Here is a 71240-nt window from a genome sequence, read left to right on the forward strand (position 1 = left end):
TTTCTAACCCCTTTTTGCCCATTTCTAAGTTGTTTGATTTCCTTTTCTAACCCATTTTTGCCCATTTCTCAACGCTTTTAAGCCGTGTTTGGCAATTTTTATCCCCTTTTTGCCATTTCTATCCCCTTTTTGCCCATTTGAAACTCATGGAAAGCCATTTTTGGTCATTTCTATCGTATCTTTGGCAAGTTTCAACAGGTTTTAAGCCATTTTTTTCCTTTTCTTACTAGTTTTTGCCCCATTTTTTTCCAGGTTTCAGTCATTTTTTGGCCATTTCTAACCCATTTTTGTGACTTTCTCACCCATTTTAAGCCATTTTTCCCTTTTCTAACCCATTTTTGTCAAATTCCAACCCTTTTGAAGCCATTTTTTCCTTTTCTAACCCATTTTTGTCAATTTCTACCAATTTGTAGCAGTTTTTCTCCTTTCTAACCCATTTTTGTCAATTTCTAACAATTTTTTAGCGCTTTTTTTCCTTTTCTAACCCCTTTTTGCCCATTTCTAAGTCGTTTGAAGGCTTTTTTAATTTTATTTTTCTAACCCATTTTTTGTCGTCTTCAAAGTCGTTTGAAGCCATTTTCGGATTTCCTTTTCTAACCCATTTTTGTCCATTTCTCAACGCTTTTAAGCCGTGTTTGGCAAATTCAAAACAATTTTTGCCATTTCTATCCCCTTTTTGCCCATTTGAAACTCATGGAAAGCCATTTTTGGTCATTTCTTTCGTATCTTTGGCAAGTTTCAACAGGTTTTAAGCCAGGTTTTTCCTTTTCTTACTAGTTTTTGCCCCATTTTTTTCCTGTTTTCACCCATTTTTGTCAATTTCTAACCCATTTTTGTCAATTTCTAACCCATTTTAAGCCATTTTTCCCTTTTCTAACTCATTTTTGTCACATTCCAACCGATTTGAAGCATTTTTTTCCTTTTCTCACCCAATATTGTCATTTTCTTGCAATATTTGAGAAGTTTTTTTCTTTTTTCTAACCCTTTTTTGCCAGTTTCTAACAATTTTTTAGCAGTTCTTTACCTTTACTAACCCATTTTTGCCCATTTCTAAGTCGTTTGAAGCCTTTTTTTCTTTTCCTTTCCTAACCCATTTTTCTCAATTTCTTACAATGTTTTAGCAATTTTTTTCTTTTTCTAACCCATTTTTGCCCATTTCTCAATGCTTTTCAGCCGTGTTTGGCAATTTCTATCCCCTTTTTGCCATTTCTATCCCTTTTTTGCCCATTTGAAACTCATGGAAAGCCATTTTTGGTCATTTCTATCGTATCTTTGGCAAGTTTCAACAGGTTTTAAGCCAGGTTTTTCCTTTTCTTACTAGTTTTTGCCCCATTTTTTCTTGTTTTCAGTCATTTTTAGCCATTTCTAACCCATTTTAAGCCATTTTTCCCTTTTCTAACCCATTTTTGTCAAATTCCAACCCTTTTGAAGCCATTTTTTTCCTTTTCTAACCCATTTTTGCCAATTTCCAGCATTTTATAGCAGGTTTTTTTCTTTTTCTAACCCGTTTTTCTCAATTCCAACCCTTTTAAAGCCTTTTCTAACCCTATTTTTGTCAACTTCCAACCCTTTCGAAGCCATTTTTTTCTTTTCTAACCCATTTTTGTCAATTTCTAACAATGTTGTAGTAGTTTTTTGTTTTTCTAACACATTTTTGCTCATTTCGAATGCCTTTGAATGCTTTTTTAATTTTACTTTTCAAACCCATTTTTCTCAATTTCTAACAATGTTTTAGCAATTTTTTTCTTTTTCTAACCCATTTTTGCCCATTTCTCAACGCTTTTCAGCCGTGTTTGGCAATTTCTATCCCCTTTTTGCCATTTCTATCCCCTTTTTGCCCATTTGAAACTCATGGAAAGCCATTTTTGGTCATTTCTATCGTATCTTTGGCAAGTTTCAACAGGTTTTAAGCCATTTTTTTCCTTTTCTTATTAGTTTTTGCCCCATTTTTTCTTGTTTTCAGTCATTTTTTGGCCATTTCTAACCCATTTTTGTGACTTTCTCACCCATTTTAAGCCATTTTTCCCTTTTCTAACCCATTTTTGTCAAATTCCAACCCTTTTGAAGCCATTTTTTCCTTTTCTAACCCATTTTTGTCAATTTCCACCAATTTGTAGCAGTTTTTCTCCTTTCTAACCCATTTTTGTCAATTTCTAACAATTTTTTAGCGCTTTTTTCCTTTTCTAACCCCTTTTTGCCCATTTCTAAGTCGTTTGAAGGCTTTTTTAATTTTATTTTTCTAACCCATTTTTTGTCGTCTTCAAAGTCGTTTGAAGCCATTTTCGGATTTCCTTTTCTAACCCATTTTTGTCCATTTCTCAACGCTTTTAAGCCGTGTTTGGCAAATTCAAAACAATTTTTGCCATTTCTATCCCCTTTTTGCCCATTTGAAACTCATGGAAAGCCATTTTTGGTCATTTCTTTCGTATCTTTGGCAAGTTTCAACAGGTTTTAAGCCAGGTTTTTCCTTTTCTTACTAGTTTTTGCCCCATTTTTTTCCTGTTTTCACCCATTTTTGTCAATTTCTAACCCATTTTTGTCAATTTCTAACCCATTTTAAGCCATTTTTCCCTTTTCTAACTCATTTTTGTCACATTCCAACCGATTTGAAGCATTTTTTTCCTTTTCTCACCCAATATTGTCATTTTCTTGCAATATTTGAGAAGTTTTTTTCTTTTTTCTAACCCTTTTTTGCCAGTTTCTAACAATTTTTTAGCAGTTCTTTACCTTTACTAACCCATTTTTGCCCATTTCTAAGTCGTTTGAAGCCTTTTTTTCTTTTCCTTTCCTAACCCATTTTTCTCAATTTCTTACAATGTTTTAGCAATTTTTTTCTTTTTCTAACCCATTTTTGCCCATTTCTCAATGCTTTTCAGCCGTGTTTGGCAATTTCTATCCCCTTTTTGCCATTTCTATCCCTTTTTTGCCCATTTGAAACTCATGGAAAGCCATTTTTGGTCATTTCTATCGTATCTTTGGCAAGTTTCAACAGGTTTTAAGCCAGGTTTTTCCTTTTCTTACTAGTTTTTGCCCCATTTTTTCTTGTTTTCAGTCATTTTTAGCCATTTCTAACCCATTTTAAGCCATTTTTCCCTTTTCTAACCCATTTTTGTCAAATTCCAACCCTTTTGAAGCCATTTTTTTCCTTTTCTAACCCATTTTTGCCAATTTCCAGCATTTTATAGCAGGTTTTTTTCTTTTTCTAACCCGTTTTTCTCAATTCCAACCCTTTTAAAGCCTTTTCTAACCCTATTTTTGTCAACTTCCAACCCTTTCGAAGCCATTTTTTTCTTTTCTAACCCATTTTTGTCAATTTCTAACAATGTTGTAGTAGTTTTTTGTTTTTCTAACACATTTTTGCTCATTTCGAATGCCTTTGAATGCTTTTTTAATTTTACTTTTCAAACCCATTTTTCTCAATTTCTAACAATGTTTTAGCAATTTTTTTCTTTTTCTAACCCATTTTTGCCCATTTCTCAACGCTTTTCAGCCGTGTTTGGCAATTTCTATCCCCTTTTTGCCATTTCTATCCCCTTTTTGCCCATTTGAAACTCATGGAAAGCCATTTTTGGTCATTTCTATCGTATCTTTGGCAAGTTTCAACAGGTTTTAAGCCATTTTTTTCCTTTTCTTATTAGTTTTTGCCCCATTTTTTCTTGTTTTCAGTCATTTTTTGGCCATTTCTAACCCATTTTTGTGACTTTCTCACCCATTTTAAGCCATTTTTCCCTTTTCTAACCCATTTTTGTCAAATTCCAACCCTTTTGAAGCCATTTTTTCCTTTTCTAACCCATTTTTGTCAATTTCTACCAATTTGTAGCAGTTTTTCTCCTTTCTAACCCATTTTTGTCAATTTCTAACAATTTTTTAGCGCTTTTTTCCTTTTCTAACACCTTTTTGCCCATTTCTAAGTCGTTTGAAGGCTTTTTTAATTTTATTTTTCTAACCCATTTTTTGTCGTCTTCAAAGTCGTTTGAAGCCATTTTCGGATTTCCTTTTCTAACCCATTTTTGTCCATTTCTCAACGCTTTTAAGCCGTGTTTGGCAAATTCAAAACAATTTTTGCCATTTCTATCCCCTTTTTGCCCATTTGAAACTCATGGAAAGCCATTTTTGGTCATTTCTTTCGTATCTTTGGCAAGTTTCAACAGGTTTTAAGCCAGGTTTTTCCTTTTCTTACTAGTTTTTGCCCCATTTTTTTCCTGTTTTCACCCATTTTTGTCAATTTCTAACCCATTTTTGTCAATTTCTAACCCATTTTAAGCCATTTTTCCCTTTTCTAACTCATTTTTGTCACATTCCAACCGATTTGAAGCATTTTTTTCCTTTTCTCACCCAATATTGTCATTTTCTTGCAATATTTGAGAAGTTTTTTTCTTTTTTCTATCCCTTTTTTGCCAGTTTCTAACAATTTTTTACCTTTTCTAACCCATTTTTTGCCCATTTCTAAGTCATTTGAAGCCTTTTTTCTTTTCCTTTTCTAACCAATTTTTAGCAGTTTTTTTTTCTTTTTTCTAACCCAGTTTTCTCAAATTCCAGCCCTTTGAAAGCCATTTTTCCTTTTCTAAACCTTTTTTGTCAACTTCCAACCCTTTCGAAGCCTTTTTTTTCCTTTTCTAACCCATTTTTGTCAATTTCTAACAATTTTTTTAGCTCTTTTTTTCCTTTTCTAACCCCTTTTTGCCCATTTCTAAGTTGTTTGATTTCCTTTTCTAACCCATTTTTGCCCATTTCTCAACGCTTTTAAGCCATGTTTGGCAATTTCTATCCCCTTTTTGCCATTTCTATCCCCTTTTTGCCCATTTGAAACTCATGGAAAGCCATTTTTGGTCATTTCTTTCGTATCTTTGGCAAGTTTCAACAGGTTTTAAGCCAGGTTTTTCCTTTTCTTACTAGTTTTTGCCCCATTTTTTTCCTGTTTTCACCCATTTTTGTCAATTTCTAACCCATTTTTGTCAATTTCTAACCCATTTTAAGCCATTTTTCCCTTTTCTAACTCATTTTTGTCACATTCCAACCGATTTGAAGCATTTTTTTCCTTTTCTATCCCATTATTGCCATTTTCTTGCAATATTTGAGAAGTTTTTTTCTTTTTTCTATCCCTTTTTTGCCAGTTTCTAACAATTTTTTAGCAGTTTTTTACCTTTTCTAACCCATTTTTGCCCATATTCAAGTCATTTGAAGCCTTTTTTTCTTTTCCTTTCCTAACCCATTTTTCTCAATTTCTTACAATGTTTTAGCAATTTTTTTCTTTTTCTAACCCATTTTTGCCCATTTCTCAACGCTTTTCAGCCGTGTTTGGCAATTTCTATCCCCTTTTTGCCATTTCTATCCCTTTTTTGCCCATTTGAAACTCATGGAAAGCCATTTTTGGTCATTTCTATCGTATCTTTGGCAAGTTTCAACAGGTTTTAAGCCAGGTTTTTCCTTTTCTTACTAGTTTTTGCCCCATTTTTTCTTGTTTTCAGTCATTTTTAGCCATTTCTAACCCATTTTAAGCCATTTTTCCCTTTTCTAACCCATTTTTGTCAAATTCCAACCCTTTTGAAGCCATTTTTTTCCTTTTCTAACCCATTTTTGCCAATTTCCAGCATTTTATAGCAGGTTTTTTTCTTTTTCTAACCCGTTTTTCTCAATTCCAACCCTTTTAAAGCCTTTTCTAACCCTATTTTTGTCAACTTCCAACCCTTTCGAAGCCATTTTTTTTCTTTTCTAACCCATTTTTGTCAATTTCTAACAATGTTGTAGTAGTTTTTTGTTTTTCTAACACATTTTTGCCCATTTCGAATGCCTTTGAATGCTTTTTTAATTTTACTTTTCAAACCCATTTTTCTCAATTTCTAACAATGTTTTAGCAATTTTTTCTTTTTCTAACCCATTTTTGCCCATTTCTCAACGCTTTTCAGCCGTGTTTGGCAATTTCTATCCCCTTTTTGCCATTTCTATCCCCTTTTTGCCCATTTGAAACTCATGGAAAGCCATTTTTGGTCATTTCTATCGTATCTTTGGCAAGTTTCAACAGGTTTTAAGCCATTTTTTTCCTTTTCTTACTAGTTTTTGCCCCATTTTTTCCAGTTTTCAGTCATTTTTTGGCCATTTCTAACCCATTTTTGTGACTTTCTCACCCATTTTAAGCCATTTTTCCCTTTTCTAACCCATTTTTGTCAAATTCCAACCCTTTTGAAGCCATTTTTTCCTTTTCTAACCCATTTTTGTCAATTTCTACCAATTTGTAGCAGTTTTTCTCCTTTCTAACCCATTTTTGTCAATTTCTAACAATTTTTTAGCGCTTTTTTCCTTTTCTAACCCCTTTTTGCCCATTTCTAAGTCGTTTGAAGGCTTTTTTAATTTTATTTTTCTAACCCATTTTTTGTCGTCTTCAAAGTCGTTTGAAGCCATTTTCGGATTTCCTTTTCTAACCCATTTTTGTCCATTTCTCAACGCTTTTAAGCCGTGTTTGGCAAATTCAAAACAATTTTTGCCATTTCTATCCCCTTTTTGCCCATTTGAAACTCATGGAAAGCCATTTTTGGTCATTTCTTTCGTATCTTTGGCAAGTTTCAACAGGTTTTAAGCCAGGTTTTTCCTTTTCTTACTAGTTTTTGCCCCATTTTTTTCCTGTTTTCACCCATTTTTGTCAATTTCTAACCCATTTTTGTCAATTTCTAACCCATTTTAAGCCATTTTTCCCTTTTCTAACTCATTTTTGTCACATTCCAACCGATTTGAAGCATTTTTTTCCTTTTCTCACCCAATATTGTCATTTTCTTGCAATATTTGAGAAGTTTTTTTCTTTTTTCTATCCCTTTTTTGCCAGTTTCTAACAATTTTTTACCTTTTCTAACCCATTTTTTGCCCATTTCTAAGTCATTTGAAGCCTTTTTTCTTTTCCTTTTCTAACCAATTTTTAGCAGTTTTTTTTTCTTTTTTCTAACCCAGTTTTCTCAAATTCCAGCCCTTTGAAAGCCATTTTTCCTTTTCTAAACCTTTTTTGTCAACTTCCAACCCTTTCGAAGCCTTTTTTTTCCTTTTCTAACCCATTTTTGTCAATTTCTAACAATTTTTTTAGCTCTTTTTTTCCTTTTCTAACCCCTTTTTGCCCATTTCAAAGTTGTTTGATTTCCTTTTCTAACCCATTTTTGCCCATTTCTCAACGCTTTTAAGCCATGTTTGGCAATTTCTATCCCCTTTTTGCCATTTCTATCCCCTTTTTGCCCATTTGAAACTCATGGAAAGCCATTTTTGGTCATTTCTTTCGTATCTTTGGCAAGTTTCAACAGGTTTTAAGCCAGGTTTTTCCTTTTCTTACTAGTTTTTGCCCCATTTTTTTCCTGTTTTCACCCATTTTTGTCAATTTCTAACCCATTTTTGTCAATTTCTAACCCATTTTAAGCCATTTTTCCCTTTTCTAACTCATTTTTGTCACATTCCAACCGATTTGAAGCATTTTTTTCCTTTTCTATCCCATTATTGCCATTTTCTTGCAATATTTGAGAAGTTTTTTTCTTTTTTCTATCCCTTTTTTGCCAGTTTCTAACAATTTTTTAGCAGTTTTTTACCTTTTCTAACCCATTTTTGCCCATATTCAAGTCATTTGAAGCCTTTTTTTCTTTTCCTTTCCTAACCCATTTTTCTCAATTTCTTACAATGTTTTAGCAATTTTTTTCTTTTTCTAACCCATTTTTGCCCATTTCTCAACGCTTTTCAGCCGTGTTTGGCAATTTCTATCCCCTTTTTGCCATTTCTATCCCTTTTTTGCCCATTTGAAACTCATGGAAAGCCATTTTTGGTCATTTCTATCGTATCTTTGGCAAGTTTCAACAGGTTTTAAGCCAGGTTTTTCCTTTTCTTACTAGTTTTTGCCCCATTTTTTCTTGTTTTCAGTCATTTTTAGCCATTTCTAACCCATTTTAAGCCATTTTTCCCTTTTCTAACCCATTTTTGTCAAATTCCAACCCTTTTGAAGCCATTTTTTTCCTTTTCTAACCCATTTTTGCCAATTTCCAGCATTTTATAGCAGGTTTTTTTCTTTTTCTAACCCGTTTTTCTCAATTCCAACCCTTTTAAAGCCTTTTCTAACCCTATTTTTGTCAACTTCCAACCCTTTCGAAGCCATTTTTTTTCTTTTCTAACCCATTTTTGTCAATTTCTAACAATGTTGTAGTAGTTTTTTGTTTTTCTAACACATTTTTGCCCATTTCGAATGCCTTTGAATGCTTTTTTAATTTTACTTTTCAAACCCATTTTTCTCAATTTCTAACAATGTTTTAGCAATTTTTTCTTTTTCTAACCCATTTTTGCCCATTTCTCAACGCTTTTCAGCCGTGTTTGGCAATTTCTATCCCCTTTTTGCCATTTCTATCCCCTTTTTGCCCATTTGAAACTCATGGAAAGCCATTTTTGGTCATTTCTATCGTATCTTTGGCAAGTTTCAACAGGTTTTAAGCCATTTTTTTCCTTTTCTTACTAGTTTTTGCCCCATTTTTTCCAGTTTTCAGTCATTTTTTGGCCATTTCTAACCCATTTTTGTGACTTTCTCACCCATTTTAAGCCATTTTTCCCTTTTCTAACCCATTTTTGTCAAATTCCAACCCTTTTGAAGCCATTTTTTCCTTTTCTAACCCATTTTTGTCAATTTCTACCAATTTGTAGCAGTTTTTCTCCTTTCTAACCCATTTTTGTCAATTTCTAACAATTTTTTAGCGCTTTTTTCCTTTTCTAACCCCTTTTTGCCCATTTCTAAGTCGTTTGAAGGCTTTTTTAATTTTATTTTTCTAACCCATTTTTTGTCGTCTTCAAAGTCGTTTGAAGCCATTTTCGGATTTCCTTTTCTAACCCATTTTTGTCCATTTCTCAACGCTTTTAAGCCGTGTTTGGCAAATTCAAAACAATTTTTGCCATTTCTATCCCCTTTTTGCCCATTTGAAACTCATGGAAAGCCATTTTTGGTCATTTCTTTCGTATCTTTGGCAAGTTTCAACAGGTTTTAAGCCAGGTTTTTCCTTTTCTTACTAGTTTTTGCCCCATTTTTTTCCTGTTTTCACCCATTTTTGTCAATTTCTAACCCATTTTTGTCAATTTCTAACCCATTTTAAGCCATTTTTCCCTTTTCTAACTCATTTTTGTCACATTCCAACCGATTTGAAGCATTTTTTTCCTTTTCTATCCCATTATTGCCATTTTCTTGCAATATTTGAGAAGTTTTTTTCTTTTTTCTATCCCTTTTTTGCCAGTTTCTAACAATTTTTTAGCAGTTTTTTACCTTTTCTAACCCATTTTTGCCCATATTCAAGTCATTTGAAGCCTTTTTTTCTTTTCCTTTCCTAACCCATTTTTCTCAATTTCTTACAATGTTTTAGCAATTTTTTTCTTTTTCTAACCCATTTTTGCCCATTTCTCAATGCTTTTCAGCCGTGTTTGGCAATTTCTATCCCCTTTTTGCCATTTCTATCCCTTTTTTGCCCATTTGAAACTCATGGAAAGCCATTTTTGGTCATTTCTATCGTATCTTTGGCAAGTTTCAACAGGTTTTAAGCCAGGTTTTTCCTTTTCTTACTAGTTTTTGCCCCATTTTTTCTTGTTTTCAGTCATTTTTAGCCATTTCTAACCCATTTTAAGCCATTTTTCCCTTTTCTAACCCATTTTTGTCAAATTCCAACCCTTTTGAAGCCATTTTTTTCCTTTTCTAACCCATTTTTGCCAATTTCCAGCATTTTATAGCAGGTTTTTTTCTTTTTCTAACCCGTTTTTCTCAATTCCAACCCTTTTAAAGCCTTTTCTAACCCTATTTTTGTCAACTTCCAACCCTTTCGAAGCCATTTTTTTTCTTTTCTAACCCATTTTTGTCAATTTCTAACAATGTTGTAGTAGTTTTTTGTTTTTCTAACACATTTTTGCCCATTTCGAATGCCTTTGAATGCTTTTTTAATTTTACTTTTCAAACCCATTTTTCTCAATTTCTAACAATGTTTTAGCAATTTTTTCTTTTTCTAACCCATTTTTGCCCATTTCTCAACGCTTTTCAGCCGTGTTTGGCAATTTCTATCCCCTTTTTGCCATTTCTATCCCCTTTTTGCCCATTTGAAACTCATGGAAAGCCATTTTTGGTCATTTCTATCGTATCTTTGGCAAGTTTCAACAGGTTTTAAGCCATTTTTTTCCTTTTCTTACTAGTTTTTGCCCCATTTTTTCCAGTTTTCAGTCATTTTTTGGCCATTTCTAACCCATTTTTGTGACTTTCTCACCCATTTTAAGCCATTTTTCCCTTTTCTAACCCATTTTTGTCAAATTCCAACCCTTTTGAAGCCATTTTTTCCTTTTCTAACCCATTTTTGTCAATTTCTACCAATTTGTAGCAGTTTTTCTCCTTTCTAACCCATTTTTGTCAATTTCTAACAATTTTTTAGCGCTTTTTTCCTTTTCTAACCCCTTTTTGCCCATTTCTAAGTCGTTTGAAGGCTTTTTTAATTTTATTTTTCTAACCCATTTTTTGTCGTCTTCAAAGTCGTTTGAAGCCATTTTCGGATTTCCTTTTCTAACCCATTTTTGTCCATTTCTCAACGCTTTTAAGCCGTGTTTGGCAAATTCAAAACAATTTTTGCCATTTCTATCCCCTTTTTGCCCATTTGAAACTCATGGAAAGCCATTTTTGGTCATTTCTTTCGTATCTTTGGCAAGTTTCAACAGGTTTTAAGCCAGGTTTTTCCTTTTCTTACTAGTTTTTGCCCCATTTTTTTCCTGTTTTCACCCATTTTTGTCAATTTCTAACCCATTTTAAGCCATTTTTCCCTTTTCTAACTCATTTTTGTCACATTCCAACCGATTTGAAGCATTTTTTTCCTTTTCTCACCCAATATTGTCATTTTCTTGCAATATTTGAGAAGTTTTTTTCTTTTTTCTAACCCTTTTTTGCCAGTTTCTAACAATTTTTTAGCAGTTCTTTACCTTTACTAACCCATTTTTGCCCATTTCTAAGTCATTTGAAGCCTTTTTTTCTTTTCCTTTCCTAACCCATTTTTCTCAATTTCTTACAATGTTTTAGCAATTTTTTTCTTTTTCTAACCCATTTTTGCCCATTTCTCAACGCTTTTCAGCCGTGTTTGGCAATTTCTATCCCCTTTTTGCCATTTCTATCCCTTTTTTGCCCATTTGAAACTCATGGAAAGCCATTTTTGGTCATTTCTATCGTATCTTTGGCAAGTTTCAACAGGTTTTAAGCCAGGTTTTTCCTTTTCTTACTAGTTTTTGCCCCATTTTTTCTTGTTTTCAGTCATTTTTAGCCATTTCTAACCCATTTTAAGCCATTTTTCCCTTTTCTAACCCATTTTTGTCAAATTCCAACCCTTTTGAAGCCATTTTTTTCCTTTTCTAACCCATTTTTGCCAATTTCCAGCATTTTATAGCAGGTTTTTTTCTTTTTCTAACCCGTTTTTCTCAATTCCAACCCTTTTAAAGCCTTTTCTAACCCTATTTTTGTCAACTTCCAACCCTTTCGAAGCCATTTTTTTTCTTTTCTAACCCATTTTTGTCAATTTCTAACAATGTTGTAGTAGTTTTTTGTTTTTCTAACACATTTTTGCTCATTTCGAATGCCTTTGAATGCTTTTTTAATTTTACTTTTCAAACCCATTTTTCTCAATTTCTAACAATGTTTTAGCAATTTTTTCTTTTTCTAACCCATTTTTGCCCATTTCTCAACGCTTTTCAGCCGTGTTTGGCAATTTCTATCCCCTTTTTGCCATTTCTATCCCCTTTTTGCCCATTTGAAACTCATGGAAAGCCATTTTTGGTCATTTCTATCGTATCTTTGGCAAGTTTCAACAGGTTTTAAGCCATTTTTTTCCTTTTCTTACTAGTTTTTGCCCTATTTTTTCTTGTTTTCAGTCATTTTTTGGCCATTTCTAACCCATTTTTGTGACTTTCTCACCCATTTTAAGCCATTTTTCCCTTTTCTAACCCATTTTTGTCAAATTCCAACCCTTTTGAAGCCATTTTTTCCTTTTCTAACCCATTTTTGTCAATTTCTACCAATTTGTAGCAGTTTTTCTCCTTTCTAACCCATTTTTGTCAATTTCTAACAATTTTTTAGCGCTTTTTTCCTTTTCTAACCCCTTTTTGCCCATTTCTAAGTCGTTTGAAGGCTTTTTTAATTTTATTTTTCTAACCCATTTTTTGTCGTCTTCAAAGTCGTTTGAAGCCATTTTCGGATTTCCTTTTCTAACCCATTTTTGTCCATTTCTCAACGCTTTTAAGCCGTGTTTGGCAAATTCAAAACAATTTTTGCCATTTCTATCCCCTTTTTGCCCATTTGAAACTCATGGAAAGCCATTTTTGGTCATTTCTTTCGTATCTTTGGCAAGTTTCAACAGGTTTTAAGCCAGGTTTTTCCTTTTCTTACTAGTTTTTGCCCCATTTTTTTCCTGTTTTCACCCATTTTTGTCAATTTCTAACCCATTTTTGTCAATTTCTAACCCATTTTAAGCCATTTTTCCCTTTTCTAACTCATTTTTGTCACATTCCAACCGATTTGAAGCATTTTTTTCCTTTTCTATCCCATTATTGCCATTTTCTTGCAATATTTGAGAAGTTTTTTTCTTTTTTCTATCCCTTTTTTGCCAGTTTCTAACAATTTTTTAGCAGTTTTTTACCTTTTCTAACCCATTTTTGCCCATATTCAAGTCATTTGAAGCCTTTTTTTCTTTTCCTTTCCTAACCCATTTTTCTCAATTTCTTACAATGTTTTAGCAATTTTTTTCTTTTTCTAACCCATTTTTGCCCATTTCTCAACGCTTTTCAGCCGTGTTTGGCAATTTCTATCCCCTTTTTGCCATTTCTATCCCTTTTTTGCCCATTTGAAACTCATGGAAAGCCATTTTTGGTCATTTCTATCGTATCTTTGGCAAGTTTCAACAGGTTTTAAGCCATTTTTTTCCTTTTCTTATTAGTTTTTGCCCCATTTTTTCTTGTTTTCAGTCATTTTTTGGCCATTTCTAACCCATTTTTGTGACTTTCTCACCCATTTTAAGCCATTTTTCCCTTTTCTAACCCATTTTTGTCAAATTCCAACCCTTTTGAAGCCATTTTTTCCTTTTCTAACCCATTTTTGTCAATTTCTACCAATTTGTAGCAGTTTTTCTCCTTTCTAACCCATTTTTGTCAATTTCTAACAATTTTTTAGCGCTTTTTTCCTTTTCTAACACCTTTTTGCCCATTTCTAAGTCGTTTGAAGGCTTTTTTAATTTTATTTTTCTAACCCATTTTTTGTCGTCTTCAAAGTCGTTTGAAGCCATTTTCGGATTTCCTTTTCTAACCCATTTTTGTCCATTTCTCAACGCTTTTAAGCCGTGTTTGGCAAATTCAAAACAATTTTTGCCATTTCTATCCCCTTTTTGCCCATTTGAAACTCATGGAAAGCCATTTTTGGTCATTTCTTTCGTATCTTTGGCAAGTTTCAACAGGTTTTAAGCCAGGTTTTTCCTTTTCTTACTAGTTTTTGCCCCATTTTTTTCCTGTTTTCACCCATTTTTGTCAATTTCTAACCCATTTTTGTCAATTTCTAACCCATTTTAAGCCATTTTTCCCTTTTCTAACTCATTTTTGTCACATTCCAACCGATTTGAAGCATTTTTTTCCTTTTCTCACCCAATATTGTCATTTTCTTGCAATATTTGAGAAGTTTTTTTCTTTTTTCTATCCCTTTTTTGCCAGTTTCTAACAATTTTTTACCTTTTCTAACCCATTTTTTGCCCATTTCTAAGTCATTTGAAGCCTTTTTTCTTTTCCTTTTCTAACCAATTTTTAGCAGTTTTTTTTTCTTTTTTCTAACCCAGTTTTCTCAAATTCCAGCCCTTTGAAAGCCATTTTTCCTTTTCTAAACCTTTTTTGTCAACTTCCAACCCTTTCGAAGCCTTTTTTTTCCTTTTCTAACCCATTTTTGTCAATTTCTAACAATTTTTTTAGCTCTTTTTTTCCTTTTCTAACCCCTTTTTGCCCATTTCTAAGTTGTTTGATTTCCTTTTCTAACCCATTTTTGCCCATTTCTCAACGCTTTTAAGCCATGTTTGGCAATTTCTATCCCCTTTTTGCCATTTCTATCCCCTTTTTGCCCATTTGAAACTCATGGAAAGCCATTTTTGGTCATTTCTTTCGTATCTTTGGCAAGTTTCAACAGGTTTTAAGCCAGGTTTTTCCTTTTCTTACTAGTTTTTGCCCCATTTTTTTCCTGTTTTCACCCATTTTTGTCAATTTCTAACCCATTTTTGTCAATTTCTAACCCATTTTAAGCCATTTTTCCCTTTTCTAACTCATTTTTGTCACATTCCAACCGATTTGAAGCATTTTTTTCCTTTTCTATCCCATTATTGCCATTTTCTTGCAATATTTGAGAAGTTTTTTTCTTTTTTCTATCCCTTTTTTGCCAGTTTCTAACAATTTTTTAGCAGTTTTTTACCTTTTCTAACCCATTTTTGCCCATATTCAAGTCATTTGAAGCCTTTTTTTCTTTTCCTTTCCTAACCCATTTTTCTCAATTTCTTACAATGTTTTAGCAATTTTTTTCTTTTTCTAACCCATTTTTGCCCATTTCTCAATGCTTTTCAGCCGTGTTTGGCAATTTCTATCCCCTTTTTGCCATTTCTATCCCTTTTTTGCCCATTTGAAACTCATGGAAAGCCATTTTTGGTCATTTCTATCGTATCTTTGGCAAGTTTCAACAGGTTTTAAGCCAGGTTTTTCCTTTTCTTACTAGTTTTTGCCCCATTTTTTCTTGTTTTCAGTCATTTTTAGCCATTTCTAACCCATTTTAAGCCATTTTTCCCTTTTCTAACCCATTTTTGTCAAATTCCAACCCTTTTGAAGCCATTTTTTTCCTTTTCTAACCCATTTTTGCCAATTTCCAGCATTTTATAGCAGGTTTTTTTCTTTTTCTAACCCGTTTTTCTCAATTCCAACCCTTTTAAAGCCTTTTCTAACCCTATTTTTGTCAACTTCCAACCCTTTCGAAGCCATTTTTTTTCTTTTCTAACCCATTTTTGTCAATTTCTAACAATGTTGTAGTAGTTTTTTGTTTTTCTAACACATTTTTGCCCATTTCGAATGCCTTTGAATGCTTTTTTAATTTTACTTTTCAAACCCATTTTTCTCAATTTCTAACAATGTTTTAGCAATTTTTTCTTTTTCTAACCCATTTTTGCCCATTTCTCAACGCTTTTCAGCCGTGTTTGGCAATTTCTATCCCCTTTTTGCCATTTCTATCCCCTTTTTGCCCATTTGAAACTCATGGAAAGCCATTTTTGGTCATTTCTATCGTATCTTTGGCAAGTTTCAACAGGTTTTAAGCCATTTTTTTCCTTTTCTTACTAGTTTTTGCCCCATTTTTTCCAGTTTTCAGTCATTTTTTGGCCATTTCTAACCCATTTTTGTGACTTTCTCACCCATTTTAAGCCATTTTTCCCTTTTCTAACCCATTTTTGTCAAATTCCAACCCTTTTGAAGCCATTTTTTCCTTTTCTAACCCATTTTTGTCAATTTCTACCAATTTGTAGCAGTTTTTCTCCTTTCTAACCCATTTTTGTCAATTTCTAACAATTTTTTAGCGCTTTTTTCCTTTTCTAACCCCTTTTTGCCCATTTCTAAGTCGTTTGAAGGCTTTTTTAATTTTATTTTTCTAACCCATTTTTTGTCGTCTTCAAAGTCGTTTGAAGCCATTTTCGGATTTCCTTTTCTAACCCATTTTTGTCCATTTCTCAACGCTTTTAAGCCGTGTTTGGCAAATTCAAAACAATTTTTGCCATTTCTATCCCCTTTTTGCCCATTTGAAACTCATGGAAAGCCATTTTTGGTCATTTCTTTCGTATCTTTGGCAAGTTTCAACAGGTTTTAAGCCAGGTTTTTCCTTTTCTTACTAGTTTTTGCCCCATTTTTTTCCTGTTTTCACCCATTTTTGTCAATTTCTAACCCATTTTAAGCCATTTTTCCCTTTTCTAACTCATTTTTGTCACATTCCAACCGATTTGAAGCATTTTTTTCCTTTTCTCACCCAATATTGTCATTTTCTTGCAATATTTGAGAAGTTTTTTTCTTTTTTCTAACCCTTTTTTGCCAGTTTCTAACAATTTTTTAGCAGTTCTTTACCTTTACTAACCCATTTTTGCCCATTTCTAAGTCATTTGAAGCCTTTTTTTCTTTTCCTTTCCTAACCCATTTTTCTCAATTTCTTACAATGTTTTAGCAATTTTTTTCTTTTTCTAACCCATTTTTGCCCATTTCTCAACGCTTTTCAGCCGTGTTTGGCAATTTCTATCCCCTTTTTGCCATTTCTATCCCTTTTTTGCCCATTTGAAACTCATGGAAAGCCATTTTTGGTCATTTCTATCGTATCTTTGGCAAGTTTCAACAGGTTTTAAGCCAGGTTTTTCCTTTTCTTACTAGTTTTTGCCCCATTTTTTCTTGTTTTCAGTCATTTTTAGCCATTTCTAACCCATTTTAAGCCATTTTTCCCTTTTCTAACCCATTTTTGTCAAATTCCAACCCTTTTGAAGCCATTTTTTTCCTTTTCTAACCCATTTTTGCCAATTTCCAGCATTTTATAGCAGGTTTTTTTCTTTTTCTAACCCGTTTTTCTCAATTCCAACCCTTTTAAAGCCTTTTCTAACCCTATTTTTGTCAACTTCCAACCCTTTCGAAGCCATTTTTTTTCTTTTCTAACCCATTTTTGTCAATTTCTAACAATGTTGTAGTAGTTTTTTGTTTTTCTAACACATTTTTGCTCATTTCGAATGCCTTTGAATGCTTTTTTAATTTTACTTTTCAAACCCATTTTTCTCAATTTCTAACAATGTTTTAGCAATTTTTTCTTTTTCTAACCCATTTTTGCCCATTTCTCAACGCTTTTCAGCCGTGTTTGGCAATTTCTATCCCCTTTTTGCCATTTCTATCCCCTTTTTGCCCATTTGAAACTCATGGAAAGCCATTTTTGGTCATTTCTATCGTATCTTTGGCAAGTTTCAACAGGTTTTAAGCCATTTTTTTCCTTTTCTTACTAGTTTTTGCCCTATTTTTTCTTGTTTTCAGTCATTTTTTGGCCATTTCTAACCCATTTTTGTGACTTTCTCACCCATTTTAAGCCATTTTTCCCTTTTCTAACCCATTTTTGTCAAATTCCAACCCTTTTGAAGCCATTTTTTCCTTTTCTAACCCATTTTTGTCAATTTCTACCAATTTGTAGCAGTTTTTCTCCTTTCTAACCCATTTTTGTCAATTTCTAACAATTTTTTAGCGCTTTTTTCCTTTTCTAACCCCTTTTTGCCCATTTCTAAGTCGTTTGAAGGCTTTTTTAATTTTATTTTTCTAACCCATTTTTTGTCGTCTTCAAAGTCGTTTGAAGCCATTTTCGGATTTCCTTTTCTAACCCATTTTTGTCCATTTCTCAACGCTTTTAAGCCGTGTTTGGCAAATTCAAAACAATTTTTGCCATTTCTATCCCCTTTTTGCCCATTTGAAACTCATGGAAAGCCATTTTTGGTCATTTCTTTCGTATCTTTGGCAAGTTTCAACAGGTTTTAAGCCAGGTTTTTCCTTTTCTTACTAGTTTTTGCCCCATTTTTTTCCTGTTTTCACCCATTTTTGTCAATTTCTAACCCATTTTTGTCAATTTCTAACCCATTTTAAGCCATTTTTCCCTTTTCTAACTCATTTTTGTCACATTCCAACCGATTTGAAGCATTTTTTTCCTTTTCTATCCCATTATTGCCATTTTCTTGCAATATTTGAGAAGTTTTTTTCTTTTTTCTATCCCTTTTTTGCCAGTTTCTAACAATTTTTTAGCAGTTTTTTACCTTTTCTAACCCATTTTTGCCCATATTCAAGTCATTTGAAGCCTTTTTTTCTTTTCCTTTCCTAACCCATTTTTCTCAATTTCTTACAATGTTTTAGCAATTTTTTTCTTTTTCTAACCCATTTTTGCCCATTTCTCAACGCTTTTCAGCCGTGTTTGGCAATTTCTATCCCCTTTTTGCCATTTCTATCCCTTTTTTGCCCATTTGAAACTCATGGAAAGCCATTTTTGGTCATTTCTATCGTATCTTTGGCAAGTTTCAACAGGTTTTAAGCCAGGTTTTTCCTTTTCTTACTAGTTTTTGCCCCATTTTTTCTTGTTTTCAGTCATTTTTAGCCATTTCTAACCCATTTTAAGCCATTTTTCCCTTTTCTAACCCATTTTTGTCAAATTCCAACCCTTTTGAAGCCATTTTTTTCCTTTTCTAACCCATTTTTGCCAATTTCCAGCATTTTATAGCAGGTTTTTTTCTTTTTCTAACCCGTTTTTCTCAATTCCAACCCTTTTAAAGCCTTTTCTAACCCTATTTTTGTCAACTTCCAACCCTTTCGAAGCCATTTTTTTTCTTTTCTAACCCATTTTTGTCAATTTCTAACAATGTTGTAGTAGTTTTTTGTTTTTCTAACACATTTTTGCCCATTTCGAATGCCTTTGAATGCTTTTTTAATTTTACTTTTCAAACCCATTTTTCTCAATTTCTAACAATGTTTTAGCAATTTTTTCTTTTTCTAACCCATTTTTGCCCATTTCTCAACGCTTTTCAGCCGTGTTTGGCAATTTCTATCCCCTTTTTGCCATTTCTATCCCCTTTTTGCCCATTTGAAACTCATGGAAAGCCATTTTTGGTCATTTCTATCGTATCTTTGGCAAGTTTCAACAGGTTTTAAGCCATTTTTTTCCTTTTCTTACTAGTTTTTGCCCCATTTTTTCCAGTTTTCAGTCATTTTTTGGCCATTTCTAACCCATTTTTGTGACTTTCTCACCCATTTTAAGCCATTTTTCCCTTTTCTAACCCATTTTTGTCAAATTCCAACCCTTTTGAAGCCATTTTTTCCTTTTCTAACCCATTTTTGTCAATTTCTACCAATTTGTAGCAGTTTTTCTCCTTTCTCCCCCATTTTTGTCAATTTCTAACAATTTTTTAGCGCTTTTTTCCTTTTCTAACCCCTTTTTGCCCATTTCTAAGTCGTTTGAAGGCTTTTTTAATTTTATTTTTCTAACCCATTTTTTGTCGTCTTCAAAGTCGTTTGAAGCCATTTTCGGATTTCCTTTTCTAACCCATTTTTGTCCATTTCTCAACGCTTTTAAGCCGTGTTTGGCAAATTCAAAACAATTTTTGCCATTTCTATCCCCTTTTTGCCCATTTGAAACTCATGGAAAGCCATTTTTGGTCATTTCTTTCGTATCTTTGGCAAGTTTCAACAGGTTTTAAGCCAGGTTTTTCCTTTTCTTACTAGTTTTTGCCCCATTTTTTTCCTGTTTTCACCCATTTTTGTCAATTTCTAACCCATTTTAAGCCATTTTTCCCTTTTCTAACTCATTTTTGTCACATTCCAACCGATTTGAAGCATTTTTTTCCTTTTCTCACCCAATATTGTCATTTTCTTGCAATATTTGAGAAGTTTTTTTCTTTTTTCTAACCCTTTTTTGCCAGTTTCTAACAATTTTTTAGCAGTTCTTTACCTTTACTAACCCATTTTTGCCCATTTCTAAGTCATTTGAAGCCTTTTTTTCTTTTCCTTTCCTAACCCATTTTTCTCAATTTCTTACAATGTTTTAGCAATTTTTTTCTTTTTCTAACCCATTTTTGCCCATTTCTCAACGCTTTTCAGCCGTGTTTGGCAATTTCTATCCCCTTTTTGCCATTTCTATCCCTTTTTTGCCCATTTGAAACTCATGGAAAGCCATTTTTGGTCATTTCTATCGTATCTTTGGCAAGTTTCAATAGGTTTTAAGCCAGGTTTTTCCTTTTCTTACTAGTTTTTGCCCCATTTTTTCTTGTTTTCAGTCATTTTTAGCCATTTCTAACCCATTTTAAGCCATTTTTCCCTTTTCTAACCCATTTTTGTCAAATTCCAACCCTTTTGAAGCCATTTTTTTCCTTTTCTAACCCATTTTTGCCAATTTCCAGCATTTTATAGCAGGTTTTTTTCTTTTTCTAACCCGTTTTTCTCAATTCCAACCCTTTTAAAGCCTTTTCTAACCCTATTTTTGTCAACTTCCAACCCTTTCGAAGCCATTTTTTTTCTTTTCTAACCCATTTTTGTCAATTTCTAACAATGTTGTAGTAGTTTTTTGTTTTTCTAACACATTTTTGCCCATTTCGAATGCCTTTGAATGCTTTTTTAATTTTACTTTTCAAACCCATTTTTCTCAATTTCTAACAATGTTTTAGCAATTTTTTCTTTTTCTAACCCATTTTTGCCCATTTCTCAACGCTTTTCAGCCGTGTTTGGCAATTTCTATCCCCTTTTTGCCATTTCTATCCCCTTTTTGCCCATTTGAAACTCATGGAAAGCCATTTTTGGTCATTTCTATCGTATCTTTGGCAAGTTTCAACAGGTTTTAAGCCATTTTTTTCCTTTTCTTACTAGTTTTTGCCCCATTTTTTCTTGTTTTCAGTCATTTTTTGGCCATTTCTAACCCATTTTTGTGACTTTCTCACCCATTTTAAGCCATTTTTCCCTTTTCTAACCCATTTTTGTCAAATTCCAACCCTTTTGAAGCCATTTTTTCCTTTTCTAACCCATTTTTGTCAATTTCTACCAATTTGTAGCAGTTTTTCTCCTTTCTAACCCATTTTTGTCAATTTCTAACAATTTTTTAGCGCTTTTTTCCTTTTCTAACCCCTTTTTGCCCATTTCTAAGTCGTTTGAAGGCTTTTTTAATTTTATTTTTCTAACCCATTTTTTGTCGTCTTCAATGTCGTTTGAAGCCATTTTCGGATTTCCTTTTCTAACCCATTTTTGTCCATTTCTCAACGCTTTTAAGCCGTGTTTGGCAAATTCAAAACAATTTTTGCCATTTCTATCCCCTTTTTGCCCATTTGAAACTCATGGAAAGCCATTTTTGGTCATTTCTTTCGTATCTTTGGCAAGTTTCAACAGGTTTTAAGCCAGGTTTTTCCTTTTCTTACTAGTTTTTGCCCCATTTTTTTCCTGTTTTCACCCATTTTTGTCAATTTCTAACCCATTTTTGTCAATTTCTAACCCATTTTAAGCCATTTTTCCCTTTTCTAACTCATTTTTGTCACATTCCAACCGATTTGAAGCATTTTTTTCCTTTTCTATCCCATTATTGTCATTTTCTTGCAATATTTGAGAAGTTTTTTTCTTTTTTCTATCCCTTTTTTGCCAGTTTCTAACAATTTTTTAGCAGTTTTTTACCTTTTCTAACCCATTTTTGCCCATATTCAAGTCATTTGAAGCCTTTTTTTCTTTTCCTTTCCTAACCCATTTTTCTCAATTTCTTACAATGTTTTAGCAATTTTTTTCTTTTTCTAACCCATTTTTGCCCATTTCTCAACGCTTTTCAGCCGTGTTTGGCAATTTCTATCCCCTTTTTGCCATTTCTATCCCTTTTTTGCCCATTTGAAACTCATGGAAAGCCATTTTTGGTCATTTCTATCGTATCTTTGGCAAGTTTCAACAGGTTTTAAGCCAGGTTTTTCCTTTTCTTACTAGTTTTTGCCCCATTTTTTCTTGTTTTCAGTCATTTTTAGCCATTTCTAACCCATTTTAAGCCATTTTTCCCTTTTCTAACCCATTTTTGTCAAATTCCAACCCTTTTGAAGCCATTTTTTTCCTTTTCTAACCCATTTTTGCCAATTTCCAGCATTTTATAGCAGGTTTTTTTCTTTTTCTAACCCGTTTTTCTCAATTCCAACCCTTTTAAAGCCTTTTCTAACCCTATTTTTGTCAACTTCCAACCCTTTCGAAGCCATTTTTTTTCTTTTCTAACCCATTTTTGTCAATTTCTAACAATGTTGTAGTAGTTTTTTGTTTTTCTAACACATTTTTGCCCATTTCGAATGCCTTTGAATGCTTTTTTAATTTTACTTTTCAAACCCATTTTTCTCAATTTCTAACAATGTTTTAGCAATTTTTTCTTTTTCTAACCCATTTTTGCCCATTTCTCAACGCTTTTCAGCCGTGTTTGGCAATTTCTATCCCCTTTTTGCCATTTCTATCCCCTTTTTGCCCATTTGAAACTCATGGAAAGCCATTTTTGGTCATTTCTATCGTATCTTTGGCAAGTTTCAACAGGTTTTAAGCCATTTTTTTCCTTTTCTTACTAGTTTTTGCCCCATTTTTTCCAGTTTTCAGTCATTTTTTGGCCATTTCTAACCCATTTTTGTGACTTTCTCACCCATTTTAAGCCATTTTTCCCTTTTCTAACCCATTTTTGTCAAATTCCAACCCTTTTGAAGCCATTTTTTCCTTTTCTAACCCATTTTTGTCAATTTCTACCAATTTGTAGCAGTTTTTCTCCTTTCTCCCCCATTTTTGTCAATTTCTAACAATTTTTTAGCGCTTTTTTCCTTTTCTAACCCCTTTTTGCCCATTTCTAAGTCGTTTGAAGGCTTTTTTAATTTTATTTTTCTAACCCATTTTTTGTCGTCTTCAAAGTCGTTTGAAGCCATTTTCGGATTTCCTTTTCTAACCCATTTTTGTCCATTTCTCAACGCTTTTAAGCCGTGTTTGGCAAATTCAAAACAATTTTTGCCATTTCTATCCCCTTTTTGCCCATTTGAAACTCATGGAAAGCCATTTTTGGTCATTTCTTTCGTATCTTTGGCAAGTTTCAACAGGTTTTAAGCCAGGTTTTTCCTTTTCTTACTAGTTTTTGCCCCATTTTTTTCCTGTTTTCACCCATTTTTGTCAATTTCTAACCCATTTTAAGCCATTTTTCCCTTTTCTAACTCATTTTTGTCACATTCCAACCGATTTGAAGCATTTTTTTCCTTTTCTCACCCAATATTGTCATTTTCTTGCAATATTTGAGAAGTTTTTTTCTTTTTTCTAACCCTTTTTTGCCAGTTTCTAACAATTTTTTAGCAGTTCTTTACCTTTACTAACCCATTTTTGCCCATTTCTAAGTCATTTGAAGCCTTTTTTTCTTTTCCTTTCCTAACCCATTTTTCTCAATTTCTTACAATGTTTTAGCAATTTTTTTCTTTTTCTAACCCATTTTTGCCCATTTCTCAACGCTTTTCAGCCGTGTTTGGCAATTTCTATCCCCTTTTTGCCATTTCTATCCCTTTTTTGCCCATTTGAAACTCATGGAAAGCCATTTTTGGTCATTTCTATCGTATCTTTGGCAAGTTTCAATAGGTTTTAAGCCAGGTTTTTCCTTTTCTTACTAGTTTTTGCCCCATTTTTTCTTGTTTTCAGTCATTTTTAGCCATTTCTAACCCATTTTAAGCCATTTTTCCCTTTTCTAACCCATTTTTGTCAAATTCCAACCCTTTTGAAGCCATTTTTTTCCTTTTCTAACCCATTTTTGCCAATTTCCAGCATTTTATAGCAGGTTTTTTTCTTTTTCTAACCCGTTTTTCTCAATTCCAACCCTTTTAAAGCCTTTTCTAACCCTATTTTTGTCAACTTCCAACCCTTTCGAAGCCATTTTTTTTCTTTTCTAACCCATTTTTGTCAATTTCTAACAATGTTGTAGTAGTTTTTTGTTTTTCTAACACATTTTTGCCCATTTCGAATGCCTTTGAATGCTTTTTTAATTTTACTTTTCAAACCCATTTTTCTCAATTTCTAACAATGTTTTAGCAATTTTTTCTTTTTCTAACCCATTTTTGCCCATTTCTCAACGCTTTTCAGCCGTGTTTGGCAATTTCTATCCCCTTTTTGCCATTTCTATCCCCTTTTTGCCCATTTGAAACTCATGGAAAGCCATTTTTGGTCATTTCTATCGTATCTTTGGCAAGTTTCAACAGGTTTTAAGCCATTTTTTTCCTTTTCTTACTAGTTTTTGCCCCATTTTTTCTTGTTTTCAGTCATTTTTTGGCCATTTCTAACCCATTTTTGTGACTTTCTCACCCATTTTAAGCCATTTTTCCCTTTTCTAACCCATTTTTGTCAAATTCCAACCCTTTTGAAGCCATTTTTTCCTTTTCTAACCCATTTTTGTCAATTTCTACCAATTTGTAGCAGTTTTTCTCCTTTCTAACCCATTTTTGTCAATTTCTAACAATTTTTTAGCGCTTTTTTCCTTTTCTAACCCCTTTTTGCCCATTTCTAAGTCGTTTGAAGGCTTTTTTAATTTTATTTTTCTAACCCATTTTTTGTCGTCTTCAATGTCGTTTGAAGCCATTTTCGGATTTCCTTTTCTAACCCATTTTTGTCCATTTCTCAACGCTTTTAAGCCGTGTTTGGCAAATTCAAAACAATTTTTGCCATTTCTATCCCCTTTTTGCCCATTTGAAACTCATGGAAAGCCATTTTTGGTCATTTCTTTCGTATCTTTGGCAAGTTTCAACAGGTTTTAAGCCAGGTTTTTCCTTTTCTTACTAGTTTTTGCCCCATTTTTTTCCTGTTTTCACCCATTTTTGTCAATTTCTAACCCATTTTTGTCAATTTCTAACCCATTTTAAGCCATTTTTCCCTTTTCTAACTCATTTTTGTCACATTCCAACCGATTTGAAGCATTTTTTTCCTTTTCTATCCCATTATTGTCATTTTCTTGCAATATTTGAGAAGTTTTTTTCTTTTTTCTATCCCTTTTTTGCCAGTTTCTAACAATTTTTTACCTTTTCTAACCCATTTTTTGCCCATTTCTAAGTCATTTGAAGCCTTTTTTCTTTTCCTTTTCTAACCAATTTTTAGCAGTTTTTTTTCTTTTTTCTAACCCAGTTTTCTCAAATTCCAGCCCTTTGAAAGCCATTTTTCCTTTTCTAAACCTTTTTTGTCAACTTCCAACCCTTTCGAAGCCTTTTTTTTCCTTTTCTAACCCATTTTTGTCAATTTCTAACAATTTTTTTAGCTCTTTTTTTCCTTTTCTAACCCCTTTTTGCCCATTTCTAAGTTGTTTGATTTCCTTTTCTAACCCATTTTTGCCCATTTCTCAACGCTTTTAAGCCATGTTTGGCAATTTCTATCCCCTTTTTGCCATTTCTATCCCCTTTTTGCCCATTTGAAACTCATGGAAAGCCATTTTTGGTCATTTCTATCGTATCTTTGGCAAGTTTCAACAGGTTTTAAGCCATTTTTTTCCTTTTCTTACTAGTTTTTGCCCCATTTTTTCCAGTTTTCAGTCATTTTTTGGCCATTTCTAACCCATTTTTGTGACTTTCTCACCCATTTTAAGCCATTTTTCCTTTTTCTAACCCATTTTTGTCAAATTCCAACCCTTTTGAAGCCATTTTTTTCCTTTTCTAACCCATTTTTGTCAGTTTCTACCAATTTTTAGCAGTTTTTCTCCTTTCTAGCTCATTTTTGTCAATTTCTAACAATTTTTTAGTGCTTTTTTTCCTTTTCTAACCCCTTTTTGCCCATTTCTAAGTCGTTTGAAGGCTTTTTTAATTTTATTTTTCTAACCCATTTTTTGTCGTCTTCAAAGTCGTTTGAAGCCATTTTCGGATTTCCTTTTCTAACCCATTTTTGTCCATTTCTCAACGCTTTTAAGCCGTGTTTGGCAAATTCAAAACAATTTTTGCCATTTCTATCCCCTTTTTGCCCATTTGAAACTCATGGAAAGCCATTTTTGGTCATTTCTTTCGTATCTTTGGCAAGTTTCAACAGGTTTTAAGCCAGGTTTTTCCTTTTCTTACTAGTTTTTGCCCCATTTTTTTCCTGTTTTCACCCATTTTTGTCAATTTCTAACCCATTTTTGTCAATTTCTAACCCATTTTAAGCCATTTTTCCCTTTTCTAACTCATTTTTGTCACATTCCAACCGATTTGAAGCATTTTTTTCCTTTTCTATCCCATTATTGCCATTTTCTTGCAATATTTGAGAAGTTTTTTTCTTTTTTCTATCCCTTTTTTGCCAGTTTCTAACAATTTTTTAGCAGTTTTTTACCTTTTCTAACCCATTTTTGCCCATATTCAAGTCATTTGAAGCCTTTTTTTCTTTTCCTTTCCTAACCCATTTTTCTCAATTTCTTACAATGTTTTAGCAATTTTTTTCTTTTTCTAACCCATTTTTGCCCATTTCTCAACGCTTTTCAGCCGTGTTTGGCAATTTCTATCCCCTTTTTGCCATTTCTATCCCTTTTTTGCCCATTTGAAACTCATGGAAAGCCATTTTTGGTCATTTCTATCGTATCTTTGGCAAGTTTCAACAGGTTTTAAGCCAGGTTTTTCCTTTTCTTACTAGTTTTTGCCCCATTTTTTCTTGTTTTCAGTCATTTTTAGCCATTTCTAACCCATTTTAAGCCATTTTTCCCTTTTCTAACCCATTTTTGTCAAATTCCAACCCTTTTGAAGCCATTTTTTTCCTTTTCTAACCCATTTTTGCCAATTTCCAGCATTTTATAGCAGGTTTTTTTCTTTTTCTAACCCGTTTTTCTCAATTCCAACCCTTTTAAAGCCTTTTCTAACCCTATTTTTGTCAACTTCCAACCCTTTCGAAGCCATTTTTTTTCTTTTCTAACCCATTTTTGTCAATTTCTAACAATGTTGTAGTAGTTTTTTGTTTTTCTAACACATTTTTGCCCATTTCGAATGCCTTTGAATGCTTTTTTAATTTTACTTTTCAAACCCATTTTTCTCAATTTCTAACAATGTTTTAGCAATTTTTTCTTTTTCTAACCCATTTTTGCCCATTTCTCAACGCTTTTCAGCCGTGTTTGGCAATTTCTATCCCCTTTTTGCCATTTCTATCCCCTTTTTGCCCATTTGAAACTCATGGAAAGCCATTTTTGGTCATTTCTATCGTATCTTTGGCAAGTTTCAACAGGTTTTAAGCCATTTTTTTCCTTTTCTTACTAGTTTTTGCCCCATTTTTTCCAGTTTTCAGTCATTTTTTGGCCATTTCTAACCCATTTTTGTGACTTTCTCACCCATTTTAAGCCATTTTTCCCTTTTCTAACCCATTTTTGTCAAATTCCAACCCTTTTGAAGCCATTTTTTCCTTTTCTAACCCATTTTTGTCAATTTCTACCAATTTGTAGCAGTTTTTCTCCTTTCTCCCCCATTTTTGTCAATTTCTAACAATTTTTTAGCGCTTTTTTCCTTTTCTAACCCCTTTTTGCCCATTTCTAAGTCGTTTGAAGGCTTTTTTAATTTTATTTTTCTAACCCATTTTTTGTCGTCTTCAAAGTCGTTTGAAGCCATTTTCGGATTTCCTTTTCTAACCCATTTTTGTCCATTTCTCAACGCTTTTAAGCCGTGTTTGGCAAATTCAAAACAATTTTTGCCATTTCTATCCCCTTTTTGCCCATTTGAAACTCATGGAAAGCCATTTTTGGTCATTTCTTTCGTATCTTTGGCAAGTTTCAACAGGTTTTAAGCCAGGTTTTTCCTTTTCTTACTAGTTTTTGCCCCATTTTTTTCCTGTTTTCACCCATTTTTGTCAATTTCTAACCCATTTTAAGCCATTTTTCCCTTTTCTAACTCATTTTTGTCACATTCCAACCGATTTGAAGCATTTTTTTCCTTTTCTCACCCAATATTGTCATTTTCTTGCAATATTTGAGAAGTTTTTTTCTTTTTTCTAACCCTTTTTTGCCAGTTTCTAACAATTTTTTAGCAGTTCTTTACCTTTACTAACCCATTTTTGCCCATTTCTAAGTCATTTGAAGCCTTTTTTTCTTTTCCTTTCCTAACCCATTTTTCTCAATTTCTTACAATGTTTTAGCAATTTTTTTCTTTTTCTAACCCATTTTTGCCCATTTCTCAACGCTTTTCAGCCGTGTTTGGCAATTTCTATCCCCTTTTTGCCATTTCTATCCCTTTTTTGCCCATTTGAAACTCATGGAAAGCCATTTTTGGTCATTTCTATCGTATCTTTGGCAAGTTTCAATAGGTTTTAAGCCAGGTTTTTCCTTTTCTTACTAGTTTTTGCCCCATTTTTTCTTGTTTTCAGTCATTTTTAGCCATTTCTAACCCATTTTAAGCCATTTTTCCCTTTTCTAACCCATTTTTGTCAAATTCCAACCCTTTTGAAGCCATTTTTTTCCTTTTCTAACCCATTTTTGCCAATTTCCAGCATTTTATAGCAGGTTTTTTTCTTTTTCTAACCCGTTTTTCTCAATTCCAACCCTTTTAAAGCCTTTTCTAACCCTATTTTTGTCAACTTCCAACCCTTTCGAAGCCATTTTTTTTCTTTTCTAACCCATTTTTGTCAATTTCTAACAATGTTGTAGTAGTTTTTTGTTTTTCTAACACATTTTTGCCCATTTCGAATGCCTTTGAATGCTTTTTTAATTTTACTTTTCAAACCCATTTTTCTCAATTTCTAACAATGTTTTAGCAATTTTTTCTTTTTCTAACCCATTTTTGCCCATTTCTCAACGCTTTTCAGCCGTGTTTGGCAATTTCTATCCCCTTTTTGCCATTTCTATCCCCTTTTTGCCCATTTGAAACTCATGGAAAGCCATTTTTGGTCATTTCTATCGTATCTTTGGCAAGTTTCAACAGGTTTTAAGCCATTTTTTTCCTTTTCTTACTAGTTTTTGCCCCATTTTTTCTTGTTTTCAGTCATTTTTTGGCCATTTCTAACCCATTTTTGTGACTTTCTCACCCATTTTAAGCCATTTTTCCCTTTTCTAACCCATTTTTGTCAAATTCCAACCCTTTTGAAGCCATTTTTTCCTTTTCTAACCCATTTTTGTCAATTTCTACCAATTTGTAGCAGTTTTTCTCCTTTCTAACCCATTTTTGTCAATTTCTAACAATTTTTTAGCGCTTTTTTCCTTTTCTAACCCCTTTTTGCCCATTTCTAAGTCGTTTGAAGGCTTTTTTAATTTTATTTTTCTAACCCATTTTTTGTCGTCTTCAATGTCGTTTGAAGCCATTTTCGGATTTCCTTTTCTAACCCATTTTTGTCCATTTCTCAACGCTTTTAAGCCGTGTTTGGCAAATTCAAAACAATTTTTGCCATTTCTATCCCCTTTTTGCCCATTTGAAACTCATGGAAAGCCATTTTTGGTCATTTCTTTCGTATCTTTGGCAAGTTTCAACAGGTTTTAAGCCAGGTTTTTCCTTTTCTTACTAGTTTTTGCCCCATTTTTTTCCTGTTTTCACCCATTTTTGTCAATTTCTAACCCATTTTTGTCAATTTCTAACCCATTTTAAGCCATTTTTCCCTTTTCTAACTCATTTTTGTCACATTCCAACCGATTTGAAGCATTTTTTTCCTTTTCTATCCCATTATTGTCATTTTCTTGCAATATTTGAGAAGTTTTTTTCTTTTTTCTATCCCTTTTTTGCCAGTTTCTAACAATTTTTTACCTTTTCTAACCCATTTTTTGCCCATTTCTAAGTCATTTGAAGCCTTTTTTCTTTTCCTTTTCTAACCAATTTTTAGCAGTTTTTTTTCTTTTTTCTAACCCAGTTTTCTCAAATTCCAGCCCTTTGAAAGCCATTTTTCCTTTTCTAAACCTTTTTTGTCAACTTCCAACCCTTTCGAAGCCTTTTTTTTCCTTTTCTAAACCCATTTTTGTCAATTTCTAACAATTTTTTTAGCTCTTTTTTTCCTTTTCTAACCCCTTTTTGCCCATTTCTAAGTTGTTTGATTTCCTTTTCTAACCCATTTTTGCCCATTTCTCAACGCTTTTAAGCCATGTTTGGCAATTTCTATCCCCTTTTTGCCATTTCTATCCCCTTTTTGCCCATTTGAAACTCATGGAAAGCCATTTTTGGTCATTTCTATCGTATCTTTGGCAAGTTTCAACAGGTTTTAAGCCATTTTTTTCCTTTTCTTACTAGTTTTTGCCCCATTTTTTCCAGTTTTCAGTCATTTTTTGGCCATTTCTAACCCATTTTTGTGACTTTCTCACCCATTTTAAGCCATTTTTCCTTTTTCTAACCCATTTTTGTCAAATTCCAACCCTTTTGAAGCCATTTTTTTCCTTTTCTAACCCATTTTTGTCAGTTTCTACCAATTTTTAGCAGTTTTTCTCCTTTCTAGCTCATTTTTGTCAATTTCTAACAATTTTTTAGTGCTTTTTTTCCTTTTCTAACCCCTTTTTGCCCATTTCTAAGTCGTTTGAAGGCTTTTTTAATTTTATTTTTCTAACCCATTTTTTGTCGTCTTCAAAGTCGTTTGAAGCCATTTTCGGATTTCCTTTTCTAACCCATTTTTGTCCATTTCTCAACGCTTTTAAGCCGTGTTTGGCAAATTCAAAACAATTTTTGCCATTTCTATCCCCTTTTTGCCCATTTGAAACTCATGGAAAGCCATTTTTGGTCATTTCTTTCGTATCTTTGGCAAGTTTCAACAGGTTTTAAGCCAGGTTTTTCCTTTTCTTACTAGTTTTTGCCCCATTTTTTTCCTGTTTTCACCCATTTTTGTCAATTTCTAACCCATTTTTGTCAATTTCTAACCCATTTTAAGCCATTTTTCCCTTTTCTAACTCATTTTTGTCACATTCCAACCGATTTGAAGCATTTTTTTCCTTTTCTATCCCATTATTGCCATTTTCTTGCAATATTTGAGTTTTTTTCTTTTTTCTATCCCTTTTTTGCTAGTTTCTAACAATTTTTTAGCAGTTTTTTACCTTTTCTAACCCATTTTTGCCCATATTCAAGTCATTTGAAGCCTTTTTTTCTTTTCCTTTCCTAACCCATTTTTCTCAATTTCTTACAATGTTTTAGCAATTTTTTTCTTTTTCTAACCCATTTTTGCCCATTTCTCAACGCTTTTCAGCCGTGTTTGGCAATTTCTATCCCCTTTTTGCCATTTCTATCCCTTTTTTGCCCATTTGAAACTCATGGAAAGCCATTTTTGGTCATTTCTATCGTATCTTTGGCAAGTTTCAATAGGTTTTAAGCCAGGTTTTTCCTTTTCTTACTAGTTTTTGCCCCATTTTTTCTTGTTTTCAGTCATTTTTAGCCATTTCTAACCCATTTTAAGCCATTTTTCCCTTTTCTAACCCATTTTTGTCAAATTCCAACCCTTTTGAAGCCATTTTTTTCCTTTTCTAACCCATTTTTGCCAATTTCCAGCATTTTATAGCAGGTTTTTTTCTTTTTCTAACCCGTTTTTCTCAATTCCAACCCTTTTAAAGCCTTTTCTAACCCTATTTTTGTCAACTTCCAACCCTTTCGAAGCCATTTTTTTTCTTTTCTAACCCATTTTTGTCAATTTCTAACAATGTTGTAGTAGTTTTTTGTTTTTCTAACACATTTTTGCCCATTTCGAATGCCTTTGAATGCTTTTTTAATTTTACTTTTCTAACCCATTTTTGTCAATTTCTACCAATTTGTAGCAGTTTTTCTCCTTTCTCCCCCATTTTTGTCAATTTCTAACAATTTTTTAGCGCTTTTTTCCTTTTCTAACCCCTTTTTGCCCATTTCTAAGTCGTTTGAAGGCTTTTTTAATTTTATTTTTCTAACCCATTTTTTGTCGTCTTCAAAGTCGTTTGAAGCCATTTTCGGATTTCCTTTTCTAACCCATTTTTGTCCATTTCTCAACGCTTTTAAGCCGTGTTTGGCAAATTCAAAACAATTTTTGCCATTTCTATCCCCTTTTTGCCCATTTGAAACTCATGGAAAGCCATTTTTGGTCATTTCTTTCGTATCTTTGGCAAGTTTCAACAGGTTTTAAGCCAGGTTTTTCCTTTTCTTACTAGTTTTTGCCCCATTTTTTTCCTGTTTTCACCCATTTTTGTCAATTTCTAACCCATTTTAAGCCATTTTTCCCTTTTCTAACTCATTTTTGTCACATTCAAACCGATTTGAAGCATTTTTTTCCTTTTCTCACCCAATATTGTCATTTTCTTGCAATATTTGAGAAGTTTTTTTCTTTTTTCTAACCCTTTTTTGCCAGTTTCTAACAATTTTTTAGCAGTTCTTTACCTTTACTAACCCATTTTTGCCCATTTCTAAGTCATTTGAAGCCTTTTTTTCTTTTCCTTTCCTAACCCATTTTTCTCAATTTCTTACAATGTTTTAGCAATTTTTTTCTTTTTCTAACCCATTTTTGCCCATTTCTCAACGCTTTTCAGCCGTGTTTGGCAATTTCTATCCCCTTTTTGCCATTTCTATCCCTTTTTTGCCCATTTGAAACTCATGGAAAGCCATTTTTGGTCATTTCTATCGTATCTTTGGCAAGTTTCAATAGGTTTTAAGCCAGGTTTTTCCTTTTCTTACTAGTTTTTGCCCCATTTTTTCTTGTTTTCAGTCATTTTTAGCCATTTCTAACCCATTTTAAGCCATTTTTCCCTTTTCTAACCCATTTTTGTCAAATTCCAACCCTTTTGAAGCCATTTTTTTCCTTTTCTAACCCATTTTTGCCAATTTCCAGCATTTTATAGCAGGTTTTTTTCTTTTTCTAACCCGTTTTTCTCAATTCCAACCCTTTTAAAGCCTTTTCTAACCCTATTTTTGTCAACTTCCAACCCTTTCGAAGCCATTTTTTTTCTTTTCTAACCCATTTTTGTCAATTTCTAACAATGTTGTAGTAGTTTTTTGTTTTTCTAACACATTTTTGCCCATTTCGAATGCCTTTGAATGCTTTTTTAATTTTACTTTTCAAACCCATTTTTCTCAATTTCTAACAATGTTTTAGCAATTTTTTCTTTTTCTAACCCATTTTTGCCCATTTCTCAACGCTTTTCAGCCGTGTTTGGCAATTTCTATCCCCTTTTTGCCATTTCTATCCCCTTTTTGCCCATTTGAAACTCATGGAAAGCCATTTTTGGTCATTTCTATCGTATCTTTGGCAAGTTTCAACAGGTTTTAAGCCAGGTTTTTCCTTTTCTTACTAGTTTTTGCCCCATTTTTTCTTGTTTTCAGTCATTTTTTGGCCATTTCTAACCCATTTTTGTGACTTTCTCACCCATTTTAAGCCATTTTTCCCTTTTCTAACCCATTTTTGTCAAATTCCAACCCTTTTGAAGCCATTTTTTCCTTTTCTAACCCATTTTTGTCAATTTCTACCAATTTGTAGCAGTTTTTCTCCTTTCTAACCCATTTTTGTCAATTTCTAACAATTTTTTAGCGCTTTTTTCCTTTTCTAACCCCTTTTTGCCCATTTCTAAGTCGTTTGAAGGCTTTTTTAATTTTATTTTTCTAACCCATTTTTTGTCGTCTTCAAAGTCGTTTGAAGCCATTTTCGGATTTCCTTTTCTAACCCATTTTTGTCCATTTCTCAACGCTTTTAAGCCGTGTTTGGCAAATTCAAAACAATTTTTGCCATTTCTATCCCCTTTTTGCCCATTTGAAACTCATGGAAAGCCATTTTTGGTCATTTCTTTCGTATCTTTGGCAAGTTTCAACAGGTTTTAAGCCAGGTTTTTCCTTTTCTTACTAGTTTTTGCCCCATTTTTTTCCTGTTTTCACCCATTTTTGTCAATTTCTAACCCATTTTTGTCAATTTCTAACCCATTTTAAGCCATTTTTCCCTTTTCTAACTCATTTTTGTCACATTCCAACCAATTTGAAGCATTTTTTTCCTTTTCTATCCCATTATTGTCATTTTCTTGCAATATTTGAGAAGTTTTTTTCTTTTTTCTATCCCTTTTTTGCTAGTTTCTAACAATTTTTTAGCAGTTTTTTACCTTTTCTAACCCATTTTTGCCCATATTCAAGTCATTTGAAGCCTTTCTTTCTCTAACCAATTTTTAGCAGTTTTTTTTTCTTTTTTCTAACCCATTTTTCTCAAATTCCAACACTTTTAAAGCCATTTTTCCTTTTCTAAACCTTTTTTGTCAACTTCCAACCCTTTCGAAGCCTTTTTTTTTCCTTTTCTAACCCATTTTTGTCAATTTCTAACAATTTTTTTACCGCTTTTTTTCCTTTTCTAACCCCTTTTTGCCCATTTCTAAGTTGTTTGATTTCCTTTTCTAACCCATTTTTGCCCATTTCTCATCGCTTTTCAGCCGTGTTTGGCAATTTCTATCCCCTTTTTGCCATTTCTATCCCCTTTTTGCCCATTTGAAACTCATGGAAAGCCATTTTTGGTCATTTCTATTGTATCTTTGGCAAGTTTCAACAGGTTTTAAGCCATTTTTTTCCTTTTCTTACTAGTTTTTGCCCCATTTTTTTCCAGTTTTCAGTCATTTTTTGGCCATTTCTAACCCATTTTTGTGACTTTCTCACCCATTTTAAGCCATTTTTCCCTTTTCTAACCCATTTTTGTCAAATTCCAACCCTTTTGAAGCCATTTTTTCCTTTTCTAACCCATTTTTGTCAATTTCTACCAATTTTTAGCAGTTTTTCTCCTTTCTAACCCATTTTTGTCAATTTCTAACAATTTTTTAGTGCTTTTTTTCCTTTTCTAACCACTTTTTGCCCATTTCTAAGTCGTTTGAAGGCTTTTTTAATTTTATTTTTCTAACCCATTTTTTGTCGTCTTCAAAGTCGTTTGAAGCCATTTTCGGATTTCCTTTTCTAACCCATTTTTGTCCATTTCTCAACGCTTTTAAGCCGTGTTTGGCAAATTCAAAACAATTTTTGCCATTTCTATCCCCTTTTTGCCCATTTGAAACTCATGGAAAGCCATTTTTGGTCATTTCTTTCGTATCTTTGGCAAGTTTCAACAGGTTTTAAGCCAGGTTTTTCCTTTTCTTACTAGTTTTTGCCCCATTTTTTTCCTGTTTTCACCCATTTTTGTCAATTTCTAACCCATTTTTGTCAATTTCTAACCCATTTTAAGCCATTTTTCCCTTTTCTAACTCATTTTTGTCACATTCCAACCGATTTGAAGCATTTTTTTCCTTTTCTCACCCAATATTGTCATTTTCTTGCAATATTTGAGAAGTTTTTTTCTTTTTTCTAACCCTTTTTTGCCAGTTTCTAACAATTTTTTAGCAGTTCTTTACCTTTACTAACCCATTTTTGCCCATTTCTAAGTCATTTGAAGCCTTTTTTTCTTTTCCTTTCCTAACCCATTTTTCTCAATTTCTTACAATGTTTTAGCAATTTTTTTCTTTTTCTAACCCATTTTTGCCCATTTCTCAACGCTTTTCAGCCGTGTTTGGCAATTTCTATCCCCTTTTTGCCATTTCTATCCCTTTTTTGCCCATTTGAAACTCATGGAAAGCCATTTTTGGTCATTTCTATCGTATCTTTGGCAAGTTTCAACAGGTTTTAAGCCAGGTTTTTCCTTTTCTTACTAGTTTTTGCCCCATTTTTTCTTGTTTTCAGTCATTTTTAGCCATTTCTAACCCATTTTAAGCCATTTTTCCCTTTTCTAACCCATTTTTGTCAAATTCCAACCCTTTTGAAGCCATTTTTTTCCTTTTCTAACCCATTTTTGCCAATTTCCAGCATTTTATAGCAGGTTTTTTTCTTTTTCTAACCCGTTTTTCTCAATTCCAACCCTTTTAAAGCCTTTTCTAACCCTATTTTTGTCAACTTCCAACCCTTTCGAAGCCATTTTTTTTCTTTTCTAACCCATTTTTGTCAATTTCTAACAATGTTGTAGTAGTTTTTTGTTTTTCTAACACATTTTTGCTCATTTCGAATGCCTTTGAATGCTTTTTTAATTTTACTTTTCAAACCCATTTTTCTCAATTTCTAACAATGTTTTAGCAATTTTTTCTTTTTCTAACCCATTTTTGCCCATTTCTCAACGCTTTTCAGCCGTGTTTGGCAATTTCTATCCCCTTTTTGCCATTTCTATCCCCTTTTTGCCCATTTGAAACTCATGGAAAGCCATTTTTGGTCATTTCTATCGTATCTTTGGCAAGTTTCAACAGGTTTTAAGCCATTTTTTTCCTTTTCTTACTAGTTTTTGCCCCATTTTTTCTTGTTTTCAGTCATTTTTTGGCCATTTCTAACCCATTTTTGTGACTTTCTCACCCATTTTAAGCCATTTTTCCCTTTTCTAACCCATTTTTGTCAAATTCCAACCCTTTTGAAGCCATTTTTTCCTTTTCTAACCCATTTTTGTCAATTTCTACCAATTTGTAGCAGTTTTTCTCCTTTCTAACCCATTTTTGTCAATTTCTAACAATTTTTTAGCGCTTTTTTCCTTTTCTAACCCCTTTTTGCCCATTTCTAAGTCGTTTGAAGGCTTTTTTAATTTTATTTTTCTAACCCATTTTTTGTCGTCTTCAAAGTCGTTTGAAGCCATTTTCGGATTTCCTTTTCTAACCCATTTTTGTCCATTTCTCAACGCTTTTAAGCCGTGTTTGGCAAATTCAAAACAATTTTTGCCATTTCTATCCCCTTTTTGCCCATTTGAAACTCATGGAAAGCCATTTTTGGTCATTTCTTTCGTATCTTTGGCAAGTTTCAACAGGTTTTAAGCCAGGTTTTTCCTTTTCTTACTAGTTTTTGCCCCATTTTTTTCCTGTTTTCACCCATTTTTGTCAATTTCTAACCCATTTTTGTCAATTTCTAACCCATTTTAAGCCATTTTTCCCTTTTCTAACTCATTTTTGTCACATTCCAACCGATTTGAAGCATTTTTTTCCTTTTCTCACCCAATATTGTCATTTTCTTGCAATATTTGAGAAGTTTTTTTCTTTTTTCTATCCCTTTTTTGCCAGTTTCTAACAATTTTTTACCTTTTCTAACCCATTTTTTGCCCATTTCTAAGTCATTTGAAGCCTTTTTTCTTTTCCTTTTCTAACCAATTTTTAGCAGTTTTTTTTTCTTTTTTCTAACCCAGTTTTCTCAAATTCCAGCCCTTTGAAAGCCATTTTTCCTTTTCTAAACCTTTTTTGTCAACTTCCAACCCTTTCGAAGCCTTTTTTTTTCCTTTTCTAACCCATTTTTGTCAATTTCTAACAATTTTTTTAGCTCTTTTTTTCCTTTTCTAACCCCTTTTTGCCCATTTCTAAGTTGTTTGATTTCCTTTTCTAACCCATTTTTGCCCATTTCTCAACGCTTTTAAGCCATGTTTGGCAATTTCTATCCCCTTTTTGCCATTTCTATCCCCTTTTTGCCCATTTGAAACTCATGGAAAGCCATTTTTGGTCATTTCTATCGTATCTTTGGCAAGTTTCAACAGGTTTTAAGCCATTTTTTTCCTTTTCTTACTAGTTTTTGCCCCATTTTTTCCAGTTTTCAGTCATTTTTTGGCCATTTCTAACCCATTTTTGTGACTTTCTCACCCATTTTAAGCCATTTTTCCTTTTTCTAACCCATTTTTGTCAAATTCCAACCCTTTTGAAGCCATTTTTTTCCTTTTCTAACCCATTTTTGTCAGTTTCTACCAATTTTTAGCAGTTTTTCTCCTTTCTAACCCATTTTTGTCAATTTCTAACAATTTTTTAGTGCTTTTTTTCCTTTTCTAACCCCTTTTTGCCCATTTCTAAGTCGTTTGAAGGCTTTTTTAATTTTATTTTTCTAACCCATTTTTTGTCGTCTTCAAAGTCGTTTGAAGCCATTTTCGGATTTCCTTTTCTAACCCATTTTTGTCCATTTCTCAACGCTTTTAAGCCGTGTTTGGCAAATTCAAAACAATTTTTGCCATTTCTATCCCCTTTTTGCCCATTTGAAACTCATGGAAAGCCATTTTTGGTCATTTCTTTCGTATCTTTGGCAAGTTTCAACAGGTTTTAAGCCAGGTTTTTCCTTTTCTTACTAGTTTTTGCCCCATTTTTTTCCTGTTTTCACCCATTTTTGTCAATTTCTAACCCATTTTTGTCAATTTCTAACCCATTTTAAGCCATTTTTCCCTTTTCTAACTCATTTTTGTCACATTCCAACCGATTTGAAGCATTTTTTTCCTTTTCTATCCCATTATTGCCATTTTCTTGCAATATTTGAGAAGTTTTTTTCTTTTTTCTATCCCTTTTTTGCTAGTTTCTAACAATTTTTTAGCAGTTTTTTACCTTTTCTAACCCATTTTTGCCCATATTCAAGTCATTTGAAGCCTTTTTTTCTTTTCCTTTCCTAACCCATTTTTCTCAATTTCTTACAATGTTTTAGCAATTTTTTTCTTTTTCTAACCCATTTTTGCCCATTTCTCAACGCTTTTCAGCCGTGTTTGGCAATTTCTATCCCCTTTTTGCCATTTCTATCCCTTTTTTGCCCATTTGAAACTCATGGAAAGCCATTTTTGGTCATTTCTATCGTATCTTTGGCAAGTTTCAATAGGTTTTAAGCCAGGTTTTTCCTTTTCTTACTAGTTTTTGCCCCATTTTTTCTTGTTTTCAGTCATTTTTAGCCATTTCTAACCCATTTTAAGCCATTTTTCCCTTTTCTAACCCATTTTTGTCAAATTCCAACCCTTTTGAAGCCATTTTTTTCCTTTTCTAACCCATTTTTGCCAATTTCCAGCATTTTATAGCAGGTTTTTTTCTTTTTCTAACCCGTTTTTCTCAATTCCAACCCTTTTAAAGCCTTTTCTAACCCTATTTTTGTCAACTTCCAACCCTTTCGAAGCCATTTTTTTTCTTTTCTAACCCATTTTTGTCAATTTCTAACAATGTTGTAGTAGTTTTTTGTTTTTCTAACACATTTTTGCCCATTTCGAATGCCTTTGAATGCTTTTTTAATTTTACTTTTCAAACCCATTTTTCTCAATTTCTAACAATGTTTTAGCAATTTTTTCTTTTTCTAACCCATTTTTGCCCATTTCTCAACGCTTTTCAGCCGTGTTTGGCAATTTCTATCCCCTTTTTGCCATTTCTATCCCCTTTTTGCCCATTTGAAACTCATGGAAAGCCATTTTTGGTCATTTCTATCGTATCTTTGGCAAGTTTCAACAGGTTTTAAGCCATTTTTTTCCTTTTCTTACTAGTTTTTGCCCCATTTTTTTCCAGTTTTCAGTCATTTTTTGGCCATTTCTAACCCATTTTTGTGACTTTCTCACCCATTTTAAGCCATTTTTCCCTTTTCTAACCCATTTTTGTCAAATTCCAACCCTTTTGAAGCCATTTTTTCCTTTTCTAACCCATTTTTGTCAATTTCTACCAATTTGTAGCAGTTTTTCTCCTTTCTAACCCATTTTTGTCAATTTCTAACAATTTTTTAGTGCTTTTTTTCCTTTTCTAACCACTTTTTGCCCATTTCTAAGTCGTTTGAAGGCTTTTTTAATTTTATTTTTCTAACCCATTTTTTGTCGTCTTCAAAGTCGTTTGAAGCCATTTTCGGATTTCCTTTTCTAACCCATTTTTGTCCATTTCTCAACGCTTTTAAGCCGTGTTTGGCAAATTCAAAACAATTTTTGCCATTTCTATCCCCTTTTTGCCCATTTGAAACTCATGGAAAGCCATTTTTGGTCATTTCTTTCGTATCTTTGGCAAGTTTCAACAGGTTTTAAGCCAGGTTTTTCCTTTTCTTACTAGTTTTTGCCCCATTTTTTTCCTGTTTTCACCCATTTTTGTCAATTTCTAACCCATTTTTGTCAATTTCTAACCCATTTTAAGCCATTTTTCCCTTTTCTAACTCATTTTTGTCACATTCCAACCGATTTGAAGCATTTTTTTCCTTTTCTCACCCAATATTGTCATTTTCTTGCAATATTTGAGAAGTTTTTTTCTTTTTTCTAACCCTTTTTTGCCAGTTTCTAACAATTTTTTAGCAGTTCTTTACCTTTACTAACCCATTTTTGCCCATTTCTAAGTCATTTGAAGCCTTTTTTTCTTTTCCTTTCCTAACCCATTTTTCTCAATTTCTTACAATGTTTTAGCAATTTTTTTCTTTTTCTAACCCATTTTTGCCCATTTCTCAACGCTTTTCAGCCGTGTTTGGCAATTTCTATCCCCTTTTTGCCATTTCTATCCCTTTTTTGCCCATTTGAAACTCATGGAAAGCCATTTTTGGTCATTTCTATCGTATCTTTGGCAAGTTTCAACAGGTTTTAAGCCAGGTTTTTCCTTTTCTTACTAGTTTTTGCCCCATTTTTTCTTGTTTTCAGTCATTTTTAGCCATTTCTAACCCATTTTAAGCCATTTTTCCCTTTTCTAACCCATTTTTGTCAAATTCCAACCCTTTTGAAGCCATTTTTTTCCTTTTCTAACCCATTTTTGCCAATTTCCAGCATTTTATAGCAGGTTTTTTTCTTTTTCTAACCCGTTTTTCTCAATTCCAACCCTTTTAAAGCCTTTTCTAACCCTATTTTTGTCAACTTCCAACCCTTTCGAAGCCATTTTTTTTCTTTTCTAACCCATTTTTGTCAATTTCTAACAATGTTGTAGTAGTTTTTTGTTTTTCTAACACATTTTTGCTCATTTCGAATGCCTTTGAATGCTTTTTTAATTTTACTTTTCAAACCCATTTTTCTCAATTTCTAACAATGTTTTAGCAATTTTTTCTTTTTCTAACCCATTTTTGCCCATTTCTCAACGCTTTTCAGCCGTGTTTGGCAATTTCTATCCCCTTTTTGCCATTTCTATCCCCTTTTTGCCCATTTGAAACTCATGGAAAGCCATTTTTGGTCATTTCTATCGTATCTTTGGCAAGTTTCAACAGGTTTTAAGCCATTTTTTTCCTTTTCTTACTAGTTTTTGCCCCATTTTTTCTTGTTTTCAGTCATTTTTTGGCCATTTCTAACCCATTTTTGTGACTTTCTCACCCATTTTAAGCCATTTTTCCCTTTTCTAACCCATTTTTGTCAAATTCCAACCCTTTTGAAGCCATTTTTTCCTTTTCTAACCCATTTTTGTCAATTTCTACCAATTTGTAGCAGTTTTTCTCCTTTCTAACCCATTTTTGTCAATTTCTAACAATTTTTTAGCGCTTTTTTCCTTTTCTAACCCCTTTTTGCCCATTTCTAAGTCGTTTGAAGGCTTTTTTAATTTTATTTTTCTAACCCATTTTTTGTCGTCTTCAAAGTCGTTTGAAGCCATTTTCGGATTTCCTTTTCTAACCCATTTTTGTCCATTTCTCAACGCTTTTAAGCCGTGTTTGGCAAATTCAAAACAATTTTTGCCATTTCTATCCCCTTTTTGCCCATTTGAAACTCATGGAAAGCCATTTTTGGTCATTTCTTTCGTATCTTTGGCAAGTTTCAACAGGTTTTAAGCCAGGTTTTTCCTTTTCTTACTAGTTTTTGCCCCATTTTTTTCCTGTTTTCACCCATTTTTGTCAATTTCTAACCCATTTTTGTCAATTTCTAACCCATTTTAAGCCATTTTTCCCTTTTCTAACTCATTTTTGTCACATTCCAACCGATTTGAAGCATTTTTTTCCTTTTCTCACCCAATATTGTCATTTTCTTGCAATATTTGAGAAGTTTTTTTCTTTTTTCTATCCCTTTTTTGCCAGTTTCTAACAATTTTTTACCTTTTCTAACCCATTTTTTGCCCATTTCTAAGTCATTTGAAGCCTTTTTTCTTTTCCTTTTCTAACCAATTTTTAGCAGTTTTTTTTTCTTTTTTCTAACCCAGTTTTCTCAAATTCCAGCCCTTTGAAAGCCATTTTTCCTTTTCTAAACCTTTTTTGTCAACTTCCAACCCTTTCGAAGCCTTTTTTTTTCCTTTTCTAACCCATTTTTGTCAATTTCTAACAATTTTTTTAGCTCTTTTTTTCCTTTTCTAACCCCTTTTTGCCCATTTCTAAGTTGTTTGATTTCCTTTTCTAACCCATTTTTGCCCATTTCTCAACGCTTTTAAGCCATGTTTGGCAATTTCTATCCCCTTTTTGCCATTTCTATCCCCTTTTTGCCCATTTGAAACTCATGGAAAGCCATTTTTGGTCATTTCTATCGTATCTTTGGCAAGTTTCAACAGGTTTTAAGCCATTTTTTTCCTTTTCTTACTAGTTTTTGCCCCATTTTTTCCAGTTTTCAGTCATTTTTTGGCCATTTCTAACCCATTTTTGTGACTTTCTCACCCATTTTAAGCCATTTTTCCTTTTTCTAACCCATTTTTGTCAAATTCCAACCCTTTTGAAGCCATTTTTTTCCTTTTCTAACCCATTTTTGTCAGTTTCTACCAATTTTTAGCAGTTTTTCTCCTTTCTAACCCATTTTTGTCAATTTCTAACAATTTTTTAGTGCTTTTTTTCCTTTTCTAACCCCTTTTTGCCCATTTCTAAGTCGTTTGAAGGCTTTTTTAATTTTATTTTTCTAACCCATTTTTTGTCGTCTTCAAAGTCGTTTGAAGCCATTTTCGGATTTCCTTTTCTAACCCATTTTTGTCCATTTCTCAACGCTTTTAAGCCGTGTTTGGCAAATTCAAAACAATTTTTGCCATTTCTATCCCCTTTTTGCCCATTTGAAACTCATGGAAAGCCATTTTTGGTCATTTCTTTCGTATCTTTGGCAAGTTTCAACAGGTTTTAAGCCAGGTTTTTCCTTTTCTTACTAGTTTTTGCCCCATTTTTTTCCTGTTTTCACCCATTTTTGTCAATTTCTAACCCATTTTTGTCAATTTCTAACCCATTTTAAGCCATTTTTCCCTTTTCTAACTCATTTTTGTCACATTCCAACCGATTTGAAGCATTTTTTTCCTTTTCTATCCCATTATTGCCATTTTCTTGCAATATTTGAGAAGTTTTTTTCTTTTTTCTATCCCTTTTTTGCCAGTTTCTAACAATTTTTTAGCAGTTTTTTACCTTTTCTAACCCATTTTTGCCCATATTCAAGTCATTTGAAGCCTTTTTTTCTTTTCCTTTCCTAACCCATTTTTCTCAATTTCTTACAATGTTTTAGCAATTTTTTTCTTTTTCTAACCCATTTTTGCCCATTTCTCAACGCTTTTCAGCCGTGTTTGGCAATTTCTATCCCCTTTTTGCCATTTCTATCCCTTTTTTGCCCATTTGAAACTCATGGAAAGCCATTTTTGGTCATTTCTATCGTATCTTTGGCAAGTTTCAACAGGTTTTAAGCCAGGTTTTTCCTTTTCTTACTAGTTTTTGCCCCATTTTTTCTTGTTTTCAGTCATTTTTAGCCATTTCTAACCCATTTTAAGCCATTTTTTCCTTTTCTAACCCATTTTTGCCAATTTCCAGCATTTTATAGCAGGTTTTTTTCTTTTTCTAACCCGTTTTTCTCAATTCCAACCCTTTTAAAGCCTTTTCTAACCCTATTTTTGTCAACTTCCAACCCTTTTGAAGCCATTTTTTTTCTTTTCTAACCCATTTTTGTCAATTTCTAACAATGTTGTAGTAGTTTTTTGTTTTTCTAACACATTTTTGCCCATTTCGAATGCCTTTGAATGCTTTTTTAATTTTACTTTTCAAACCCATTTTTCTCAATTTCTAACAATGTTTTAGCAATTTTTTCTTTTTCTAACCCATTTTTGCCCATTTCTCAACGCTTTTCAGCCGTGTTTGGCAATTTCTATCCCCTTTTTGCCATTTCTATCCCCTTTTTGCCCATTTGAAACTCATGGAAAGCCATTTTTGGTCATTTCTATCGTATCTTTGGCAAGTTTCAACAGGTTTTAAGCCATTTTTTTCCTTTTCTTACTAGTTTTTGCCCCATTTTTTTCCAGTTTTCAGTCATTTTTTGGCCATTTCTAACCCATTTTTGTGACTTTCTCACCCATTTTAAGCCATTTTTCCCTTTTCTAACCCATTTTTGTCAAATTCCAACCCTTTTGAAGCCATTTTTTCCTTTTCTAACCCATTTTTGTCAATTTCTACCAATTTTTAGCAGTTTTTCTCCTTTCTAACCCATTTTTGTCAATTTCTAACAATTTTTTAGTGCTTTTTTTCCTTTTCTAACCCCTTTTTGCCCATTTCTAAGTCGTTTGAAGGCTTTTTTAATTTTATTTTTCTAACCCATTTTTTGTCGTCTTCAAAGTCGTTTGAAGCCATTTTCGGATTTCCTTTTCTAACCCATTTTTGTCCATTTCTCAACGCTTTTAAGCCGTGTTTGGCAAATTCAAAACAATTTTTGCCATTTCTATCCCCTTTTTGCCCATTTGAAACTCATGGAAAGCCATTTTTGGTCATTTCTTTCGTATCTTTGGCAAGTTTCAACAGGTTTTAAGCCAGGTTTTTCCTTTTCTTACTAGTTTTTGCCCCATTTTTTTCCTGTTTTCACCCATTTTTGTCAATTTCTAACCCATTTTTGTCAATTTCTAACCCATTTTAAGCCATTTTTCCCTTTTCTAACTCATTTTTGTCACATTCCAACCGATTTGAAGCATTTTTTTCCTTTTCTCACCCAATATTGTCATTTTCTTGCAATATTTGAGAAGTTTTTTTCTTTTTTCTAACCCTTTTTTGCCAGTTTCTAACAATTTTTTAGCAGTTCTTTACCTTTACTAACCCATTTTTGCCCATTTCTAAGTCATTTGAAGCCTTTTTTTCTTTTCCTTTCCTAACCCATTTTTCTCAATTTCTTACAATGTTTTAGCAATTTTTTTCTTTTTCTAACCCATTTTTGCCCATTTCTCAACGCTTTTCAGCCGTGTTTGGCAATTTCTATCCCCTTTTTGCCATTTCTATCCCTTTTTTGCCCATTTGAAACTCATGGAAAGCCATTTTTGGTCATTTCTATCGTATCTTTGGCAAGTTTCAACAGGTTTTAAGCCAGGTTTTTCCTTTTCTTACTAGTTTTTGCCCCATTTTTTCTTGTTTTCAGTCATTTTTAGCCATTTCTAACCCATTTTAAGCCATTTTTCCCTTTTCTAACCCATTTTTGTCAAATTCCAACCCTTTTGAAGCCATTTTTTTCCTTTTCTAACCCAGTTTTGCCAATTTCCAGCATTTTATAGCAGGTTTTTTTCTTTTTCTAACCCGTTTTTCTCAATTCCAACCCTTTTAAAGCCTTTTCTAACCCTATTTTTGTCAACTTCCAACCCTTTCGAAGCCATTTTTTTTCTTTTCTAACCCATTTTTGTCAATTTCTAACAATGTTGTAGTAGTTTTTTGTTTTTCTAACACATTTTTGCTCATTTCGAATGCCTTTGAATGCTTTTTTAATTTTACTTTTCAAACCCATTTTTCTCAATTTCTAACAATGTTGTAGCAATTTTTTCTTTTTCTAACCCATTTTTGCCCATTTCTCAACGCTTTTCAGCCGTGTTTGGCAATTTCTATCCCCTTTTTGCCCATTTGAAACTCATGGAAAGCCATTTTTGGTCATTTCTATCGTATCTTTGGCAAGTTTCAACAGGTTTTAAGCCATTTTTTTCCTTTTCTTACTAGTATTTGCCCCTTTTTTTCCAGTTTTCAGTCATTTTTTGGCCATTTCTAACCCATTTTTGTGACTTTCTCACCCATTTTAAGCCATTTTTCCCTTTTCTAACCCATTTTTGTCAAATTCCAACCCTTTTGAAGCCATTTTTTCCTTTTCTAACCCATTTTTGTCAATTTCTACCAATTTTTAGCAGTTTTTCTCCTTTCTAACCCATTTTTGTCAATTTCTAACAATTTTTTAGCGCTTTTTTTCCTTTTCTAACCACTTTTTGCCCATTTCTAAGTCGTTTGAAGGCTTTTTTAATTTTATTTTTCTAACCCATTTTTTGTCGTCTTCAAAGTCGTTTGAAGCCATTTTCGGATTTCCTTTTCTAACCCATTTTTGTCCATTTCTCAACGCTTTTAAGCCGTGTTTGGCAAATTCAAAACAATTTTTGCCATTTCTATCCCCTTTTTGCCCATTTGAAACTCATGGAAAGCCATTTTTGGTCATTTCTTTCGTATCTTTGGCAAGTTTCAACAGGTTTTAAGCCAGGTTTTTCCTTTTCTTACTAGTTTTTGCCCCATTTTTTTCCTGTTTTCACCCATTTTTGTCAATTTCTAACCCATTTTTGTCAATTTCTAACCCATTTTAAGCCATTTTTCCCTTTTCTAACTCATTTTTGTCACATTCCAACCGATTTGAAGCATTTTTTTCCTTTTCTCACCCAATATTGTCATTTTCTTGCAATATTTGAGAAGTTTTTTTCTTTTTTCTAACCCTTTTTTGCCAGTTTCTAACAATTTTTTAGCAGTTCTTTACCTTTACTAACCCATTTTTGCCCATTTCTAAGTCATTTGAAGCCTTTTTTTCTTTTCCTTTCCTAACCCATTTTTCTCAATTTCTTACAATGTTTTAGCAATTTTTTTCTTTTTCTAACCCATTTTTGCCCATTTCTCAACGCTTTTCAGCCGTGTTTGGCAATTTCTATCCCCTTTTTGCCATTTCTATCCCTTTTTTGCCCATTTGAAACTCATGGAAAGCCATTTTTGGTCATTTCTATCGTATCTTTGGCAAGTTTCAACAGGTTTTAAGCCAGGTTTTTCCTTTTCTTACTAGTTTTTGCCCCATTTTTTCTTGTTTTCAGTCATTTTTAGCCATTTCTAACCCATTTTAAGCCATTTTTCCCTTTTCTAACCCATTTTTGTCAAATTCCAACCCTTTTGAAGCCATTTTTTTCCTTTTCTAACCCATTTTTGCCAATTTCCAGCATTTTATAGCAGGTTTTTTTCTTTTTCTAACCCGTTTTTCTCAATTCCAACCCTTTTAAAGCCTTTTCTAACCCTATTTTTGTCAACTTCCAACCCTTTCGAAGCCATTTTTTTTCTTTTCTAACCCATTTTTGTCAATTTCTAACAATGTTGTAGTAGTTTTTTGTTTTTCTAACACATTTTTGCTCATTTCGAATGCCTTTGAATGCTTTTTTAATTTTACTTTTCAAACCCATTTTTCTCAATTTCTAACAATGTTTTAGCAATTTTTTCTTTTTCTAACCCATTTTTGCCCATTTCTCAACGCTTTTCAGCCGTGTTTGGCAATTTCTATCCCCTTTTTGCCATTTCTATCCCCTTTTTGCCCATTTGAAACTCATGGAAAGCCATTTTTGGTCATTTCTATCGTATCTTTGGCAAGTTTCAACAGGTTTTAAGCCATTTTTTTCCTTTTCTTACTAGTTTTTGCCCCATTTTTTCTTGTTTTCAGTCATTTTTTGGCCATTTCTAACCCATTTTTGTGACTTTCTCACCCATTTTAAGCCATTTTTCCCTTTTCTAACCCATTTTTGTCAAATTCCAACCCTTTTGAAGCCATTTTTTCCTTTTCTAACCCATTTTTGTCAATTTCTACCAATTTGTAGCAGTTTTTCTCCTTTCTAACCCATTTTTGTCAATTTCTAACAATTTTTTAGCGCTTTTTTCCTTTTCTAACCCCTTTTTGCCCATTTCTAAGTCGTTTGAAGGCTTTTTTAATTTTATTTTTCTAACCCATTTTTTGTCGTCTTCAAAGTCGTTTGAAGCCATTTTCGGATTTCCTTTTCTAACCCATTTTTGTCCATTTCTCAACGCTTTTAAGCCGTGTTTGGCAAATTCAAAACAATTTTTGCCATTTCTATCCCCTTTTTGCCCATTTGAAACTCATGGAAAGCCATTTTTGGTCATTTCTTTCGTATCTTTGGCAAGTTTCAACAGGTTTTAAGCCAGGTTTTTCCTTTTCTTACTAGTTTTTGCCCCATTTTTTTCCTGTTTTCACCCATTTTTGTCAATTTCTAACCCATTTTTGTCAATTTCTAACCCATTTTAAGCCATTTTTCCCTTTTCTAACTCATTTTTGTCACATTCCAACCGATTTGAAGCATTTTTTTCCTTTTCTCACCCAATATTGTCATTTTCTTGCAATATTTGAGAAGTTTTTTTCTTTTTTCTATCCCTTTTTTGCCAGTTTCTAACAATTTTTTACCTTTTCTAACCCATTTTTTGCCCATTTCTAAGTCATTTGAAGCCTTTTTTCTTTTCCTTTTCTAACCAATTTTTAGCAGTTTTTTTTTCTTTTTTCTAACCCAGTTTTCTCAAATTCCAGCCCTTTGAAAGCCATTTTTCCTTTTCTAAACCTTTTTTGTCAACTTCCAACCCTTTCGAAGCCTTTTTTTTTCCTTTTCTAACCCATTTTTGTCAATTTCTAACAATTTTTTTAGCTCTTTTTTTCCTTTTCTAACCCCTTTTTGCCCATTTCTAAGTTGTTTGATTTCCTTTTCTAACCCATTTTTGCCCATTTCTCAACGCTTTTAAGCCATGTTTGGCAATTTCTATCCCCTTTTTGCCATTTCTATCCCCTTTTTGCCCATTTGAAACTCATGGAAAGCCATTTTTGGTCATTTCTATCGTATCTTTGGCAAGTTTCAACAGGTTTTAAGCCATTTTTTTCCTTTTCTTACTAGTTTTTGCCCCATTTTTTCCAGTTTTCAGTCATTTTTTGGCCATTTCTAACCCATTTTTGTGACTTTCTCACCCATTTTAAGCCATTTTTCCTTTTTCTAACCCATTTTTGTCAAATTCCAACCCTTTTGAAGCCATTTTTTTCCTTTTCTAACCCATTTTTGTCAGTTTCTACCAATTTTTAGCAGTTTTTCTCCTTTCTAACCCATTTTTGTCAATTTCTAACAATTTTTTAGTGCTTTTTTTCCTTTTCTAACCCCTTTTTGCCCATTTCTAAGTCGTTTGAAGGCTTTTTTAATTTTATTTTTCTAACCCATTTTTTGTCGTCTTCAAAGTCGTTTGAAGCCATTTTCGGATTTCCTTTTCTAACCCATTTTTGTCCATTTCTCAACGCTTTTAAGCCGTGTTTGGCAAATTCAAAACAATTTTTGCCATTTCTATCCCCTTTTTGCCCATTTGAAACTCATGGAAAGCCATTTTTGGTCATTTCTTTCGTATCTTTGGCAAGTTTCAACAGGTTTTAAGCCAGGTTTTTCCTTTTCTTACTAGTTTTTGCCCCATTTTTTTCCTGTTTTCACCCATTTTTGTCAATTTCTAACCCATTTTTGTCAATTTCTAACCCATTTTAAGCCATTTTTCCCTTTTCTAACTCATTTTTGTCACATTCCAACCGATTTGAAGCATTTTTTTCCTTTTCTATCCCATTATTGCCATTTTCTTGCAATATTTGAGAAGTTTTTTTCTTTTTTCTATCCCTTTTTTGCCAGTTTCTAACAATTTTTTAGCAGTTTTTTACCTTTTCTAACCCATTTTTGCCCATATTCAAGTCATTTGAAGCCTTTTTTTCTTTTCCTTTCCTAACCCATTTTTCTCAATTTCTTACAATGTTTTAGCAATTTTTTTCTTTTTCTAACCCATTTTTGCCCATTTCTCAACGCTTTTCAGCCGTGTTTGGCAATTTCTATCCCCTTTTTGCCATTTCTATCCCTTTTTTGCCCATTTGAAACTCATGGAAAGCCATTTTTGGTCATTTCTATCGTATCTTTGGCAAGTTTCAACAGGTTTTAAGCCAGGTTTTTCCTTTTCTTACTAGTTTTTGCCCCATTTTTTCTTGTTTTCAGTCATTTTTAGCCATTTCTAACCCATTTTAAGCCATTTTTTCCTTTTCTAACCCATTTTTGCCAATTTCCAGCATTTTATAGCAGGTTTTTTTCTTTTTCTAACCCGTTTTTCTCAATTCCAACCCTTTTAAAGCCTTTTCTAACCCTATTTTTGTCAACTTCCAACCCTTTTGAAGCCATTTTTTTTCTTTTCTAACCCATTTTTGTCAATTTCTAACAATGTTGTAGTAGTTTTTTGTTTTTCTAACACATTTTTGCCCATTTCGAATGCCTTTGAATGCTTTTTTAATTTTACTTTTCAAACCCATTTTTCTCAATTTCTAACAATGTTTTAGCAATTTTTTCTTTTTCTAACCCATTTTTGCCCATTTCTCAACGCTTTTCAGCCGTGTTTGGCAATTTCTATCCCCTTTTTGCCATTTCTATCCCCTTTTTGCCCATTTGAAACTCATGGAAAGCCATTTTTGGTCATTTCTATCGTATCTTTGGCAAGTTTCAACAGGTTTTAAGCCATTTTTTTCCTTTTCTTACTAGTTTTTGCCCCATTTTTTTCCAGTTTTCAGTCATTTTTTGGCCATTTCTAACCCATTTTTGTGACTTTCTCACCCATTTTAAGCCATTTTTCCCTTTTCTAACCCATTTTTGTCAAATTCCAACCCTTTTGAAGCCATTTTTTCCTTTTCTAACCCATTTTTGTCAATTTCTACCAATTTTTAGCAGTTTTTCTCCTTTCTAACCCATTTTTGTCAATTTCTAACAATTTTTTAGTGCTTTTTTTCCTTTTCTAACCCCTTTTTGCCCATTTCTAAGTCGTTTGAAGGCTTTTTTAATTTTATTTTTCTAACCCATTTTTTGTCGTCTTCAAAGTCGTTTGAAGCCATTTTCGGATTTCCTTTTCTAACCCATTTTTGTCCATTTCTCAACGCTTTTAAGCCGTGTTTGGCAAATTCAAAACAATTTTTGCCATTTCTATCCCCTTTTTGCCCATTTGAAACTCATGGAAAGCCATTTTTGGTCATTTCTTTCGTATCTTTGGCAAGTTTCAACAGGTTTTAAGCCAGGTTTTTCCTTTTCTTACTAGTTTTTGCCCCATTTTTTTCCTGTTTTCACCCATTTTTGTCAATTTCTAACCCATTTTTGTCAATTTCTAACCCATTTTAAGCCATTTTTCCCTTTTCTAACTCATTTTTGTCACATTCCAACCGATTTGAAGCATTTTTTTCCTTTTCTCACCCAATATTGTCATTTTCTTGCAATATTTGAGAAGTTTTTTTCTTTTTTCTAACCCTTTTTTGCCAGTTTCTAACAATTTTTTAGCAGTTCTTTACCTTTACTAACCCATTTTTGCCCATTTCTAAGTCATTTGAAGCCTTTTTTTCTTTTCCTTTCCTAACCCATTTTTCTCAATTTCTTACAATGTTTTAGCAATTTTTTTCTTTTTCTAACCCATTTTTGCCCATTTCTCAACGCTTTTCAGCCGTGTTTGGCAATTTCTATCCCCTTTTTGCCATTTCTATCCCTTTTTTGCCCATTTGAAACTCATGGAAAGCCATTTTTGGTCATTTCTATCGTATCTTTGGCAAGTTTCAACAGGTTTTAAGCCAGGTTTTTCCTTTTCTTACTAGTTTTTGCCCCATTTTTTCTTGTTTTCAGTCATTTTTAGCCATTTCTAACCCATTTTAAGCCATTTTTCCCTTTTCTAACCCATTTTTGTCAAATTCCAACCCTTTTGAAGCCATTTTTTTCCTTTTCTAACCCAGTTTTGCCAATTTCCAGCATTTTATAGCAGGTTTTTTTCTTTTTCTAACCCGTTTTTCTCAATTCCAACCCTTTTAAAGCCTTTTCTAACCCTATTTTTGTCAACTTCCAACCCTTTCGAAGCCATTTTTTTTCTTTTCTAACCCATTTTTGTCAATTTCTAACAATGTTGTAGTAGTTTTTTGTTTTTCTAACACATTTTTGCTCATTTCGAATGCCTTTGAATGCTTTTTTAATTTTACTTTTCAAACCCATTTTTCTCAATTTCTAACAATGTTGTAGCAATTTTTTCTTTTTCTAACCCATTTTTGCCCATTTCTCAACGCTTTTCAGCCGTGTTTGGCAATTTCTATCCCCTTTTTGCCCATTTGAAACTCATGGAAAGCCATTTTTGGTCATTTCTATCGTATCTTTGGCAAGTTTCAACAGGTTTTAAGCCATTTTTTTCCTTTTCTTACTAGTATTTGCCCCTTTTTTTCCAGTTTTCAGTCATTTTTTGGCCATTTCTAACCCATTTTTGTGACTTTCTCACCCATTTTAAGCCATTTTTCCCTTTTCTAACCCATTTTTGTCAAATTCCAACCCTTTTGAAGCCATTTTTTCCTTTTCTAACCCATTTTTGTCAATTTCTACCAATTTTTAGCAGTTTTTCTCCTTTCTAACCCATTTTTGTCAATTTCTAACAATTTTTTAGCGCTTTTTTTCCTTTTCTAACCCCTTTTTGCCCATTTCTAAGTCGTTTGAAGGCTTTTTTAATTTTATTTTTCCAACCCATTTTTTGTCGTCTTCAAAGTCGTTTGAAGCCATTTTCGGATTTCCTTTTCTAACCCATTTTTGTCCATTTCTCAACGCTTTTAAGCCGTGTTTGGCAAATTCAAAACAATTTTTGCCATTTCTATCCCCTTTTTGCCCATTTGAAACTCATGGAAAGCCATTTTTGGTCATTTCTTTCGTATCTTTGGCAAGTTTCAACAGGTTTTAAGCCAGGTTTTTCCTTTTCTTACTAGTTTTTGCCCCATTTTTTTCCTGTTTTCACCCATTTTTGTCAATTTCTAACCCATTTTTGTCAATTTCTAACCCATTTTAAGCCATTTTTCCCTTTTCTAACTCATTTTTGTCACATTCCAACCGATTTGAAGCATTTTTTTCCTTTTCTCACCCAATATTGTCATTTTCTTGCAATATTTGAGAAGTTTTTTTCTTTTTTCTATCCCTTTTTTGCCAGTTTCTAACAATTTTTTAGCAGTTTTTTACCTTTTCTAACCCATTTTTGCCCATATTCAAGTCATTTGAAGCCTTTCTTTCTCTAACCAATTTTAGCAGTTTTTTTTTCTTTTTTCTAACCCATTTTTCTCAAATTCCAACCCTTTGAAAGCCATTTTTCCTTTTCTAAACCTTTTTTGTCAACTTCCAACCCTTTCGAAGCCTTTTTTTTCCTTTTCTAACCCATTTTTGTCAATTTCTAACAATTCTTAGCAGTTTTTTCCTTTTCTAACCCATTTTTGTCAATTTCTAACAATGTTGTAGTAGTTTTTTCTTTTTCTAACCCATTTTTGCCCATTTCTAAGTCATTTGAAGGCTTTTTTAATATTACTTTTCTAACCCATTTTTCTCATTTTCTTACAATTTTTTAGCGTTTTATTTCCTAACCCATTTTTCTCAAATTCCAATCCTTTTAAAGCCTTTTTTTTCCTGTTCTAACCCACTTTTTCAATTTCGAACAATTTTTTTAGAAGTTTTTTCCTTTTCTTTGGTCATTTGGCAAGTTTCAACAGGTTTTAAGCCAGGTTTTTCCTTTTCTTACTAGTTTTTGCCCCATTTTTTTCCTGTTTTCACCCATTTTTGTCAATTTCTTACCCATTTTAAGCCATTTTTCCCTTTTCTAACTAATTTTTGTCACGTTCCAACCGATTTGAAGCATTTTTTTCCTTTTCTCACCCAATATTGTCATTTTCTTGCAATATTTGAGAAGTTTTTTTCTTTTTTCTATCCCTTTTTTGCCAATTTCTAACAATTTTTTAGCAGTTTTATACCTTTTCAAACCCATTTTTGCCCATTTCTAAGTCATTTGAAGCCTTTTTTTCTTTTCCTTTTCTAACCAATTTTTAGCAGTTTTTTTTTCTTTTTTCTAACCCATTTTTCTCAAATTCCAACCCTTTTAAAGCCATTTTTCCTTTTCTAAACCTTTTTTGTCAACTTCCAACCCTTTCGAAGCCTTTTTTTTTCCTTTTCTAACCCATTTTTGTCAATTTCTAACAATTTTTTTACCGCTTTTTTTCCTTTTCTAACCCCTTTTTGCCCATTTCTAAGTTGTTTGATTTCCTTTTCTAACCCATTTTTGCCCATTTCTCAACGCTTTTAACCCGTGTTTGGCAATTTCTATCCCCTTTTTGCCATTTCTATCCCCTTTTTGCCCATTTGAAACTCATGGAAAGCCATTTTTGGTCATTTCTATCGTATCTTTGGCAAGTTTCAACAGGTTTTAAGCCATTTTTTTCCTTTTCTTACTAGTTTTTGCCCCATTTTTTTCCAGTTTTCAGTCATTTTTTGGCCATTTCTAACCCATTTTTGTGACTTTCTCACCCATTTTAAGCCATTTTTCCCTTTTCTAACCCATTTTTGTCAAATTCCAACCCTTTTGAAGCCATTTTTTCCTTTTCTAACCCATTTTTGTCAATTTCTACCAATTTTTAGCAGTTTTTCTCCTTTCTAACCCATTTTTGTCAATTTCTAACAATTTTTTAGTGCTTTTTTTCCTTTTCTAACCCCTTTTTGCCCATTTCTAAGTCGTTTGAAGGCTTTTTTAATTTTATTTTTCTAACCCATTTTTTGTCGTCTTCAAAGTCGTTTGAAGCCATTTTCGGATTTCCTTTTCTAACCCATTTTTGTCCATTTCTCAACGCTTTTAAGCCGTGTTTGGCAAATTCAAAACAATTTTTGCCATTTCTATCCCCTTTTTGCCCATTTGAAACTCATGGAAAGCCATTTTTGGTCATTTCTTTCGTATCTTTGGCAAGTTTCAACAGGTTTTAAGCCAGGTTTTTCCTTTTCTTACTAGTTTTTGCCCCATTTTTTTCCTGTTTTCACCCATTTTTGTCAATTTCTAACCCATTTTAAGCCATTTTTCCCTTTTCTAACTCATTTTTGTCACATTCCAACCGATTTGAAGCATTTTTTTCCTTTTCTCACCCAATATTGTCATTTTCTTGCAATATTTGAGAAGTTTTTTTCTTTTTTCTAACCCTTTTTTGCCAGTTTCTAACAATTTTTTAGCAGTTCTTTACCTTTACTAACCCATTTTTGCCCATTTCTAAGTCATTTGAAGCCTTTTTTTCTTTTCCTTTCCTAACCCATTTTTCTCAATTTCTTACAATGTTTTAGCAATTTTTTTCTTTTTCTAACCCATTTTTGCCCATTTCTCAACGCTTTTCAGCCGTGTTTGGCAATTTCTATCCCCTTTTTGCCATTTCTATCCCTTTTTTGCCCATTTGAAACTCATGGAAAGCCATTTTTGGTCATTTCTATCGTATCTTTGGCAAGTTTCAACAGGTTTTAAGCCAGGTTTTTCCTTTTCTTACTAGTTTTTGCCCCATTTTTTCTTGTTTTCAGTCATTTTTAGCCATTTCTAACCCATTTTAAGCCATTTTTCCCTTTTCTAACCCATTTTTGTCAAATTCCAACCCTTTTGAAGCCATTTTTTTCCTTTTCTAACCCATTTTTGCCAATTTCCAGCATTTTATAGCAGGTTTTTTTCTTTTTCTAACCCGTTTTTCTCAATTCCAACCCTTTTAAAGCCTTTTCTAACCCTATTTTTGTCAACTTCCAACCCTTTCGAAGCCATTTTTTTTCTTTTCTAACCCATTTTTGTCAATTTCTAACAATGTTGTAGTAGTTTTTTGTTTTTCTAACACATTTTTGCTCATTTCGAATGCCTTTGAATGCTTTTTTAATTTTACTTTTCAAACCCATTTTTCTCAATTTCTAACAATGTTTTAGCAATTTTTTCTTTTTCTAACCCATTTTTGCCCATTTCTCAACGCTTTTCAGCCGTGTTTGGCAATTTCTATCCCCTTTTTGCCATTTCTATCCCCTTTTTGCCCATTTGAAACTCATGGAAAGCCATTTTTGGTCATTTCTATCGTATCTTTGGCAAGTTTCAACAGGTTTTAAGCCATTTTTTTCCTTTTCTTACTAGTTTTTGCCCCATTTTTTCTTGTTTTCAGTCATTTTTTGGCCATTTCTAACCCATTTTTGTGACTTTCTCACCCATTTTAAGCCATTTTTCCCTTTTCTAACCCATTTTTGTCAAATTCCAACCCTTTTGAAGCCATTTTTTCCTTTTCTAACCCATTTTTGTCAATTTCTACCAATTTGTAGCAGTTTTTCTCCTTTCTAACCCATTTTTGTCAATTTCTAACAATTTTTTAGCGCTTTTTTCCTTTTCTAACCCCTTTTTGCCCATTTCTAAGTCGTTTGAAGGCTTTTTTAATTTTATTTTTCTAACCCATTTTTTGTCGTCTTCAAAGTCGTTTGAAGCCATTTTCGGATTTCCTTTTCTAACCCATTTTTGTCCATTTCTCAACGCTTTTAAGCCGTGTTTGGCAAATTCAAAACAATTTTTGCCATTTCTATCCCCTTTTTGCCCATTTGAAACTCATGGAAAGCCATTTTTGGTCATTTCTTTCGTATCTTTGGCAAGTTTCAACAGGTTTTAAGCCAGGTTTTTCCTTTTCTTACTAGTTTTTGCCCCATTTTTTTCCTGTTTTCACCCATTTTTGTCAATTTCTAACCCATTTTTGTCAATTTCTAACCCATTTTAAGCCATTTTTCCCTTTTCTAACTCATTTTTGTCACATTCCAACCGATTTGAAGCATTTTTTTCCTTTTCTCACCCAATATTGTCATTTTCTTGCAATATTTGAGAAGTTTTTTTCTTTTTTCTATCCCTTTTTTGCCAGTTTCTAACAATTTTTTACCTTTTCTAACCCATTTTTTGCCCATTTCTAAGTCATTTGAAGCCTTTTTTCTTTTCCTTTTCTAACCAATTTTTAGCAGTTTTTTTTTCTTTTTTCTAACCCAGTTTTCTCAAATTCCAGCCCTTTGAAAGCCATTTTTCCTTTTCTAAACCTTTTTTGTCAACTTCCAACCCTTTCGAAGCCTTTTTTTTTCCTTTTCTAACCCATTTTTGTCAATTTCTAACAATTTTTTTAGCTCTTTTTTTCCTTTTCTAACCCCTTTTTGCCCATTTCTAAGTTGTTTGATTTCCTTTTCTAACCCATTTTTGCCCATTTCTCAACGCTTTTAAGCCATGTTTGGCAATTTCTATCCCCTTTTTGCCATTTCTATCCCCTTTTTGCCCATTTGAAACTCATGGAAAGCCATTTTTGGTCATTTCTATCGTATCTTTGGCAAGTTTCAACAGGTTTTAAGCCATTTTTTTCCTTTTCTTACTAGTTTTTGCCCCATTTTTTCCAGTTTTCAGTCATTTTTTGGCCATTTCTAACCCATTTTTGTGACTTTCTCACCCATTTTAAGCCATTTTTCCTTTTTCTAACCCATTTTTGTCAAATTCCAACCCTTTTGAAGCCATTTTTTTCCTTTTCTAACCCATTTTTGTCAGTTTCTACCAATTTTTAGCAGTTTTTCTCCTTTCTAACCCATTTTTGTCAATTTCTAACAATTTTTTAGTGCTTTTTTTCCTTTTCTAACCCCTTTTTGCCCATTTCTAAGTCGTTTGAAGGCTTTTTTAATTTTATTTTTCTAACCCATTTTTTGTCGTCTTCAAAGTCGTTTGAAGCCATTTTCGGATTTCCTTTTCTAACCCATTTTTGTCCATTTCTCAACGCTTTTAAGCCGTGTTTGGCAAATTCAAAACAATTTTTGCCATTTCTATCCCCTTTTTGCCCATTTGAAACTCATGGAAAGCCATTTTTGGTCATTTCTTTCGTATCTTTGGCAAGTTTCAACAGGTTTTAAGCCAGGTTTTTCCTTTTCTTACTAGTTTTTGCCCCATTTTTTTCCTGTTTTCACCCATTTTTGTCAATTTCTAACCCATTTTTGTCAATTTCTAACCCATTTTAAGCCATTTTTCCCTTTTCTAACTCATTTTTGTCACATTCCAACCGATTTGAAGCATTTTTTTCCTTTTCTATCCCATTATTGCCATTTTCTTGCAATATTTGAGAAGTTTTTTTCTTTTTTCTATCCCTTTTTTGCCAGTTTCTAACAATTTTTTAGCAGTTTTTTACCTTTTCTAACCCATTTTTGCCCATATTCAAGTCATTTGAAGCCTTTTTTTCTTTTCCTTTCCTAACCCATTTTTCTCAATTTCTTACAATGTTTTAGCAATTTTTTTCTTTTTCTAACCCATTTTTGCCCATTTCTCAACGCTTTTCAGCCGTGTTTGGCAATTTCTATCCCCTTTTTGCCATTTCTATCCCTTTTTTGCCCATTTGAAACTCATGGAAAGCCATTTTTGGTCATTTCTATCGTATCTTTGGCAAGTTTCAACAGGTTTTAAGCCAGGTTTTTCCTTTTCTTACTAGTTTTTGCCCCATTTTTTCTTGTTTTCAGTCATTTTTAGCCATTTCTAACCCATTTTAAGCCATTTTTTCCTTTTCTAACCCATTTTTGCCAATTTCCAGCATTTTATAGCAGGTTTTTTTCTTTTTCTAACCCGTTTTTCTCAATTCCAACCCTTTTAAAGCCTTTTCTAACCCTATTTTTGTCAACTTCCAACCCTTTTGAAGCCATTTTTTTTCTTTTCTAACCCATTTTTGTCAATTTCTAACAATGTTGTAGTAGTTTTTTGTTTTTCTAACACATTTTTGCCCATTTCGAATGCCTTTGAATGCTTTTTTAATTTTACTTTTCAAACCCATTTTTCTCAATTTCTAACAATGTTTTAGCAATTTTTTCTTTTTCTAACCCATTTTTGCCCATTTCTCAACGCTTTTCAGCCGTGTTTGGCAATTTCTATCCCCTTTTTGCCATTTCTATCCCCTTTTTGCCCATTTGAAACTCATGGAAAGCCATTTTTGGTCATTTCTATCGTATCTTTGGCAAGTTTCAACAGGTTTTAAGCCATTTTTTTCCTTTTCTTACTAGTTTTTGCCCCATTTTTTTCCAGTTTTCAGTCATTTTTTGGCCATTTCTAACCCATTTTTGTGACTTTCTCACCCATTTTAAGCCATTTTTCCCTTTTCTAACCCATTTTTGTCAAATTCCAACCCTTTTGAAGCCATTTTTTCCTTTTCTAACCCATTTTTGTCAATTTCTACCAATTTTTAGCAGTTTTTCTCCTTTCTAACCCATTTTTGTCAATTTCTAACAATTTTTTAGTGCTTTTTTTCCTTTTCTAACCCCTTTTTGCCCATTTCTAAGTCGTTTGAAGGCTTTTTTAATTTTATTTTTCTAACCCATTTTTTGTCGTCTTCAAAGTCGTTTGAAGCCATTTTCGGATTTCCTTTTCTAACCCATTTTTGTCCATTTCTCAACGCTTTTAAGCCGTGTTTGGCAAATTCAAAACAATTTTTGCCATTTCTATCCCCTTTTTGCCCATTTGAAACTCATGGAAAGCCATTTTTGGTCATTTCTTTCGTATCTTTGGCAAGTTTCAACAGGTTTTAAGCCAGGTTTTTCCTTTTCTTACTAGTTTTTGCCCCATTTTTTTCCTGTTTTCACCCATTTTTGTCAATTTCTAACCCATTTTTGTCAATTTCTAACCCATTTTAAGCCATTTTTCCCTTTTCTAACTCATTTTTGTCACATTCCAACCGATTTGAAGCATTTTTTTCCTTTTCTCACCCAATATTGTCATTTTCTTGCAATATTTGAGAAGTTTTTTTCTTTTTTCTAACCCTTTTTTGCCAGTTTCTAACAATTTTTTAGCAGTTCTTTACCTTTACTAACCCATTTTTGCCCATTTCTAAGTCATTTGAAGCCTTTTTTTCTTTTCCTTTCCTAACCCATTTTTCTCAATTTCTTACAATGTTTTAGCAATTTTTTTCTTTTTCTAACCCATTTTTGCCCATTTCTCAACGCTTTTCAGCCGTGTTTGGCAATTTCTATCCCCTTTTTGCCATTTCTATCCCTTTTTTGCCCATTTGAAACTCATGGAAAGCCATTTTTGGTCATTTCTATCGTATCTTTGGCAAGTTTCAACAGGTTTTAAGCCAGGTTTTTCCTTTTCTTACTAGTTTTTGCCCCATTTTTTCTTGTTTTCAGTCATTTTTAGCCATTTCTAACCCATTTTAAGCCATTTTTCCCTTTTCTAACCCATTTTTGTCAAATTCCAACCCTTTTGAAGCCATTTTTTTCCTTTTCTAACCCATTTTTGCCAATTTCCAGCATTTTATAGCAGGTTTTTTTCTTTTTCTAACCCGTTTTTCTCAATTCCAACCCTTTTAAAGCCTTTTCTAACCCTATTTTTGTCAACTTCCAACCCTTTCGAAGCCATTTTTTTTCTTTTCTAACCCATTTTTGTCAATTTCTAACAATGTTGTAGTAGTTTTTTGTTTTTCTAACACATTTTTGCTCATTTCGAATGCCTTTGAATGCTTTTTTAATTTTACTTTTCAAACCCATTTTTCTCAATTTCTAACAATGTTGTAGCAATTTTTTCTTTTTCTAACCCATTTTTGCCCATTTCTCAACGCTTTTCAGCCGTGTTTGGCAATTTCTATCCCCTTTTTGCCCATTTGAAACTCATGGAAAGCCATTTTTGGTCATTTCTATCGTATCTTTGGCAAGTTTCAACAGGTTTTAAGCCATTTTTTTCCTTTTCTTACTAGTATTTGCCCCTTTTTTTCCAGTTTTCAGTCATTTTTTGGCCATTTCTAACCCATTTTTGTGACTTTCTCACCCATTTTAAGCCATTTTTCCCTTTTCTAACCCATTTTTGTCAAATTCCAACCCTTTTGAAGCCATTTTTTCCTTTTCTAACCCATTTTTGTCAATTTCTACCAATTTTTAGCAGTTTTTCTCCTTTCTAACCCATTTTTGTCAATTTCTAACAATTTTTTAGCGCTTTTTTTCCTTTTCTAACCCCTTTTTGCCCATTTCTAAGTCGTTTGAAGGCTTTTTTAATTTTATTTTTCCAACCCATTTTTTGTCGTCTTCAAAGTCGTTTGAAGCCATTTTCGGATTTCCTTTTCTAACCCATTTTTGTCCATTTCTCAACGCTTTTAAGCCGTGTTTGGCAAATTCAAAACAATTTTTGCCATTTCTATCCCCTTTTTGCCCATTTGAAACTCATGGAAAGCCATTTTTGGTCATTTCTTTCGTATCTTTGGCAAGTTTCAACAGGTTTTAAGCCAGGTTTTTCCTTTTCTTACTAGTTTTTGCCCCATTTTTTTCCTGTTTTCACCCATTTTTGTCAATTTCTAACCCATTTTTGTCAATTTCTAACCCATTTTAAGCCATTTTTCCCTTTTCTAACTCATTTTTGTCACATTCCAACCGATTTGAAGCATTTTTTTCCTTTTCTCACCCAATATTGTCATTTTCTTGCAATATTTGAGAAGTTTTTTTCTTTTTTCTATCCCTTTTTTGCCAGTTTCTAACAATTTTTTAGCAGTTTTTTACCTTTTCTAACCCATTTTTGCCCATATTCAAGTCATTTGAAGCCTTTCTTTCTCTAACCAATTTTAGCAGTTTTTTTTTCTTTTTTCTAACCCATTTTTCTCAAATTCCAACCCTTTGAAAGCCATTTTTCCTTTTCTAAACCTTTTTTGTCAACTTCCAACCCTTTCGAAGCCTTTTTTTTCCTTTTCTAACCCATTTTTGTCAATTTCTAACAATTCTTAGCAGTTTTTTCCTTTTCTAACCCATTTTTGTCAATTTCTAACAATGTTGTAGTAGTTTTTTCTTTTTCTAACCCATTTTTGCCCATTTCTAAGTCATTTGAAGGCTTTTTTAATAATACTTTTCTAACCCATTTTTCTCATTTTCTTACAATTTTTTAGCGTTTTATTTCCTAACCCATTTTTCCCAAATTCCAATCCTTTTAAAGCCTTTTTTTTCCTGTTCTAACCCACTTTTTCAATTTCGAACAATTTTTTTAGAAGTTTTTTCCTTTTCTTTGGTCATTTGGCAAGTTTCAACAGGTTTTAAGCCAGGTTTTTCCTTTTCTTACTAGTTTTTGCCCCATTTTTTTCCTGTTTTCACCCATTTTTGTCAATTTCTTACCCATTTTAAGCCATTTTTCCCTTTTCTAACTAATTTTTGTCACGTTCCAACCGATTTGAAGCATTTTTTTCCTTTTCTCACCCAATATTGTCATTTTCTTGCAATATTTGAGAAGTTTTTTTCTTTTTTCTATCCCTTTTTTGCCAATTTCTAACAATTTTTTAGCAGTTTTATACCTTTTCAAACCCATTTTTGCCCATTTCTAAGTCATTTGAAGCCTTTTTTTCTTTTCCTTTTCTAACCAATTTTTAGCAGTTTTTTTTTCTTTTTTCTAACCCATTTTTCTCAAATTCCAACCCTTTTAAAGCCATTTTTCCTTTTCTAAACCTTTTTTGTCAACTTCCAACCCTTTCGAAGCCTTTTTTTTTCCTTTTCTAACCCATTTTTGTCAATTTCTAACAATTTTTTTACCGCTTTTTTTCCTTTTCTAACCCCTTTTTGCCCATTTCTAAGTTGTTTGATTTCCTTTTCTAACCCATTTTTGCCCATTTCTCAACGCTTTTAACCCGTGTTTGGCAATTTCTATCCCCTTTTTGCCATTTCTATCCCCTTTTTGCCCATTTGAAACTCATGGAAAGCCATTTTTGGTCATTTCTATCGTATCTTTGGCAAGTTTCAACAGGTTTTAAGCCATTTTTTTCCTTTTCTTACTAGTTTTTGCCCCATTTTTTTCCAGTTTTCAGTCATTTTTTGGCCATTTCTAACCCATTTTTGTGACTTTCTCACCCATTTTAAGCCATTTTTCCCTTTTCTAACCCATTTTTGTCAAATTCCAACCCTTTTGAAGCCATTTTTTCCTTTTCTAACCCATTTTTGTCAATTTCTACCAATTTTTAGCAGTTTTTCTCCTTTCTAACCCATTTTTGTCAATTTCTAACAATTTTTTAGTGCTTTTTTTCCTTTTCTAACCCCTTTTTGCCCATTTCTAAGTCGTTTGAAGGCTTTTTTAATTTTATTTTTCTAACCCATTTTTTGTCGTCTTCAAAGTCGTTTGAAGCCATTTTCGGATTTCCTTTTCTAACCCATTTTTGTCCATTTCTCAACGCTTTTAAGCCGTGTTTGGCAAATTCAAAACAATTTTTGCCATTTCTATCCCCTTTTTGCCCATTTGAAACTCATGGAAAGCCATTTTTGGTCATTTCTTTCGTATCTTTGGCAAGTTTCAACAGGTTTTAAGCCAGGTTTTTCCTTTTCTTACTAGTTTTTGCCCCATTTTTTTCCTGTTTTCACCCATTTTTGTCAATTTCTAACCCATTTTAAGCCATTTTTCCCTTTTCTAACTCATTTTTGTCACATTCCAACCGATTTGAAGCATTTTTTTCCTTTTCTCACCCAATATTGTCATTTTCTTGCAATATTTGAGAAGTTTTTTTCTTTTTTCTAACCCTTTTTTGCCAGTTTCTAACAATTTTTTAGCAGTTCTTTACCTTTACTAACCCATTTTTGCCCATTTCTAAGTCATTTGAAGCCTTTTTTTCTTTTCCTTTCCTAACCCATTTTTCTCAATTTCTTACAATGTTTTAGCAATTTTTTTCTTTTTCTAACCCATTTTTGCCCATTTCTCAACGCTTTTCAGCCGTGTTTGGCAATTTCTATCCCCTTTTTGCCATTTCTATCCCTTTTTTGCCCATTTGAAACTCATGGAAAGCCATTTTTGGTCATTTCTATCGTATCTTTGGCAAGTTTCAACAGGTTTTAAGCCAGGTTTTTCCTTTTCTTACTAGTTTTTGCCCCATTTTTTCTTGTTTTCAGTCATTTTTAGCCATTTCTAACCCATTTTAAGCCATTTTTCCCTTTTCTAACCCATTTTTGTCAAATTCCAACCCTTTTGAAGCCATTTTTTTCCTTTTCTAACCCATTTTTGCCAATTTCCAGCATTTTATAGCAGGTTTTTTTCTTTTTCTAACCCGTTTTTCTCAATTCCAACCCTTTTAAAGCCTTTTCTAACCCTATTTTTGTCAACTTCCAACCCTTTCGAAGCCATTTTTTTTCTTTTCTAACCCATTTTTGTCAATTTCTAACAATGTTGTAGTAGTTTTTTGTTTTTCTAACACATTTTTGCTCATTTCGAATGCCTTTGAATGCTTTTTTAATTTTACTTTTCAAACCCATTTTTCTCAATTTCTAACAATGTTGTAGCAATTTTTTCTTTTTCTAACCCATTTTTGCCCATTTCTCAACGCTTTTCAGCCGTGTTTGGCAATTTCTATCCCCTTTTTGCCCATTTGAAACTCATGGAAAGCCATTTTTGGTCATTTCTATCGTATCTTTGGCAAGTTTCAACAGGTTTTAAGCCATTTTTTTCCTTTTCTTACTAGTATTTGCCCCTTTTTTTCCAGTTTTCAGTCATTTTTTGGCCATTTCTAACCCATTTTTGTGACTTTCTCACCCATTTTAAGCCATTTTTCCCTTTTCTAACCCATTTTTGTCAAATTCCAACCCTTTTGAAGCCATTTTTTCCTTTTCTAACCCATTTTTGTCAATTTCTACCAATTTTTAGCAGTTTTTCTCCTTTCTAACCCATTTTTGTCAATTTCTAACAATTTTTTAGCGCTTTTTTTCCTTTTCTAACCCCTTTTTGCCCATTTCTAAGTCGTTTGAAGGCTTTTTTAATTTTATTTTTCCAACCCATTTTTTGTCGTCTTCAAAGTCGTTTGAAGCCATTTTCGGATTTCCTTTTCTAACCCATTTTTGTCCATTTCTCAACGCTTTTAAGCCGTGTTTGGCAAATTCAAAACAATTTTTGCCATTTCTATCCCCTTTTTGCCCATTTGAAACTCATGGAAAGCCATTTTTGGTCATTTCTTTCGTATCTTTGGCAAGTTTCAACAGGTTTTAAGCCAGGTTTTTCCTTTTCTTACTAGTTTTTGCCCCATTTTTTTCCTGTTTTCACCCATTTTTGTCAATTTCTAACCCATTTTTGTCAATTTCTAACCCATTTTAAGCCATTTTTCCCTTTTCTAACTCATTTTTGTCACATTCCAACCGATTTGAAGCATTTTTTTCCTTTTCTCACCCAATATTGTCATTTTCTTGCAATATTTGAGAAGTTTTTTTCTTTTTTCTATCCCTTTTTTGCCAGTTTCTAACAATTTTTTAGCAGTTTTTTACCTTTTCTAACCCATTTTTGCCCATATTCAAGTCATTTGAAGCCTTTCTTTCTCTAACCAATTTTAGCAGTTTTTTTTTCTTTTTTCTAACCCATTTTTCTCAAATTCCAACCCTTTGAAAGCCATTTTTCCTTTTCTAAACCTTTTTTGTCAACTTCCAACCCTTTCGAAGCCTTTTTTTTCCTTTTCTAACCCATTTTTGTCAATTTCTAACAATTCTTAGCAGTTTTTTCCTTTTCTAACCCATTTTTGTCAATTTCTAACAATGTTGTAGTAGTTTTTTCTTTTTCTAACCCATTTTTGCCCATTTCTAAGTCATTTGAAGGCTTTTTTAATATTACTTTTCTAACCCATTTTTCTCATTTTCTTACAATTTTTTAGCGTTTTATTTCCTAACCCATTTTTCTCAAATTCCAATCCTTTTAAAGCCTTTTTTTTCCTGTTCTAACCCACTTTTTCAATTTCGAACAATTTTTTTAGAAGTTTTTTCCTTTTCTTTGGTCATTTGGCAAGTTTCAACAGGTTTTAAGCCAGGTTTTTCCTTTTCTTACTAGTTTTTGCCCCATTTTTTTCCTGTTTTCACCCATTTTTGTCAATTTCTTACCCATTTTAAGCCATTTTTCCCTTTTCTAACTAATTTTTGTCACGTTCCAACCGATTTGAAGCATTTTTTTCCTTTTCTCACCCAATATTGTCATTTTCTTGCAATATTTGAGAAGTTTTTTTCTTTTTTCTATCCCTTTTTTGCCAATTTCTAACAATTTTTTAGCAGTTTTATACCTTTTCAAACCCATTTTTGCCCATTTCTAAGTCATTTGAAGCCTTTTTTTCTTTTCCTTTTCTAACCAATTTTTAGCAGTTTTTTTTTCTTTTTTCTAACCCATTTTTCTCAAATTCCAACCCTTTTAAAGCCATTTTTCCTTTTCTAAACCTTTTTTGTCAACTTCCAACCCTTTCGAAGCCTTTTTTTTTCCTTTTCTAACCCATTTTTCTCAATTTCTAACAATTTTTTTACCGCTTTTTTTCCTTTTCTAACCCCTTTTTGCCCATTTCTAAGTTGTTTGATTTCCTTTTCTAACCCATTTTTGCCCATTTCTCAACGCTTTTAACCCGTGTTTGGCAATTTCTATCCCCTTTTTGCCATTTCTATCCCCTTTTTGCCCATTTGAAACTCATGGAAAGCCATTTTTGGTCATTTCTATCGTATCTTTGGCAAGTTTCAACAGGTTTTAAGCCATTTTTTTCCTTTTCTTACTAGTTTTTGCCCCATTTTTTCCAGTTTTCAGTCATTTTTTGGCCATTTCTAACCCATTTTTGTGACTTTCTCACCCATTTTAAGCCATTTTTCCCTTTTCTAACCCATTTTTGTCAAATTCCATCCCTTTTGAAGCCATTTTTTCCTTTTCTAACCCATTTTTGTCAATTTCTACCAATTTGTAGCAGTTTTTCTCCTTTCTAACCCATTTTTGTCAATTTCTAACAATTTTTTAGCGCTTTTTTTCCTTTTCTAACCCCTTTTTGCCCATTTCTAAGTCGTTTGAAGGCTTTTTTAATTTTATTTTTCCAACCCATTTTTTGTCGTCTTCAAAGTCGTTTGAAGCCATTTTCGGATTTCCTTTTCTAACCCATTTTTGTCCATTTCTCAACGCTTTTAAGCCGTGTTTGGCAAATTCAAAACAATTTTTGCCATTTCTATCCCCTTTTTGCCCATTTGAAACTCATGGAAAGCCATTTTTGGTCATTTCTTTCGTATCTTTGGCAAGTTTCAACAGGTTTTAAGCCAGGTTTTTCCTTTTCTTACTAGTTTTTGCCCCATTTTTTTCCTGTTTTCACCCATTTTTGTCAATTTCTAACCCATTTTTGTCAATTTCTAACCCATTTTAAGCCATTTTTCCCTTTTCTAACTCATTTTTGTCACATTCCAACCGATTTGAAGCATTTTTTTCCTTTTCTATCCCATTATTGTCATTTTCTTGCAATATTTGAGAAGTTTTTTTCTTTTTTCTATCCCTTTTTTGCCAGTTTCTAACAATTTTTTAGCAGTTTTTTACCTTTTCTAACCCATTTTTGCCCATATTCAAGTCATTTGAAGCCTTTCTTTCTCTAACCAATTTTTAGCAGTTTTTTTTTCTTTTTTCTAACCCATTTTTCTCAAATTCCAACCCTTTTAAAGCCATTTTTCCTTTTCTAAACCTTTTTTGTCAACTTCCAACCCTTTCGAAGCCTTTTTTTTTCCTTTTCTAACCCATTTTTGTCAATTTCTAACAATTCTTAGCAGTTTTTTCCTTTTCTAACCCATTTTTGTCAATTTCTAACAATGTTGTAATAGCTTTTTCTTTTTCTAACCCATTTTTGCCCATTTCTAAGTCGTTTGAAGGCTTTTTTAATATTACTTTTCTAACCCATTTTTCTCATTTTCTTACAATTTTTTAGCGTTTTATTTCCTAACCCATTTTTCTCAAATTCCAATCCTTTTAAAGCCTTTTTTTTCCTGTTCTAACCCACTTTTTCAATTTCGAACAATTTTTTTAGAAGTTTTTTCCTTTTCTTTGGTCATTTGGCAAGTTTTAACAGGTTTTAAGCCAGGTTTTTCCTTTTCTTACTAGTTTTTGCCCCATTTTTTTCCTGTTTTCACCCATTTTTGTCAATTTCTAACCCATTTTTGTCAATTTCTAACCCATTTTAAGCCATTTTTCCCTTTTCTAACTCATTTTTGTCACATTCCAACCGATTTGAAGCATTTTTTTCCTTTTCTCACCCAATATTGTCATTTTCTTGCAATATTTGAGAAGTTTTTTTCTTTTTTCTAACCCTTTTTTGCCAGTTTCTAACAATTTTTTAGCAGTTTTATACCTTTTCTAACCCATTTTTGCCCATTTCTAAGTCATTTGAAGCCTTTTTTTCTTTTCCTTTTCTAACCAATTTTTAGCAGTTTTTTTTTCTTTTTTCTAACCCATTTTTCTCAAATTCCAACCCTTTTAAAGCCATTTTTCCTTTTCTAAACCTTTTTTGTCAACTTCCAACCCTTTCGAAGCCTTTTTTTTTCCTTTTCTAACCCATTTTTGTCAATTTCTAACAATTTTTTTACCGCTTTTTTTCCTTTTCTAACCCCTTTTTGCCCATTTCTAAGTTGTTTGATTTCCTTTTCTAACCCATTTTTGCCCATTTCTCAACGCTTTTCAGCCGTGTTTGGCAATTTCTATCCCCTTTTTGCCATTTCTATCCCCTTTTTGCCCATTTGAAACTCATGGAAAGCCATTTTTGGTCATTTCTATCGTATCTTTGGCAAGTTTCAACAGGTTTTAAGCCATTTTTTTCCTTTTCTTACTAGTTTTTGCCCCATTTTTTTCCAGTTTTCAGTCATTTTTTGGCCATTTCTAACCCATTTTTGTGACTTTCTCACCCATTTTAAGCCATTTTTCCCTTTTCTAACCCATTTTTGTCAAATTCCAACCCTTTTGAAGCCATTTTTTCCTTTTCTAACCCATTTTTGTCAATTTCTACCAATTTTTAGCAGTTTTTCTCCTTTCTAACCCATTTTTGTCAATTTCTAACAATTTTTTAGTGCTTTTTTTCCTTTTCTAACCCCTTTTTGCCCATTTCTAAGTCGTTTGAAGGCTTTTTTAATTTTATTTTTCTAACCCATTTTTTGTCGTCTTCAAAGTCGTTTGAAGCCATTTTCGGATTTCCTTTTCTAACCCATTTTTGTCCATTTCTCAACGCTTTTAAGCCGTGTTTGGCAAATTCAAAACAATTTTTGCCATTTCTATCCCCTTTTTGCCCATTTGAAACTCATGGAAAGCCATTTTTGGTCATTTCTTTCGTATCTTTGGCAAGTTTCAACAGGTTTTAAGCCAGGTTTTTCCTTTTCTTACTAGTTTTTGCCCCATTTTTTTCCTGTTTTCACCCATTTTTGTCAATTTCTAACCCATTTTTGTCAATTTCTAACCCATTTTAAGCCATTTTTCCCTTTTCTAACTCATTTTTGTCACATTCCAAACGATTTGAAGCATTTTTTTCCTTTTCTCACCCAATATTGTCATTTTCTTGCAATATTTGAGAAGTTTTTTTCTTTTTTCTAACCCTTTTTTGCCAGTTTCTAACAATTTTTTAGCAGTTCTTTACCTTTACTAACCCATTTTTGCCCATTTCTAAGTCATTTGAAGCCTTTCTTTCTCTAACCAATTTTTAGCAGTTTTTTTTCTTTTTTCTAACCCATTTTTCTCAAATTCCAACCCTTTTAAAGCCATTTTTCCTTTTCTAAACCTTTTTTGTCAACTTCCAACCCTTTCGAAGCCTTTTTTTTTCCTTTTCTAACCCATTTTTGTCAATTTCTAACAATTCTTAGCAGTTTTTTCCTTTTCTAACCCATTTTTGTCAAGTTTGTCTTTGGCAAGTTTCAACAGGTTTCAAGCCAGGTTTTTCCTTTTCTTACGAGTTTTTGCCCAATTTTTTCTTGTTTTCAGTCATTTTGGGCCATTTCTAACCCATTTTTGTGACTTTCTAACCCATTTTAAGCCATTTTTCCCTTTTCTAACTTATTTTTGTAAAATTCCAGCTGATTTGAAGCATTTTTTTCCTTTTCTAACCCATTTTTTACCAATTTCTAGCATTTTATAGCAGGTTTTTTCTTTTTCTAACCCATTTTTCTCAATTCCAACCCTTTTAAAGCCTTTTCTAAACCCATTTTTGTCAACTTCCAACCCTTTCGAAGCCATTTTTTTTTCTTTTCTAACCCATTTTTGTCAATTTCTAACAATGTTGTAGTAGATTTTTGTTTTTCTAACACATTTTTGCCCATTTCGAATTCCTTTGAATGCTTTTTTAATTTTACTTTTCTTACCCATTTTTCTCAATTTCTAACAATGTTTTAGCAATTTTTTCTTTTTCTAACCCATTTTTGCCCATTTCTCAACACTTTTAAGCCGTGTTTGGCAATTTCTATCCCGTTTTTGCCATTTCTATCCCCTTTTTGCCCATTTGAAACTCATGGAAAGCCATTTTTGGTCATTTCTATCGTATCTTTGGCAAGTTTCAACAGGTTTTAAGCCATTTTTTTCCTTTTCTTACTAGTTTTTGCCCCATTTTTTCCAGTTTTCAGTCATTTTTTGGCCATTTCTAACCCATTTTTGTGACTTTCTCACCCATTTTAAGCCATTTTTCCCTTTTCTAACCCATTTTTGTCAAATTCCAACCCTTTTGAAGCCATTTTTTTCCTTTTCTAACCCATTTTTGTCAGTTTCTACCAATTTTTAGCAGTTTTTCTCCTTTCTAACCCATTTTTGTCAATTTCTAACAATTTTTTAGAGCTTTTTTCCTTTTCTAACCCCTTTTTGCCCATTTCTAAGTCGTTTGAAGGCTTTTTTAATTTTATTTTTCTAACCCATTTTTTGTCGTCTTCAAAGTCGTTTGAAGCCATTTTCGGATTTCCTTTTCTAACCCATTTTTGTCCATTTCTCAACGCTTTTAAGCCGTGTTTGGCAAATTCAAAACAATTTTTGCCATTTCTATCCCCTTTTTGCCCATTTGAAACTCATGGAAAGCCATTTTTGGTCATTTCTTTCGTATCTTTGGCAAGTTTCAACAGGTTTTAAGCCAGGTTTTTCCTTTTCTTACTAGTTTTTGCCCCATTTTTTTCCTGTTTTCACCCATTTTTGTCAATTTCTAACCCATTTTAAGCCATTTTTCCCTTTTCTAACTCATTTTTGTCACATTCCAACCGATTTGAAGCATTTTTTCCTTTTCTCACCCAATATTGTCATTTTCTTGCAATATTTGAGAAGTTTTTTTCTTTTTTCTAACCCTTTTTTGCCAGTTTCTTACAATTTTTTAGGAGGTTTTTTACCTTTTCTAACGCATTTTTTCCCATTTCTAAGTCATTTGAAGCCTTTCTTTCTCTAACCAATTTTTAGCAGTTTTTTTTCTTTTTTCTAACCCATTTTTCTCAAATTCCAACCCTTTTCAAGCCATTTTTCCTTTTCTAAACCTTTTTTGTCAACTTCCAACCCTTTCGAAGCCTTTTTTTTTCCTTTTCTAACCCATTTTTGTCAATTTCTAACAATTCTTAGCAGTTTTTTCCTTTTCTAACCCATTTTTGTCAAGTTTGTCTTTGGCAAGTTTCAACAGGTTTTAAGCCAGGTTTTTCCTTTTCTTACTAGTTTTTGCCCAATTTTTTCTTGTTTTCAGTCATTTTGGGCCATTTCTAACCCATTTTTGTGACTTTCTAACCCATTTTAAGCCATTTTTCCCTTTTCTAACTTATTTTTGTAAAATTCCAGCCGATTTGAAGCATTTTTTTCCTTTTCTAACCCATTTTTGCCAATTTCTAGCATTTTATAGCAGGTTTTTTCTTTTTCTAACCCATTTTTCTCAATTCCAACCCTTTTAAAGCCTTTTCTAAACCCATTTTTGTCAACTTCCAACCCTTTCGAAGCCATTTTTTTTTCTTTTCTAACCCATTTTTGTCAATTTCTAACAATGTTGTAGTAGTTTTTTGTTTTTCTAACACATTTTTGCCCATTTCGAATTCCTTTGAATGCTTTTTTAATTTTACTTTTCTAACCCATTTTTCTCAATTTCTAACAATGTTTTAGCAATTTTTTCTTTTTCTAACCCATTTTTGCCCATTTCTCAACACTTTTAAGCCGTGTTTGGCAATTTCTATCCCCTTTTTGCCCATTTGAAACTCATGGAAAGCCATTTTTGGTCATTTCTATCGTATCTTTGGCAAGTTTCAACAGGTTTTAAGCCATTTTTTTCCTTTTCTTACTAGTTTTTGCCCCATTTTTTCCAGTTTTCAGTCATTTTTTGGCCATTTCTAACCCATTTTTGTGACTTTCTCACCCATTTTAAGCCATTTTTCCCTTTTCTAACCCATTTTTGTCAAATTCCAACCCTTTTGAAGCCATTTTTTTCCTTTTCTAACCCATTTTTGTCAATTTCTACCAATTTTTAGCAGTTTTTCTCCTTTCTAACCCATTTTTGTCAATTTCTAACAATTTTTTAGTGCTTTTTTTCCTTTTCTAACCCCTTTTTGCCCATTTCTAAGTCGTTTGAAGGCTTTTTTAATTTTATTTTTCTAACCCATTTTTTGTCGTCTTCAAAGTCGTTTGAAGCCATTTTCGGATTTCCTTTTCTAACCCATTTTTGTCCAT

Source organism: Pezoporus flaviventris, unplaced genomic scaffold, assembly GCF_033815535.1.
Source record: "Pezoporus flaviventris isolate CSIRO_AGI_PZ_B2104156 unplaced genomic scaffold, CSIRO_AGI_Pfla_v1 ptg000103l, whole genome shotgun sequence".
Taxonomy (NCBI): Eukaryota; Metazoa; Chordata; class Aves; order Psittaciformes; family Psittacidae; genus Pezoporus; species Pezoporus flaviventris.